Consider the following 72089-nt stretch of genomic DNA (forward strand, 5'->3'; position numbering starts at 1 on the left):
CTGAGACAACACTTCAGGAAAGGAGTTGTTATTATATAAATGCCTGTGATGTGAAGGTTGGATGTCATGAGTGACCTAGAATAGGGGTCTCCAGCTTTTCATGTATAGCTCTCGTGAAGCTGTACACTGTACAGTATGGTTCATCCCTGTTACGGAAGCAAATACCCATCCATCCTGTAATCAAACTGCAGATGCCTGCCATCATCCACATCTGTTTGCAAGTATGTGCGAAGTCACATGAACAGTGTCTACTTTTGTGTAGCTGTCACTTTCCCCAAAAGCACATATTCCACTATCATGAGACAGACATGTCCCCATTCATATAATGGGACATGCAAACAGCCTCGGGTCACTTAAACTGTGTGCATACAGACACAGAAGTCATGCTTTGTCAAGTATGCATTACAACATTCTGGTCATGCTATGGATACACAACTGGTTATATAGTGGAAAGGACTGGTTATACATGGAAGGATGACAGGTCTCTGGAGAGAGTGTGGCATAGAAGAGGCCAGGCAGGAACAAATTGTTTGGACTGGCACACGACCTGTGGTGCTCCATCCCATAACCCATCTGACAATCCTTCCTTGACCTGATCAAGCCTTGGTAAGTCCTTCCAGAGACAGTTTTTACTGCCTAAAAAGCACATGCACTAATCCATTTTGCCCAAATCTGCCCATTAATGTGAGGAATGCTGAGGATGAAAACACATTTCTGCAGCACCTGAGTAGATGTGGCCTATTTCCTTCATGCAGCAGCAGCAGCACTGGGCACAGAGGGAGCACAACTTACGTTCTCCTTCTCCAAAGTCTCCTTATTTGTCTGTTGAAGAGAGGGCGGTCCAGACATCAGCCGGTGGACCAATGCAAGGGCTTCCTTGGTCCACTACTTAGACTAGGATCAGCTTAGACTAGGAAATCTGGACAAGATGTGAGAAAAATCACAGCATGATGAATCTTAACAGAACCTGACTTTTAAAGAATTGTTTAAATCTATAAAAGTGATGTCCCCCATCTGTTACAAAAAATGTGTAATATTCTTCATGTCACTTAACTGGTTCTGAACACTGTGTGGGAGAACACAGGAGAAAGATTAAAGTAGGCTAGGAGGATTTCATAACATTTTGTGGCATCTCCTCTCAGTAAATTGCACTGTCTGCTCCAACTCTTCACATACTTGCATTTTTATGCTGCATTCCTAAAAAGCCACAAGGGATGACACGTGTCTCTGGGTCAATTTCATATTCACACAGCAGCAGCAGACATTCGTACTGCTACTAGCAGAAATGGCAGCAAGCTTTTCCACTCGTATTCAAGGTAATCTGCAGAAATTGGAAACTGGGGAAATAGGGATGGAGAGCTCCAACTCAGACAGAGTCAGGTGAAAAAGAAGGACCTATATTTCCTCACTGATTAATCATATCAGTTCAGAAATACAAATTTAAGTGTTAGCTGGACATTGTGAATCCTTGATTCTAACTAAGGAGATACAGATAAAGAATCAGATCACTGATTCAAGATTCAGATTAATTTTATCCTGCTTTGGGCACTAGAGCTGGACTACTTCTTTTCCTCTCGTGCTGCATGCCCAAAGCTGTATTGCCTGCATCTTGCAGGCAGCTGAGAGGATCACTTTGGGTACAGGTAAAACCCAATCTGAATTCCTTTGGGTGTCCTGCCTACAACTACAAGCAGGTGGAGGGGTCTCCATCCTTTGGTGTGCAATCAGCAGTAATTGTCCAGTGCAGGGAATCTTAAGAGCAGAACAGCATGACTTCTCTGTCTGTATGCATAGAATTTTAGGTGACCCGAGGCTGTTTGCATGTCCCATTATATGAATGGGGACATGTCTGTCTCATGATAGTGGAATATGTGCTTTTGGGGAAAGTGACAGCTACACAAAAGTAGACACTATTCATGTGACTTTGCACATACTTGCAACACCTTAACATCTTACTTCTTAACATCATACTTAATATCTATCTTCTGTTAGAATCCAGTTTATCTAAGCATAATTTCTGAAGGTTAGGCAGAGTAAGACAGCACTATAGACTCCTTCTATAGGTTCCTTGAACAGCCAAAGGGCAATTCCTTTCTATAACTGCATGGCTATGGTGCAGAAAGAAGGGACTTCTCCTCCAGGAGTGTCTATCTTTGCATTGACTATTACAGGCTTACACTAGGTACTCAACATTTTTATAATTTATTTTAGCTGACACTTCTATTAGCCAATCTGTAAGGTTCCTCTTCTCCAGCTGCTCTAGAATAATTCTATGAGTGGAAACATGACAGAGGGCTTTTATCACACAAACGTGTCCCACCACTGGATAAGCCCCTTGACCCTAACAGAGAACCTATGGACTGCTGGCCTTCTGCATCCCAAGTAGCTAATCAAGGAGGTATATGATTTTTTTTTTATTTCATATAGGCACGAAGTTGCGTAAGTATACGAGTACATGTAAGTACATTCCATATAAATGTGAAGATCACATATTAGGCCTCTCCTCTACGATGAGGCAAATGGGAAAAAACTTGGAAGATTTGCAGGTATTTGTAGAAGAAAGGGATTGCAATATTCTACTTGATTATTTTCCCATTCTTTAGAAAGGTATAAAAAATTGCTTCCTCTGCTTTTCCTTAGATGTGGGATGACTCAACAAAACCTGAAACTCTGCTATCTTCAGCATTGTTCCAAGATGAGAAATGCAAGAAACATGTCAGCATGAAGGAGACAGTAAACGCAGAGCATAAATTGAACACAAAAAGATTGAAAAAAGCATTTTTCTATGTTTCTTCCCACAAGTAAGCAAGGAATTGCTTACAAGGCAACCATTATGGGGTGTCAGGAGGTCAAAGTATTGTCAGCAGGTCAAGGGATTTGATCCTTCCCCTCAGCACTGGTGAGGCCACACCTGGAGTGCTGAGTTCAGTCCTGGGGTCCTCAGTACAAGAGAGACATGGACAGACTGGAGAGAGTCCAGAGAGGGACTACTAAGATGACAAAGGGACTGGAACATCTGTCCTATAAGGAAAATCTGAGAGAGCTGGGACTGTTCAGCTTGGAGAAGAGAAGGCTCAGGGGGATCTTATCAAGGTTATCCCTCCTGAAGGGAGGCTGCAAAGAAGATTGAGCCAGACTCTTTTCAGTGGTGCCCAGTGACAGGACCAGAGGCAATGGACACAAACTGATTGATACACAGGAGGTTCCCTCTGAAAATCAGGAAACACTTTTTCACTGTGAGGGTGACCGAGCACTGGTACAGGTTGCCCACAGAGGTTGTGGAGTCTCCATCCTCGGAGATACTCAAAAGCCATCTGGACATGGTCCTGGGCAACTAGCTGTAGGTGGATCTGCTTGAGCAGGGGAGGTGACAAGACAATGTCCAGAGGCCCCTTTGAACCTCAAGCATTCTGTGATTTTCTGATTCTGTGATGAATTAGAAAGAAAACTGTTTCTTAATTCTGCATTTGAAAATCTTGGCTTGGTGGAGAAAGTTAGAAATAATTCCACTGCAGTCAATGAACTACATGGGCAAAAGACAACAGAACTAGGCTGTAGATCGTTGTTCCACCATGCTAGACTGATAGACAAGTTGAAAAAAAAAATATTTTTTTTTTGTAAAGCAATTGCTTGAGAAAATGACCAATGATATTTGCAGGATATTTGCATGTTTTCAAGTCTACAGATACTAATGCACAAAATTAGTTTCTTCCTGTATGATTAGTGACAGTGTTGAAAGAAGACTACCGGGAGTCTTTCCACCCCTCCAACAAAAATACAGAATCTTCTCTGGTGCTGTTCCTCTCCTGTGTGTATTTCATAACAAAGGAGCCTATTTCTATCAGAAGGAGTTGAATTTCACTAGAACCAGAAAAGGTACTGACATCACAAGAGGACAGGTGGGGTATTTAGCCTATGCACTGAGACAAGGATTTAGTCCTGAGTGCTGATTTCCTTTTCCTGTCTTTTAACTAGGCTTGTTTGACCTTCTGTGCCTGATTGAATAAACATTTTTTTCTGTAGTAGCTATATCCCCCCTGCACATCTGACAGCCCACAGGTTTACTGCAAATATTTCCATCTCCTTTTAAAAACAGGTCATTTGTCTAGTTGAATCAGACTTATATAAGACACAGCTTACCAGGGTAGCCAACGTGCATTAGCACTCTTTTACTAATGAGTTCTACACAATGAAACTGAACAATTCTTTCTGCTGCTCTCCCAGAGAACTGAAAACAAGCAAGGGGTTTAAAGTGACTTTCTAATCAAGATGCACCTCATTAATGGAGGCTTTTTTTAATAGCTTTTCATAGTGAGACTGCTTAAAAATACACTTTAATTAACTCCAGATCGGTTTTGCTTACTTTTCTCTTTATTTGATTTAGAACAAAGACTGTGTGAGCTGACACTCACAAACAGGAAGAATTCTTTCATGAAAACTTTCTAAACAAATGAGATTTAATCTTTTTAATTCAAAAAAATCATGTTTTTCTAGTCATGATTCAAAATCTAAATATTTGTATGTACAATTATTTTTATATATATATTAGACAGGAATATTTTAGTAACGAAATATAGTTCAGTGCATACCAGTACACATGGACATCAACACCAGCCTAGAAAATGTAAATACCGGAATATATTCTTATTAGAAATCAGAAACAAGTAATTAGGTCATTTTTTTTAGAAAATCCCAGACTTTCTGAATGGGAAATGGAAGTAGGTTTTAGCTTTGTGTGTTAAGATTTATCAGTTCTAATAATGACCATTTTAAGCATAAAAGACTGCTCTGCTGAAAAACATCTAAACAGGGTTATAAGAAAGAAACATGGCAGACTAATGTGACAGAAATGCTTCCTATAATTAAGGAAGATAGGAAAGGAGGATCCTATAATAAAGGTTAGCAATATGTGAAGCTGCAGCTGAGAACTGACTTCACCTGAAAAAAATCTCAATGGATAGGAAACTGCAGAAAACAAGGAGGTGATAGAACTCCAAATAAATTAAAGCAGGCACAGCACAGTGTGCCCAAGAGATTTGCACTGAATAGATAGCTGGAAATTGTATGCAAACAATTAAACATGCAAGAACTAGTGGAAGAACATGGCAGTTGACCATGTGCTGACTTTGGGCAGGCTGGACTAGATGACCTAAGATTCCTCCCAACATAAACTATCCTATGGTCTAGATAGGAATTCATCTTAATGATGATGCACTAAAGAATAAAGTATTTGTAAAAAGATGGTTGTAAAATAAAATTGCAATTTTCTTTGGTTTATAGTCCTTTTCACCAACCCATTTTGTCATTAGGAGGATGAGCTACAAGGAGGTAGAAGCTCATAGTCTCAATAGTAGTAAGATGTGGATAACACAAGGCAGATCCCTGAAAGTATTGATACCTCAGCATCTCTGATTCCCACACTCTTCTTGTGCTGTCTCCTTCCAGCACCTCTGAGCTGTGCTACCTCCTTCTCATTCCAAAGTTCTGAAACTCAGACCCTTCTCTTCAGGGCTAATAGTAGCAGAAGCAGCAACTCACCTGTGGGTATATTTACCTCATTTGTCACTGTTCCTTTACTATGGCTCTGCTGCAGCATAAGGACAATATTAGTTTCTTCATGCAAAATTGGAGTAAAAAGGCACAGGAAACAATTATTCTAACACAGAATTTTTCACACTGTGTGTCTGTAACTGTGATGAGAGACAGAAAAGTTTATATTAGTTGCCCATAGATACCTTTAATTGCTGGTAGCTGCTAAGGTAGGCTCATGATGAGTCTGTGCCACTGGTCATTTCTTTTCCTGAACTAGCTGAATTGAGATGCTGCTAACTTATCTGTAATGGAGAAACAGTGGGAGAGGTTACGAGGTGTTTACATAGAGACACATGAGCCTAAAAAGGAAGCTGAATTTTAAACCTGCTAGTTTTTCACAAAGCACTGTCTTGGAGTAAACTGGTTACTATTCACATACACAGAGATACATCTTACCCATCTTTCATTGAGGGAGAGAAGTTGGGAGGAAAAAAAGATAGAGGGAAATACAAATCAATCCACTTTTCCTCTGAAAATCTTTTGTCCAAAAAGCTGCTCAAATCCTTGAATTAAACTGTATTTTCCTACTCTTTCTGCACTAATCATCACATATCCCCACTACAGAAGCAAGGGCAACAGCTGCAGGGGAGGAAAAGAGTTTTCAAGAAAAGTTGCAGGTTATTGTTGTACTAAATTCTTTTTTACTTTTTAACATTTTATCTTTTTAATCAATAAGACACTAATTTAAATTTGTAATTTCCAGTAAAAGGAAATTCAAATGTTACATTTTCTCTTTAAGGATGAAGTGAGGATCAATCTTTTCTGTCAATGAAAGAACTGAACCAGCTCATATGATATGGCTTCTCCAGGAACATAGGGACATCTCCAATGTGGATCCCAGTAACACGGCTTCCTCATGCAGCCAGTGTGCACCCCAAGTGCACTACCACCTGTAACAACCCAAAGTGAATTGAAAACGGTCCCAATGGGAATCAGATCAAGACCTGAATTAGGCCAGACCAAATATTACTCTAAGAGTGAGCATGAAACAGTAGCAGGTTTGGGTTTCTCTCCCACTCCATGAATGAACTCTGCCATGATGGTAGTCCTAAGGCTATAATGAAATTACTTTCACCCAGTCCAGTATAATGCCCTTTCAGCCAGGATAGCCCTGTGAAAGACGTACTGCTTTGTGGGTAGACAGACAAGGGTCTCTCCATTTTTCTGATGATTTCGGTGTTTCAAAATGGAGTTTCACTCAACTACAGTTCAGCATTTAACAATGAGGGCTGGATTCCTGACTAATGGAAACTTTTGCAACCAGGGAGCCAGGATGATCGAGGGACCCCACAAATGCAGTCAGCCCACAAGATGCTGAGTAACTGCGGAAGAAAATCAAGCCCAGAAACCAGGAAGGTTTACACAGGATTTCACAAATAAATATATTTCCTTCAGTCTCCAGCAAAACCCATTGTCAGTTGAAATACTCTGACCTGACTATATGATTTGGGTAAGTATTTCAGATGAACCTATCCAACCAGTTTTCATCTGTGTGTCCTTAAAAGAGTCAAAGAGAACTGGTGTCAGTCCTGTCCTTCAATGTCTAGGCAACATGATTCCATCTCTATACAACTCAAATAGTCAGACTCAGAAAGGTAATGAGTTTCATTAAAGCTGTATTTTCTAGTAAACGGATAAAAGATTTGCTTTTCATTCTTTCTAACAAGTGAAATGGAGAATAAATGTTCTTCCCCTGTAGCTAAAGAAATCTGAAACAAGTCCAAACAGCTTCTCTATTGAATTTATACAAACAGAAGCTCTAAGCTCATAAAAATATATCACTGTGAAGCCTACAAATATGGCTTCATTTTATTACTCTTACAACGATAATTTGAAGCAATAAATATTCCACACTGAACTTGTATTCTGTCTGCAACATGGGTCATCTAATTTCCTCGGACTTCACTCTGTATCTGGAACTCAGGTTTCATAACCCAGTTGATCTGTGCCTGGAAATCTAGTGGCACCTAGTTACATGCAACAAAGACAAACACAGACCAGCCCACGTTACACAAAAGAGGTATTTAATGAAAGCCTGGATCAAGCTTTATTTTTCTCTGTTAAATGTACCTTTCTCTGCAAGGTCAGTTGATTTCCATAGGATCACTTGCAAACTTAGGTAATTCTGTGAATCAGAGTGGTAGAGTTGAGCCTTAAGGGTTAGAGGCCATCATAGGGAAAAGAAAAAAGAAAAAAAAAAAAAAAGAAAAGCAAAAAAGAGTATTTTAAAAGCAACAGCGCCCTTAAAAGAACACAGTTATGCTGGATATCATCGGATAGGTGAAAGCAGTCAATCTTGAACACTGTGTCTAATAAAGACTACAAAGCATCTGTGTGCTTAGGCATGCTCTTTTCATCTAAGGTAACCATACCCCTACTGTCGCTATCACAAACACTTTCAAACGTTTTTAGTATTAAGAGAAATCACAGCTTGTTTCAGGCTTCCAGTCCATTTACTGATGTTACATTCTATTTGAATAAGCAAAGACCACACAATCAAAATATATTTTTCCTGTAGTGTAAACTCAGGGGACAGGTGACCCCCCACACACGCTGGGTCCCCGTCTTGGTCCTGAGCAGGTAAACACACCACACTGTCTCGGGGAATGACAGCTTGAAAGTGTCCCACTGCTCCCCAGTACTTCTGAAAACACACAGTGTTTCACCTCCTGCTGATTTTGTGGAAGTGGGACATGGCCTTACCTACTTTTAATCCCTTTAAAGCCAGCAGACATCCCAGACGATTCAACTGGGAGTAAAGTGCCTCTCGCTGCAAGGCTATCAGGCTCAGTCCAGCAGTGTGCAGCATACAGCACAGTTCCATTCTCTGTCCCCTGCCCATGTCACACACTAAAGGCTGGGCAAAGGCTAGCCCTCCGCAATATACTGCAGTACTAGAAGAAAGATGTACGTATTTGTTACCTCATGCAGGTTTGTATTTGAGTTGCAGAGTATAAATACAAGAGTCTTTCCTTCTCCTAAGCAAGAAGGCAGTAGAGCACACTTCAATTAACGTATGCAGATTAGTTCTTGCCTACTACTATTAAGTTTCCACAGACCATGTAGCATTGGCATGACAGGGATTTGCTTCTAAAGAAAGCAATAATGATATACACACACACAAAAAAAAAAATCCCTAATGCCATATATCCATCAGGTGGCAGGTACAGGAAAACAAAGGGGGCAGAATCAAACACAAAACAGTTTCTCACAGTAATGCCCTCTAAAAATTGAGATGGAAACTCAATCCAAAAATTCCAAAAAGCATGAATATCTTTCTCTTAAAATAATCTGAGGCCAGGCATTCCTACTTTAGAGTAGCCAGAAGAGCAAAGAATTAACTTGTCTTATGGAGACCTTCTGGCTATTTCCTTACATTTGTACATGGCTGTGAGTAGGAGAAAATCTTCTAGCTCTCAGGCTGAACGTATAATAAACCTAAATAACACAAGAGGCTTTTTGACATTGAGAGATGTCTGAAATTACAAGTCTGGAAGCACAATAATGCTTGAATGGGAAGGTGACTCCAGTCAGTTGTTTACCCTGTCTCCTTTTCACTGTCTTCAGGGTTTTTTCTGGATTTGAAACTGCACAGCAAGGCTCAGCTGCATGGATCACTGTCACCTACTCTGTGTGCTGCAAGCAACTTCCAAGGGATATAACAGCATTTAACTTTTTTTACTCCCATTTCAAGTGGCTAGGTACCACTGAAAATAGGGATCCTAACCTTTTCTGAACAGCCCTCAGCCACACGCTCTGGTGCTGGGACCAAGCCTCGGTGAGGCACCTCACATGAAACCAATGGGAAACTATTCTCTTTCCCAGTGGCACCAGTGGTTTTCCGCTACTTTACCAAACTCAACTGCCCAATGAGCAAGTCAGGTAGCAGGAAGGTGGGGATAGGGACAAACAAACTTGCCTTTTTGGCGGCACCTGCAAGCTCTGCTGGCCTTGCAAGGTTCTGCTAGCCTTAGGATATCACCCTGAACAGAAGGGTGGGAAAACCTGTGCAGCAGCAACTGCTGTGGACTCACCTCTGCCTGACAGAGCTCCTGTCACCCACACAGCTGTTCAGGAAGATCACACTACAACAACAATCACTTTGTACCTATCCGCTTCTCTTTATATAGCAATACCTTACCTGAAAGGGGTACTCTGCATTCTCAAATGAAGAGGCTTAATTACTTGCAAAGCTATAACAAGTCTGACATATCTTCTGGAACTTGGATCTTACCCATTGTCAATTTACTACTTATCTTTTTTTGCCTTTACTTTGTTAAACCCAACATTCTTCAGATCATGTAAAAGCCATCATCCTGAGTCTTGCATCACTAAGTAATAATCTCTGTTTCTTATTACATACAGAGCTTCAGTTAGGGAAAGGAAAAGTCTTAAATTTTGTTTATACTGAATTACAGGATTTTGACAGGGCTCTTACTTACAGCAGTATAAACCTCAGTGCCCCTCAGTGCTCAGCTCCTGGAGCTTAAAGTGCCAACCTAAGAACGTCTGCCTAAAGAAAACATATTAGTAGGCCATGGCATTACTACACGCTTCACAGAGATCATTTTAAGTAAAAATCTGAAGTGTGCTGTGTGTTGGGGATGTGAGGAATCTTCAGTTTAACTCTTTATTTATTTCTCTGGAAAAGTTTAATATTATCATTTAATTATCATTCATCCTCCTTTTTCACGGCAAGGTTCCCTCCTGCATGCCTCACTTCCACCTAGCTTTCCTAAGCTCACTTATACAGTAAGCCCTCACTTATTCTCTGTAGATAAATTTTCCTTGAAAATATTTTTATGTGATTGGGCTTTTTAGATTTTCTTTGCACCTCCTTCAGTATTGTTCCTACACCAGTCTGGTCCCTCTCACACAGTTCCTTTCCATCTGCTACATTTTGTTTGTTTTCCCTGTGTTTTATTGCTTAATCTAAGATGTGAATTTAATTTTTAAATACTGGACCATAGAAAGAATATATGGTAAATGTGGCTTCCAGACTGGACCATAGTATTACAACTCCTCAGTATTGCCATTACTAAATGCACCATCACTACTTCTGAGAAGCTTTGACAGTGGAGCTTGTTTAACAGCAGCACCGGACACTTGACAGAAACAAACTCAACTTTCAAAAGGTTTACAGTTTAGCTTTTTGTATATTCATTCAAACCTGATACCCATTTGGAATTACTGTCTCATTGCCACAGTTTCCCTATTTCAGCTGTACCTTCTACCATGAACAACTGAGCTGATGTCTTCCACCGCAGGGACAGATCCCCTCTGGACAGCCCAGAAAGCCTTTCTCTTCCAGAGAAGAAACTTTCCCAGGCTGGAGACACACAGTCTCTTCTGCAAACACTAATATCACTCTACCTGTAGACTGCAAAATCCCAGGCCCTTCTTTCAAATCTGACAGTTCATCTGTTTTGCACACTACAAGGTTTCACCACCCAAGAGTTCATTTTGGACGGTTTCTGTTAAGCCACCGCTCTATCAGCAATGATATCAGGCCCAACAAGCAGCACTGCCTTACTCTGTAAGTGTGGGAGAAAACTGTTCACAAAGTGACAGGATGGCTCCCTGCATTTACATTGGTTTGGTATTTCTATCAAGAGCCACATTGCCTGGTGGCCATGCTGTTACATCCAACATGAACACCTTATAAGTGCTTGACTTTGAGGATAAAGGAAAAACACAACATGTAGGAAAGTGGAAAACTTTAAATGTATTTCACCTGAGCAAGGCCAGTTTATAATCTCACAGTCCCAACCACACACATTTTCCATAATTCCCTTTCCAAATCCTTTGCTTTTCACATCCAAATGGTGCATTTCTCATGTCTTTACATTCTAGCCCTGAATTAGTCTCATGTTCTTTATATTTTAGACCTGAAGTAACATACTTATTATTTCCTGAATTTAAAATAAAATTGTAATGTATTTTATAACTCAACCCCTGAATTCCCTTAGCTGACTGGATTACACCACTACTTCCACTCTGCTTTCCTCTGAGTATTTCCTAGTGACAAATCTAGAAATCCGTGAGCCTGAGTTGTCCTGAATTGCTTAAGTCATAACTGCATTACTTGACCCCAACAAATGTAAACTTTGCTGTGTAACAGGCAGCTTCAACACAGACTATACAGAGAAAGCTCAAAGCATTTCCTCAGTTAAGTAATTTTCATGTCTGTCTTGCAGCTGTCTTCTGCCTCTGCATTTCTGAAACAGTTACAGTGAGACAGAGTGGAGTCATGGCACAGGGTTTGAAAGAAAGCTTTGAAAGAGAAGGAGTGCTCTCCTTGATGTTTATGACAGCGTGAAACCAGTGCTCTCCAGGCTGTGCTGGAAACAGCTTCAGCCAGCTCCAGAGCTGAGCCAGCAGCAAAGGCCACCTCCAGCAGTGGCCGAGCTGATCCCTGCTCCCTCCTGGGAGCCACAGGGAGCCCAGTGAGTCATCACCTCCTCCCTCCCCACCTAACAGGCGTCCCACCTCTGCTGCCTTCCTGTCTCCAGCAGGGGCCCTGACCCCAAGGTATCTGACCTGGCTCTGAATGGGCTGGCATCTCCTCCTGCAGAATGATTTCCTCTGAGCAGGCTCCCATTTCATTTACTGTATGGGCAGGACACCTCTCTCTTTAGAGTATATGATCCATGCCAGTAATCCAGGATATACTGGAATTTTGCTAAAAGCAGATATCCCATTTTTCACACCCCCCTTTTCAGACTAGAGGGAAGTATAAATGGATATTGGCAACATTGCACTGATTATTTTAATTTCCTTTCTCATTCTTTTGGCTTTAAGAATTCTCATTTCCTTTTTCCCAGTTAGCCATTACTCAATTAACCAAATAAAAATATAGCATGTGTACAGTTAGTGTCACTCTATCTTACGAGTTTTCCCACAGTTGAGGAAACAACTGCCGTCACCTCAAACAAACCTGCTTTGAGGAAATTACAGATTTGCTTGATAAAGAAAAGTACGCAGGCAGAACAGACCCAGACTTTCAAAAGGCATCAGATTTAGTAGATCAGACATTTGAATTTAAAAAGTAAAGTTAACTGTCAATGAAATGTACTTGAAGTAGCTTAAGAACTGGGTAACCAATAAATCCTGAAACCTTAATGGCAGTTGGGATTCAGTATCAAAGTATTGTGAAAATGTTTCCATGTAAATTTTAAGCATCATTATTGCACTCACTGATGAAAATTTTTGAAAAGTGAAGAAAAATAAATCTAAGCTTCCTTAAGCCTACAGAAAAGGCCTTTCAGTTAGACACTGGAAGAGATAATTTGTTTAGCTTAACAAAAAAAAATAAAATACTGAAAAGTGACTTAATTAGAATAAGAAAGTATGTTTTGGGGAAGAACGTATCTTTAATCTACTTGGGAAGGTGATTAATATAAAACACTGGCTTGGAGCTACAGTTAAATACCTTCAGATTAAAAGGTGCACAGACACTTTCTGTTATCGATGCCAAAAGATAGTTCATGATTTGAACATACTACCTAAAGAAATGGTGATTTTTTCACCTTTTGATTCTTTTATATCAAGACTGGATATTAAACATGAAATGTGTATTATGGTATCTGATCTAGAGATCACATGGAAGAAACAACAATACTTTATGACTGAATTGTGTGGGTCTGTAGCCACTGAACATCTAAGTTTTTCGGTTTTAACCAAAACCTACTGTCATGCCATAAATAGCAGAGTTAAACAGTGAGGCTAATCTCAAATGAAAGCATTTCTCTATTAGACTCTCAGGTTTATAATAAAACATACAGGAAGGTATTAAAATACAAGTAAAAAGACAATATTGTTATTTTTTTAGTAAACAAACTTGTGAAATGTTCTGGTTTTGTCTTAAAAAATCAAAAGTATTTGAACATGTCTATTGGTGCTAAAGAAATTACACTGAAATAATTTAGTAAACTTAAATACAGGAAACATCTAAAATACTAAATACGCAAAAACAGAAAATAAAAGACATTTTACCATCCTATTTTTTTCCTTCAGTAGTTGGATTTGTTTCTTGAAAACCTCTGACAAGATTCTATTTAGAGATACTGCTTTTAAAACATAATTGAGTGCTTTTCATTCCTTAGATGTTCTATTACATATTTATTTTACTAATTAATTTAGCCATACAAAAGTATGCCTATTCAAGGCTGGAGGCAGACAAACAAAGTAACTCCCTGCACACACCTACTTCCCGTAATCCTTTTGAAATTGCCGGTGATACTTAAATAAACATAACATCTTTGTTTTGCATCCTTCAACAGGAGTCATGATTAGAAAAGAGTTCCATAATTGATTGCTGTGGCTCCTGTTATAATATCAGTGCAGGCCAAGGCAGAAGGCAAAGAATTTAAGAAAATATATAACATCAGAATTTTTGCATCACATTAGTGCACTAAGCTGGGGTTTGGTGCAGGAAGCAAGCGTGACCTGACGTTCCCACAGACCTGCACTCGAGTGAATGGACCATGAGCTGCAGGCAAGAGTCATAGAATCCTGCAAACATCTCTTTAGTCCATTTTCAGTGGGAATATTGGCCAGTGTCCTGTCAAAGACTGGAGAGGTGATTTAAGCCTTTCTCATCCCATGGTTATTTAAAGAGACCACTCTCAGATGCTGAGGTCTAGCTCATGCCAACCTCCCAGTCCTCACACAGCAGCTGCAGAAACAGTTTCTAGTAGAAGGATGGAAAAAACCTGGCTGGTGTACACATACAGTGAGAACCCACTCCTGCAATGCTTGTGCAAACAGCTCCACCAACGTGGGTGGAAATTTAAACATCAAACTCTAAATCTATATAATCATGTGCCATTGGAGAACAGCAGTTCTCAAAACAAGCTGATGAACAAGCAACTGTTCTTTCCAAGCAAAGCTACAGAAGTGTAAGTACAGAAAAGAAGTAAAAGTTTGAAACAGGAAACATAAGAAAGAAATCAGGAAGTTTTAAACTGACCCTCAGCTGCAGAGAGGCTCCGGGCCGCCCGCCAGCCCCAGCCAGGGGGGTGCTGGTGGATGTGATGGAGCAAGTTACTTCTTGAGCCGGCACCAAACCCTGTGTGCAAACAGCGCTAACCCACCTGCTGCAGGAATGCCCCACCGCCTGCAGCCCTCGGGGGCTGCGTGCAGCACCCCAAGCAGAAGTGGGGCTGAACTGATCAAAACCAACCAAGAAATTGGTTCCCCCACCAGCCCCTGGGTTGTTTTTCTTGCGTTTTGGGTGGTTTTCTTTTTTGTTGTTGTTTTGGTTTTTTTTTTTTTGGGGGGGGGGTGAGTTGCTCAGGCCTGTTTTTTACACCTGGTAAATTTCAAGAGGGTTTGGCTGTTGAAATAATGGATGAAGATGTGGTATGTTAATGCTGTTTTTAATGCATTTTATCTTGAAAAAAAACCCCACAGATCAGTTCCTGGCAAACAGAGACGTATTTCAATAAAATAAACCTATGATTTAAAATAAATACCCAGAAAGCCTGTTTCCTACTGCTGTTAGGAAGCAGCATTTCTGTCACTCTGGACATCCGTTCTGCTTTAAATTCGTCTGGCTGAACAAAAAGCATTTCGGGAGTTGGGGGGGTGTTGAATTTAAAAAAATCAAAGCCACCTTGTAAAGTGCAGAACACATAAACAAGAAGTAAACACAGCGACAAGTGCTGTCGGTCTCTCATTCCTGCGGCCTCGCACGGGTTATGTCGGTAGGTACAGGCAGGAGGCCCCCGGCGGGCCGGGCGAGCGGCCGCTCTCGGCAGGTAGCCATTTCTTCCTCTGGGGCTGTAACGTGATTCGTGTCAATTACTGCTTTTGCGTGCGCGCACCGCTGCGTGCCCACCCTGCGCCGCCGCCCGCCGCCGGGACAGGTCCCCCGCCGGCCGCGGGGCGCAGCGGCAGCCCCGGCACTGCCCCCCCCAAGCAGGGCGCCAGGCGCCGCGGGGGGGCGGGGCGGGGGCGGGGCCTGGCCGTGACGCGGGCGGGGTGGGGCGGGGCTGCACAAACAGGCGGGCGCCGGGCGCCGGCAGCGCCGCTTCCAGGCGAGCGAGGCGGGCGGCAGCGGGCGCTCCCCGGCTCCCCCGCTCCCCCGCACGCCGCCCGGCGCGCTTCCCCTGGCTCCGCCGCCCATGGAACAGCGGGGCGGGCGCTGCCCCACGGCTCTGCGCCCCGGCGGTGAGTGACACGCGGCTCGGAGCCCTCCTCGGAGGGCGGCGGGCGCTGGCCGCCAGGGAAGTTTGGGGTGGGAGGTGGTGCCGGCGGCGGGGCGGGCGCGGGGGGGTTCGCCGCCCCCCGGGCGCGCACAGGCGCTGGCAGCCGGCGCTGCCACCCGCTCCGCCGCCCGGCACCTGCTGGTGGGAGCCCCGCGCCCGCGGGAGGCGAGCGCCGCTGCGGGGCTGAGCAGCGGGGCTGGACCCGCCGTGCGAAACCCACCGGCCCCAACCCCGAGGGGGCTGCGCAGCAGCCGCCCCCCACCCGCCGTTCTCACCGAGTCGGGCTCGGGGAGGCGTCGCTGGTGGCGGGGAGCGAAAAGAAAGCGGGGCGGGGGGGGAAGGTGGTCGGCAGCACCCGGGTTGTAGATGTGACCAGATCTGCCCCTGGGCACTTTATTTCTTTGCCTCCTTGTTTGCCCTGTGGCTAAATGACAAGGGCATGTCGCGGCAGAGTGGCAGGGGTGTGGAAGCGGGGTGGCGGAGCGCAGGGCTCCAGCTGACAGCAGGACAACTTGCAAAAGCTCCTCGGAGCATCTCTGATCCGTTCCCACGCAGGGTGCTGGATCCGGCTGGGTGCAGCGTGCTGAACTGGAGCGTGGCAAGCTGCGCGCAGGGCTGGAGGGCGAGGTGGTGTTCGGGGTGGCGGAGGAGCACGGAGACTTAACTCAGCTCACTCTGTTCTGAAGCACTGGCTCCCTGCACCAGCCCGGGGAAGGCTTGATTCCTGCAGTTCTCGGGGTGCTTTCTGGGGATCAGGGCGTAAGGGGTTCACATCTTTTGAGGGCAAAAGGATGATGGGAGGGAGGGATGGTAGCCCCCAGCTGGAAGGGTTCTGGTTTGATCTTGTCTTCCAGTCGAGATCAGGAAAGGGCACCCAGCTAAGTACGGGCAATTCAATCACCTCAGTTGACTGCGAATTAAAGTATATGACTCCCCTTCCTCTCTGTTAGTGCGGTAGGTTGAGGGCTTTCCCTGTGCCAAGACTGTTAGTCTCTGGATACTGGGGAGGGGAAGAAAATAAATCTGAGAAGTTCTGTGAATACTAAGCTTGAATGGCATGGGGCTGGAGTGTCTGTGGGGATCATACCTCTGGCATGAGGGACCCATTCATTGCCCACTCTCACTGAGAGTCTCGGCAGTATGTATGCCAAGTGGAGCATCAGTGGGATAGGTTCAGTTTAGTATATGCTCATATATTGTCTGGCTATCAAACTTAATCTGTAAATATATATAAATATAGTAATTGTTACAATTTACATCTGCTAGCGTTTCTTACGCTCTTGAACAAGTGCATTTCCCACATTGCTCAGAAATGAGCACCTATCAGTAAGAGCGCAGTTACTGACATCAGCTTTAGCTATCTCTTGCACATCCACCCTTTCAGTACCCACCCTGGATTTTTTCCTTTTTGGAAAATGCAGACGCTTTTGATATTACATAGTTATCGAATGCCTCCGGTAGGTCAGCAGCAAGATTACGCATCTGAAGCAAAGCCAGCTGCTGCAGTGGAGAGGCACTAATTTTGACAGAGCAAATTCTGACCCCAGCATTGCCAAGTTCTTGACTGTGTCCCCTCCTTGTCAGAATACTACCTTGGTTGTTCTGAATTAACCATATGCTTCCACAGACATTACAGAAGAACAGAGGAGGTGGAAAACAGTTTTGCAATACCTAATACATGCAGGTACAGATACATATAACTCTTCTGCTCTTCATTAGAGGAAACTAGAAATGGTTTAATTAGTCTGATTAGCATGGGATCTCACCCTTCCCTCTTCTAGAAATGCTACCCAGAGCTAAGAAGCTATCAGAGCCCAAAAGTATGTCAAAGCTGATAGATTTCTGTGAAAAGTTTTGATAGTTAGAAGAAGAAAACTGAAAATATGCCTGGGAAGTCCAAAATGGAAGATCCTGATGGGTTACCTTACTTCTCACTCCAGAGTATGAGGGTTCCCTCCAGGTCACCATGTAGTGCTTTGCTTAGTAAATGATTGGTTTAGCCAAGCCTAATACAGTGATGACCTTACCAGTATGCACTCTGCTCCATTATTATTCTGAAGGCAGGACTGGAAGACACAGAAATCAGCTTGTAATATGAACTAAAAGATTATGTGAAAGTTTGTGTGTGTGTGTGTGTGTTTATTGTTGTTTTAAATGTCTTGCTGGTATTTGAAATGGGGCCCACAGCTACAGAGAGTGAAAGAAATTGCTTGGCAGAGAAAATGAGAATGGGATTGCTTAATCTGCTGTGTTCCCTTTTTCAATACATCTAGTTAAGGTGAGCCTGTGTACAGAAAGGGAGCAAGACAGGACTGAGCCATTCTTTCATGTGGATTGTTTTCTTGGGGACAGCTTTGATGAACTAGGAAACAACTCTATTAACTGTGCAGTAGATTTCTGCTTCCTAATTGGAATGTGACCCATTTTGCTTGGAAGTGGGATGGAGAGTAATTTCTGGATCTTGAATTGAACATTTGGGTTTATGGGGGGATAGAGGAGACAGTGGTATGTGTATGCTTTCTCTTTATGAATAAAATTAGTCACGGCAGGTACTAAAAAAATTGCTAGAAGGTGGTAGGGGGATTCCATATTAGCATTCGGTATAAAACCTTTTGTGCATCCTGAGCTTTTCAAGTTTATTTTTATTCTGCTGTAATGTCCCATTTTATTTTTACCTGCATGAGGCTCTCTGATAGCTACAGTATCCTCTCTTCTAAAAATTTTTATGATCTCTTGGCATGAAAGACTGCAGTGGTCCCTTCTGACCTTAAGGGAAAAAAAATGCATGTTATATATAACTACAGTCTATTATAAATTTGCTACTTCATTGCTCACACTGGAGCTGAACTCTTTCTTTAGAAGTCATGAACTGGTGACCTAGCTAATTTGTGTAAACTGTATTTATCACAGCAGGTGCAGAAATATAGCAGACTTCAGCCAAAAATACTTCCTACCAAGTCAGCCTTTCTCAGTGTGTGAAGTTCCCCAAACCAAAATTGAGAGACTTTTACAATTGTATTTCTGGAGTCTTACAGCTGATAGACAATCTATCATCTTAACAGCACTGAAATTATGTTTAAATTTCTTAACATGCTGACTGTAAAAGTTAGTCATGGCTTAATTTCTATTGGTTATGCAGAATTTTTTTTAATATATTTTGGGAAATGTACCTAGACAATATCACTTAGGCACTGTAATACAGGTTTGTATGGTTGCTTATCTTTTTACCTCCCTTCTTAATGCACAGATGGCTTTTTTTTATATATCATGAGGTGATCAATAGTTTATGCCCCTAGAGATCTATGGCTTCAGTAGTATATTGTTCTAGTTAACTTAATACACTTGTCTCTGTAGCACTCACTGAAATAGGCAATTACTTGTAGTTAATTACTGGAAACTAGAATTTGAGCATTTCATTGGCACTTGTTTAAAATTTTTATTAAAATGTGATTAAAAACAGTGTGTGAGGAAGTGTGGGAAGCATTTCTTCATGAAGAGAGCATTATGAGACAGTTTAATAGTTAAAAACAGCAAAATGCAGAATATACTTCCAAAGGAAAAAAATGTTTAATAAACTAGATCAGACTTAAAAATAAATGTTGCTCCCTTTCCTTTCCTGCTCTTGACTGAGCTTTAAGTGATAGCTGTACTAGAGTTTTATGCGAACTGGATACAAACTGTCACTCAAAAAAAGCTCTAATAAACAATTCCTGTTATGTAGGAATATATCCTATGGCAGACACCAGCTATACTTAGAGGACAGGAATATAAGCTGTTCATATCAAGTTATTGAAGAATTTAAAGTACACTACAATTGATCTAGTTCAGGTTTTTAAACACAGCATTGAATACAAATGTCCAGATCACTGACTTTCATCAGTTTAGAAAGTTGTTTTTAGAGTTGGTTAGCTCAGTTATGGATTTTTATTTTTTTTTCCCCAATATAAGAAGCCAGTTTAGCAGATGTGTGGGTTGTACTGCACAGCTAGTTTTAACCAGCAATGTTAATCTTATATTTTTCAGTATTTAGTGTCCAAATATTTGCAAAGGAAAACAGAGTCTGCAAATTGTGTTGAGGTTCTATCGCATCTGCAAAACTAAATATAATTTTATAAGAACAGAATGGCTCCTTCAGATTTTCAGCTCTAATCTCCCTCTAGAGACAAACTTCAGCAACTGATCTATGGTTCTCATTCAGGCCAGACTGTGCTTTTTCAGATGCCTGGGCAAAGATCTTTCCAGTGAAGGGTTTCAGTTCTACAAGGAGAGAAAGTGAAGGCATCTGAGATGTAACCTGTTCATCCTCAGTCCCTAGAGAACCATAAAAACACAACTTTGCTTTAATGAAGATGAAGTCACCTGCGTGTTCATGGGAAGGTTTTAGTCTTCCCTCTCCTAGTCACTGTCCTAGTAGTAACTGTGTCTCATTAGCTCTGCTAAACCTCTCAGTATGTTGCTGTGGGCTTTTTTGTGAAGCGTACACTTGTCAGATTTGCCAGCAGACTCAACCTGACGCCTACTGACTGCCATACAGACACTCTTTATGTTCCCTCCTGCCTGCTTCAGCAGTTAACTCAAAGGCGTTTATGAAAGTTTAGAGTGAAACCCAGCCCCATCCCACCCCCAGGAAAAATGAAATTTTCAGTCCAGGCAAAAACTGCCTTATTTTGTTAATGCTAACTGAACTGAAAATTATATATAATCTAGGTAGTTTAGGCCATGCCATTGATTGAGGATAAACATACCAAAGCATTAAATTATCTTGGTAATGTGGTAAGAGATAGAAATCATAAAATAGTGACACATCTCAAAAAGCATTGTAATGTGTTTAAAAGCCAATGAAGTCTGGCAGCTGTGGCCCTCCTACTGCATTTACTGAGAAAAGCTTCCATTTATTTTCAAGTTACTATTACTTTTGAAGATTTTTTTTTAATCATGAAAGCTGATTTGATTGACAATGTCCACATTTAATCTTGTTGAATAAACACTATGGCACATTTTGCAAATTAATTGGAGAAGGCTGAAGAAAAGATTAAGCAAAAGCAATCAGACTTTGAAAAGTCTTGGTATAATCTTCAAGGCACCATTTAACATAAACTGTGTTTCTTGTACTAACTTGCTTGTTTACTTGTAGCAAATACAATAGTAATGACTGTCAGTTAAATTTTTGTACTAATCTGGAATACAGAGTCATTGAGGGAAGTCATGTATGCTCTGCGTGACTTCTGGAGGCAGTGAAGAAAATTCTTTAAAGCAGAAAAGTAATTTGGCAGAGTGGTTGCTGTAAACTCTTCAGTGTATGCTTATTATTGTTGAAACAGTTTTTTAGACCCACAGATTATAAAGCTATGGAATACATGTTTGCATCATTTTATATAAACGGCTGTAATTCTAGCCACCAAACTGCAGATCTACATGAAGCATTAAAGAGGACATAAGAGAAGATGACAACCAATTTATATGCAGTTTTATTCCTGGACACCACTTTGCCCACACAACTTGTTTTGAGATGAATTTAGGAGCCATATCCATTGTGTTGCATTAGTCTCACAAAACACAATTGATCCAGGTATCAAACCTACACAGATTGAGAGAAACAAAAGAGAGTGGAAAGAAAAGGCAGACAAAGTTGGGATTTTTTTGCTTGCAAGCAACAATAGCATGTATGTACTTTGAAAGGCATAATTACTGATATGGTTTGTTAGGTGTGCTTAAAGACAGTAAATGCTACAGATACTGTAACAGTGTTCTGCATTGTAGGAACACCTGTTGTGTACCTTGAACAAAGAGTTGTGGAGGAACAATTAAATTCTGCATGTCTGAAACAGAAGATACTCCCATGTTATTCTGAGGTCTGATGTTGCAACAGAAAACAGTTGGGTTTATTTAGAAAAAGCTATACTCCCCCACCACCAAAGTATTTGAGTTAAAAATGGAAAGACAGGGAGGCAGAGCTCCACTGAGGCTCAAAAAAATACCTGAGGTGAGGCCCTTGGTACCACACCTGTAATATCCCACAAATCTGATTTCAAAGATTAATGGCAGCCGAAACAAGAGTAGAGCTCAGTTAAGAGACATTTTGCTGTGTCTTTTATTTCCCCAAAACATTCCCATGCTATACTCGGCCGCGGGAAGAGGTAAATAGAAAAAGCTGGCGACTGAGTAGTATGGAAACTGTGAATTAAAAATGAACAGTCCCAATGAACAGGTATATCTAGTTCATTTCAAAAAATAAAAAAAAATTCCAATAAATCTGTTGTCACTAATAGCTGAGACCAGCAGCTAAAAGTTATTCTTTTCAGAGACAGGCAGCCTATTGCAGAAGTTGGCTATTGGCATTGCATATTTCAGCCTGACTACTCAGAAATAAGGGTTCCTACCATTAGGCTTTAACTGAATTCCTTTCAACAACAGTTCAACCTGTTCCTCACTGGAATCCTATTACGCTTTTCCAGTAAGGTGTTAAGGCAACAACTCAGGCTTACTATTTATGGAGCTAGTGACTCTTAAAATATACTCTGAAGTAAGTGGCTATTCCTTTAATCTGTGACCTTAAAATTCAGCAAGAGTTGATGTTTTGTTGCTCTCATGTACTGAGCTGCCTATCAATCACTGATGCAATCTGACTGGTGCTGTACCATTTGCTCACGTTGCTGCTGAATATAATGGCAGCATAGCTCAGTGGGGACATCCACCATGAATATATATACCAAACTCTTTGTCACCCAGCGTCACCCTACCAACATCCTCAGTGTAGGGCAAATAATTAAGATTATTTCTTGTTATACCTGAAGTAGATCAAACGGAGAAAGATTAACAGGAATGGTGAGGACAGGGAAAGAGCAGAAGATAATTACAACAGCCAAATGGAGTTCTTTTAGCAATATAAAATTTCAGCGGCCAAAAATGGAAGAACAACAAATTCCTCTGCAAAGCTGCCTCACATCAGACATCACAGAACAGCCTGCAGCATGACCTTCTGCCCAAGGCAAGGCGTGCTCATGAGCTCAAAGCCTGCGGGCATACAGGGAAGCACACCCTCTTTAGACTTCGCACCTATCGTGACACTTTGCTTCCCTCTCCTCCCAGCCTTGATTTCTGTTTCCGAACAATATCACTGCTTTGTAGCCCTTTAAAAGTGGTTAGATATAGGGAAAGCATAAAAGTACTAATCAGTAGCAAACATCAGGAAGCAGACCAGATCCATTCAGGATGGAGTCATGACCTCTGTAAATGCAGAGCTACCAAACAAAACTTTCTAGATCACTTAGAAACACATCATTAGTCCTTGTCACACTGGGGCTTAGCTTATTGTGGAAAAGTTCTTAGTTTCTTTTCAGATTCTCTGGAGAATTTCCAAAACCTAGCCCTTGCATTTCCTCAGGTTGTTCATACGTAATTTCATATTTCAGCCCTTGTTAGCTGGTACAGTATGCACTGTTCCAAGCTTAAAATTCATAATTACAATAGCCTGCTGAGACAAAGCAGTTGGGTGCTCTGCCATTGCAGCTTCCACTTCTAAAGTGAGTTAGACGATACCAAAATCATGCTTACACCAGACATCCACTGAGTTTATAAAGTCTTCGGAAAACATTTTAGTTTAGGGAGTTTGTATACGCAGCCTGCTTATAACGTGGCGATCTAACAGCTATGCTATGTGTGAGGCCATTAAGAGTTCACTTCAAACATTGCATTAGAAACACCCTGACCTTTAAACAGAGTTCAGTGCTGATGGTTAGTAGTCCTTTGATAAAGTGTAAAGTTAGTTGTTTACGTCACAGCAGCTTGCTGGCTAACTCTTGAAATGACCTTCAGAAGCATTCATTGTGTAGTTTCTTTCCTGAGCATCATGACTGGAACCACAGCTCTTCTAGCATTTTGTTAATGCAGTCATACTACGTAGTCTATGGTTTCATTATCTTATGTTTTGCAGGGCCAGAGTGCATGCTACCTGATATATCCTTAGAAACCCCACTCGCAAAGCAAATACTAACTTTTCTTTGGTCTACTACTCACGCAGAGCTCTTCCTAACTGCTTCCTAGGAGAGTGTTACCTTCCCACAGTTGGGCAGCTCTATCTATATTGCATGAGCCTTTCTCCCCAGGAGGTTTTACTTCTAAGGTTGCTGTCACATCATCCTTTAGGAGGCTGTAATTCCTAGGCTTCCTACAAGACCCTCAGCTTTTAGAAATGCTCTTTTGGGCCAGTCCATACCTTTTCCTTTTTATGTTTTGTTTCAAAGATAAACCTATTCTTGCAGATAAAAAAAGCGCTTAATTCTCTTGTGATTGTGCTTCAACTCCAGTGAAATCAGATTTTAAAAAATAATACAAAAAGTAATACTCAAGAGGTATCTTGGGTGCAAAAGTTTCGTCGTGTCTCCTGATGACTGGAAATTATTTTGTCATGGCATTATTGTATGTGCCTGTCTTTTAAAAACTGTAATTATACCAAATGATCTAGGAGCATAGAGTTGGGAAAGCTAAAGTTTGTTCAGTTGTGACGAGCGAAAGATACTTGTATTGTGGCTTTAGTAGTGATATGTCTGAGTATAAAATAATGTGATGCTTTTTCTTTTCCCTCTTTCAGCAAAGTTTCTGTCTGAGAAATACGTGTTCACTCAGCAAAACAAAAACAACTTTTAAAGGTTGTTCTCGGTGGAAATCACTCTATGCCCCATTACCTGCTTGAGTGAAACCAGTCTAAGAACTTCTGTCATGGCAGCTTTTCTGCTGGGAGCTGTGTTGCTTATTGTTCAACCTCAGATAGTGCCTTCCAGACCGGCTATAAATTCAAAGGCTGAGACTTCTTCTCAGTCTGTTCAGAAAGAGCTTTTAAAGAAAATGTCTCAAAAAAATGACTTCAAAGAAAGCATTCATTCTAATGGATCATGCCGGCAGCTGCCACAGACTATCATTATTGGAGTAAGAAAAGGTGGAACAAGGGCTTTGTTAGAGATGTTGAGTCTCCATCCAGATATTGCAGCAGCAGAAAGTGAAGTTCACTTCTTTGACTGGGAAGATCATTACAGAAATGGATTGCAGTGGTATATTAATCAAATGCCATTCTCTTATCCCCATCAGATCACCGTGGAAAAAACTCCAGCATATTTCACATCACCTAAAGTGCCTGAAAGAGTTTATAACATGAACCAATCAATGAGACTACTCCTTATTTTAAGAGACCCAAGTGAGAGAGTACTGTCAGATTACACCCAAGTGTTCTATAATCACATGCAGAAGCACAAGCCGTATCCATCCATTGAACAATTCCTGATTAAAGATGGTGAACTCAATGTGGACTACAAGGCAATAAACAGAAGCTTATACTACATTCACATGCAAAACTGGCTGAAGTATTTTCCTCTCAATCATATTCATATTGTAGATGGGGATAAACTAATCAAAGATCCCTTCCCAGAAATAGAGAAGGTAGAAAGATTTTTGAAGTTATCGCCACAGATAAACGCTTCAAACTTTTATTTCAATAAAACTAAAGGCTTCTACTGCTTAAGGGACAGTGGTAGAGAGCGTTGTTTACATGAGTCAAAAGGACGAGCCCACCCACAAGTAGATACCCGGTTACTTGAGAAACTGCATGAATATTTCCATGAACCCAACAAGAAATTTTTCGAGCTTGTGGGCAGAACATTTGACTGGCACTCATTTGTGGCAAGTTAGTGGTAGGCTTCAGAACCTATGTTCCACTGTACATTTAGAAATTTTAAAAGGGGCATTTAAGCTATAATTTATTTGTAAAATCCATAAATATTTCTGTACAGTATTAGATTCACAATTGCCATATATACTAGTTATATTTTTCTACTTGTTAAATTTGAAAGCATTTTGTATTGTTTTTCATGGCTGTTAACATTGTGTATGATGTGTCTATATGAAGAAACTAAATTATTTCACTGCAAGATGGTCTCTTGAGAATGCATTGTCTTTTTAATAAATAGGAAATTCATTACAACAGAACCCTTCAGAATTATTTGAATACTTTGGCCTTTCTGGACTATTCTGGACTTTCTCCTTTAATTGCTAATGAATATGCTAGACTTTACATTTCCTTTTTTCTTGCTTTAAAATGTGGTTTAAGAATTTCTCTATCACTTGAAAAAATATTGTTGTACTTAGCAAATTGTTCCATTCTGCTTTATAAAATTATTTCCTCAAAAGTGGTTGTACTTCTACGTGTTGGGACATGCACACCCAAAGGAAAGTGGAAGTCTCTGTAATATGACATATTAACTGCTGTACTTACCTTTGTATAACCTGTTATAACAAGTGCTCCTCCAATTCTTTGGCAGTACAGTGCAGGTTTCATAGTAGATTTTTAAGGTTTCTGTGGGGACCTGCTCATAAAATCTGGAGTTAGCTGCAGAAATATGATCAACCTGAAAACTTCCTACAGTCTCTGAATATATATATATATACTTCATAAAGGAGGGTTGAGAGAAGACTTTAAGCAATATAGGGACATTTTCAAGGTTGCTTATGACTGTTCCTACGTTTTATAGCACATTTATGCTTTGCCATCACTGAAAATGAACACTTACACCAGAAAAATTAGTTGGTCTACATTGCAATAAGCAGCAACTTCATTCATATAAATATTACCACTTGTACTCCATTTAAGGCTGTTTCCTATGAGCTGTGCAGGTGCTTCATGCAACTGAAAATTGCCCATGGGCTGCTGTTCTTTTAATCTCCTTCCATGAGCCATGATGCCAAGTCTTGATTAGACTTGTGTGTTGTGGGATTAACCCCAATTCCAGGAACTTTTATGGTCTTTCGTCTGCTAAAAATGGAAGTTAGATGTTAGTACATTAGTAAAAATTACATCTCTCCTTGTCTACAGTAGTTATGATGTTGTCTTAGCCATTGATTTCTGGAGTTAAAGTTAATCCTGTTTCCACACAAGGCTTACTATGGTACTTTCATTCTGAGCTCCTAATTTTCCTGTTATGTTTAGCTGTTGAATGTGCAGTGGCAACACCCTGTAAATCTGAACTTGTAACTGATTGTTGCAATCCTTTATAAAATTTAAATGTAGAGTCATTAATTTTTTTCTGGTGAGATGGTGCAAACTTGGGCACTATGACAAGGTACTGTCTGGATGCAAATATCCCATATTATGCTGCTTGCATGAAAATTTGCAGATGATGCCCTTCTCTCTCCTGCTCCTTGTGCACCTGCCCAAGCTGTATTCAACCTCAGGGAGGTTGGTGGTGTTTTATAAAGTAGACCTTTGATGAAAGCCTACAATGAAATGGTATTGTACTCAATAAAATATTTTCTGAATTGCATCTTTCCTTTCTCTTTTGTTCATCAGTTTCTAGTTTGGAAGGCCAGAATTTAGGATTCAACTCCAGTTTGGATTCCAGTTAAATGTTACTTAAGAATTTACCTGTAGCCTAGTGAATTGGTTGGAAAGCAGTTGTTTGCTACTCAGTTGTGCCTGTATGGTCCATTGCTGACCCAGAATATACGACAAGGAGGGAAAGTTTCTGGTGACAGTAATGTCAGATCTTACATGACGCAGATGCCAAAAATTGGATTACAGGATTGTAGTGCCATCATAAATTTTCGAAAAGGTGAGTTCAGGGGGGGTTGTGTAATTTGGGGCAGTATTTTTCTTTACGCTTATTATTTATTTCTTTGCTAATGTGACCTCTGCAGGAGCCATCTGCACCTAAGAGGTTTTGGTCCAGACAAAAGGCTTTTCACCTTAGTACAGTCCCATCTTCACTGGGACCTCCCTACAGTCCCAGACTACACCCACCACATTCACCAGATTTTTGCTGGGAAAGGAAAACTACTACCAGGGTATGTGACCAGGAGCCAGAGGAGACAGGGTTGCATCAAGTTCACCTGCAGCAGGTCATACAGGGCAGCATAAGGTGTAAGTGTTGAATTGTGAATGCCAGAGCAATATTGACACCTGATGTTGGTACTGAGAATACTTTTAGATGTATAATGCTACTTTATACCAGTATCTTGCTGTCACTAAGCAGGACACATGCACGTTTCCCACTGCCCAATACGGCTTGTCTCTGTAGAAAGAGAAGTAGAGCATGAACCATTGGGTCACTGTTTCTGTGTTAATGCTAAGACCCCATAGTGTGTTCTCTGTAGTATCAGGAGGTGAAGTGACCACTTCAGGGGCACATCCTGAAGCAAAGGTTCACATGACTCATGCCTTAGACCCTACATTCAAAGGGGCCCACAGACACTATGTCAAACTGAATGTTTATGCCTTGTGCAGGGATGACATGATTGTACAATACCTTATCCTGGAGGTTGCACAGCTAGCTATGTGGTGGCTATGATGATGATGGAAAATAAATCACACCCACACTAATAATAATGGTAAAATTTACCTGTCATAGATGTCCTAAATTCAAGAGTTACAATACTTAAAACTAGGTTTAGAGTATGAATGTTCAGTGTAACAGAGCAGCACTCACTTTCCACACATGCATTACTGTATTTACGTATATTTCCTAGACTGTTTCAAAAGAAATGCTAAACAACAATAAAAGACAAAAGTGAAGAGAGAATGGAAGAAAGAGGCTGAAGCACATTCTTATTGGGACTGTAGAAACACCAATAGGGAGCACTGAAGTCATGCCATATCTATTAATTTTTAAAAATCTCTGAAAATCCCTTTCCAGTGTTATGCAATATAGGTATTTCTGTAAAACTCTACCATCTCAGGTTTAAAGTACAACCACTTAGGTGTTGCTCTAGAGGCCTGCTTCCTCGGGGCAGCTAGCCAAGTCTGTGATTACTCTTGCAAATATAAAATAAATACAACACTCAATGTGCAATTCAAAGCCTACCACTCCCCATTTCCTACAAAAAGAAATACCAATCAAGTCATTAATCAGGGTGGCACTGTAGGACTAAGTCTTGCCCTTTGCTTCACAACATGGATTACTGTGAGTCTTTGAAAGCCAGATATTTTACCTGCAGAGGACAAAGTCTGAGCTATAATCATTATTCCATGAGCACTGCTGAAAAAGTATGGAAAGGGAAAAAAGTCTCCTAGGAAAAAAATCACAGAAGTTCTTACTTCATCAAGACTATTGCTACGTACTGTTGGTGCTGTATGATCCTTTTACACGTGCTTTGTTTTTCCTTGTGCCTTTTTCCTGATGTTGTAGGAGAAATAACATCTACTGTGCTTGAATAAATCAACTTTGTTTTGGAACATCTCAGAAAAAAAATCCATCCTTTTTTTTAATCTTGCTTGAGCCTGTTTGTATTGGGAATATGGTAATGCTACGCTCCATGGTGAGCGTGTGAGACTTACCACCACAGAGTAGTTTAGACAAAAACTTCATTACTTTGGGGCTCAAGGCTGATTCATGTTTCCTTGTTTCATGCATTTTCATACCTATTTTCTGCAGAAAGCCAGGATTCTCATTCCCTCTTGTCATACACACAGATTTCCAATATCTAAAAATAAATGTTGGTTTAAGACATATTTCCATGTATGTTTCTTCTGCTGTAGCTAGCATGACTGATCATGTATTTAAGAAAGTTCACACATGCACCCCACAAGTAAGAGGCTGTACATCAAAACTACTTTGCAGAGGAATATCCCTTCTTCTTTCTCTTTTTCAAAGTCTCTGACTTTAAAGTCCTTATTAAGCTCACATTGTGGATGAAATTTTGCAGGAGTAAATTAGTAAATGTTCTCTATTACAGTAATACAGTAATAAAAAGTACAGTAAGGCAAAAATATTAAATTAACATTGTCAACAAAGTGTGTTGAACTTGCTACTAGGTGCATACCAGCTGAAATAGTTGCAAATATGTGCCCCTACAGCTGTAATATTATTCTTTTCCCATTCTTAACCCTGGAAATTTTATTTATATGACTCTGCCTAAGTGCCCAGTTATGCTGGAAAGATTGTATGTTCAATGTTACTTCCTTCATTTTGCAGTTGCATTCAAAAGGCCAGTTACAGATGGCAACCATGCAAATATCTTATGAAAAACATTTATTAGTATTTTGCTTACCAAAAATAAATGAAATTGCATTTATGTCTCCTAGAATATTAGCAAAGGAAAGCAGTACTCTTTCCTTGCAATACTAACTGATTCACAGTAAATTTTCTACTTAACTACCACACATCAGTTGATGCAGCTTTTAAGTTAATAGTGCAATAAACTCAACAGTGATGCTGCAGATTTTAAATGCCTTCTGGGATATATAAAATATGCAAGTCAGGGTGGGGAGCAGCTGGATGCATAGGAACAGCTGGTCTCATTGGTCTGAGAACACTTTTTTTGTTGTTGTTAATGATAAGGGACATGAAATTTTTGGCTTGAATATAACTTTGTGTTATCTATGAAAGCAGTGTCTTCAATTAACTTCTAAGTCAATAATCCTATCATAATGATATAATCTTTTTACTTGCTATTGACATTATGTTCTGCCAAAACAGTTTAAGAGCCAAACCCCAAGCAGCAGGTGCATGAGGAATCCTTTAGTATATTAAAAAAATTGTAATACAACATAGACACATAGTTTCACTTATGAAGGCACGTTCACTTGAACAAAGGACTGTTCTAAAGTGAATGGAAAAATTCTTCTTAATTTGGATGAGGGTTACAAAAACAGGAACATGTATGCATTCACAGTAAAACAGCAGAACAACTAACATGCCCTCTGCTCCTTGGTTTTCAATCAGTCACCACTATTTCAACAATAATGATCAGGGCATTTTACAGCACTGAACACAGTTCAGTCCAGATAACACACAGTTAGAAAAGGAGGAGTTCTTGAAGTATTTCTTACACCAGACAGACTTCTCATGGTATCTCCTGTTACTGAAAATTGTGACATTCCTTTTTCCTCTCCAGTATGCTGCTGTATCGCATCTGTCCTATGATTAACTATTATATTATCACTCTGTAAGAAAATAGCTCCATGATCTGATGGTATTTTTATAGAATACTGTTCAAATGAATGGGAAATCACAGCGTTATAGGGTCTCAAGCATACTTTGTTTATGTTTGTTCTGATATATTTTAAACTTTAATTAAATAAAATTCTATAGGGTCTCAAGCATACTTTGTTTATGTTTGTTCTGATATATTTTAAACTTTAATTAAATAAAATTCAGCTTGTTTGGTCTGTGTAATTGTATTACAGGAGGAGCTATTGTCACACCGTCACATGCAACTAGTTACCTAATGCTTTTGGTAAAAATAAATGTATAATCAAAGGAACATATTTTTCCCATTGCTAGAGTAGCAGTTATGTTATTGGCAAAATTAAGAGACTTTTACCTATACTATGAGCGGTAGCAGTATTTCTTGTGAAGTAATGGAAACAGTCTGAGAACCATTCCCTTGATCCACATAGGAATGGCATCTTTTTTCCCCTTGTGACTTTGTGTAAAGTACAAAGAGCAGGAATGCAAGTTGTGTTCTACAGTCAGTTAACAAAGGTAACATAAGTGTGCATGTGCTGGAAGAAAAGGCATTGGAACCATACCATGTCTTTTTTATTTTACTGACTTGTTTTCTTGCCTGAGCATGTGGGTTCCTGTGCAAGGGGAATAATAGAGGGAACAAAAGGACACACCCTCCAGAAACAAAGCATCTAATCCATTTTGACGGTGACACTGGCTGGGACCAGGGCTAAAGAGCCAATTAAACAGACAAGGACATTGGAAGCAGATAGTAAGGGAACACTGGATACAGGGGAGCATCTTACCATAGCTGCATTCCCTATGTTCACATCCTTACATATGATGAACAAGCAGGAAAAGCAGCTTCTTTCCCAGTTCTTGTCTGTGCTACTTGAACAGAGAAAAGGCATCCAAATCCATCTGAGTATCAGTTGACTCCCATGCCTCAACACCTTTTTTAAAAGTCAGCGCAGTATAATGCAATTAGAGTTATTATTCACCTAAGTGTCTAATCTTCCCCTTTTTTGTTTTTAAATTCGTACCAAGTTTTCCATCTGCTACAAATAAAAGGGTTTGATGAATAAATGACTTACAGCCTGCAGGAGGAGAAGAGTTCATATTAAACATTTTGCAGAGAGGAGACTTGCAAAAGAGGATATTTTCTCATAGAAAAAAAAGAGCATCTGTGGACCAGTTGGTTTCTTGCTGACTAAGCCAGCTGGATATGATACTACTTTTGGCAGCTTCCTTATTCTTGTGTGGGCTTCAGTTATATGAATTCCATAAGATATTTATTACTGAATATAGCTATATATTCAATATCATGCATATGATGTTTTATGACGTTGGCATTAGTTTTCCGAGTTAATTATTTAACATCAAATGATGTTAAAATCCTAGTGCCGTTTTTTCATACTTAATGAACTTGAGTCAGCTAAAGCTCAGACATTCATAAACTGAAAAGAAAATAATGTAAAAGTTTAACTGCCTCAGTGCTCCTTTTAGTGACTCATACAAGAACTTCTCTTCTGTAGCCTTATGGAAGAAAGCTAAATTTCAAGCACAGTAAATAAAGGAAAGGATTTACTATCCCTTACAAATGGGGCAATGCATGAAAAATGGATTTTAGCAAGTAAATTAACTGCTCATGAAGTTGGACAGGGATTGACAGCTCAGGAAAGTAAAAAGGAAAACCTTTCCTGTTCTCAGAGCAAGGATAAAATGGGTGTCACAGCCTCTGTGGGGGCCTGCAGAGTTCTGGTATGTTCCCTCCACCTTATCACAAGCATGAGAGTTTTGCAGCGTCTCACCTGTCACCAAAGGATGCTTTTTCTTCTCCTCTGCCCCAGGTTACCAGCCTTGAACTGGCCTGTTTAACTGCTAGTATACTGGAAGTAGCAATGTAAACATAAAGGAGAAAGTGGCTTAGTAGAATCAGCTCTCTTCTCCACCTACATAACTGCTTGCCTTATATACAGTTATGCTGAACCAGCTGGGAGGACGATGAGCCCCGTGCAGACAGCAGGAATACATTACAGCACTATTGCTGCTAAACTCTTCATTACCTTATTCAGGAGACAGCTTTGGCATTGTTCCTACTAACTGAAGGACCTCAGCTCTTTAAAATTGTGGCCATTTCTTTGACAGACAGGCCATCATCTCTTGTGTTTGATTGTCTAGTAATAACTATTTGCTGGGGAATGATGCCGCTAAATTTCTTTTTCCCCAAACCAGTGATCCAGAATCTGATTTCAGCAGATACAAGCCATGGTTGAACGCTCAGAGATACTGCTTAATCTTGCCAAAGCAGGCCAGAGGTGTGCCAGAACAAGAGTGGATTCAGCTGAAAAAGAACTGTTTTTTCAGCTGCATCAGGTCCCTGGTTCAGGTCATCACACAGTTCTGCAAATACAAGCAACCCTGAGCACACCTGAGTGTGAGACAGCCTTTCATTCCAACAACGCAACCAAAAATTAGCCTGTTAAACTACAGAAGTATTCAGGAATTACAGCACCCTGAGATATTCCTGCCCTCTATTTGTACTGCCTTAGGACTGGTACAACTTTGTGGGCAATTATCCTGTGAATTGGATCAGGGAACGGATCTATTTTTGTATACATTTGCTTTAAAGCACTGGTCATGCAGAGATAACTAGATAAGTTGCATGCTGTGGCTATTGTGGGAGTTGATACGAATTTTGGCACTGAAGGCTTTGTGCTGTGACACACAGCCCTGGTGTGTACATTGCAGCATAACCTATCTTCACCCACTGAATCTTCTAGTTCAGACCAACCTGTGAACTGAAAAATACTCTTGATAAAAACGTTTAAATGAAGTGAATGCCCAGAGCTCATTTTCACCTCTTGACATAGTAGTAGTATTCAAACACTCTAAGTGAGGAGGTAAATGGGTGGTAAACGACTCCCAAACCTCTCTGTGAGGACACCACAACAGTGAAAGTGCAAATTCCCCAAAGCTCTCAAAATGTTCATCTCTCAATGGGTTATGTTTACTTTTCTATACAATCCTTAACTTCTTTGTGTCTGCCAGCAAAGGGTAGAGGGTCTAAGATAATTCCTGTTTTTGAAGGAGACACCTTTAGCACCACCTTTTCATTAATTTCACAAGGGATCTGTGCCACAGCTTTGTATTTATAGTTAAATATGTGACGGGTGCAGTTAACCAGAAAAAGAATGACAAAAAATGTCATTAATTCTTAATCTAAAAGAATATACAATTCTTGATCATGTTTAACCAAAATTCTAATACTTGGGAAAATATTTTTCTAATAAGCAGTACTATACCTCCTTCTGCTCTCAAATACACTAATTAAACCTAGTGTCCTCCGTACAATCATCTGAGGAAAGGGAGACAATACTCTAGGTCCACAGACATAAACTACAGCATGCAATCCTATCTTCTGAAGTACTGAGAGCAGGAAGGCTACTTTTTCCTCTTGCTGGTGAACATGTAGTTTTTACTGTGTTTAATGTCAGGCTTACTTTATACCTCTGAAGGAGAATTCTACTTAGAATATTTTAAATACCATTTAATACCTTTCCTATCTGCAAAATCAGTTTCTGAAAACTTGCTCTTAACTTGGCAAGTGGGAAATGGTTCTAAAAAACTCTACAGACATGTATCTGTACAACTCTGATTTCTGCTACAGAGTGGTATTAACAGTTCTACAGAACTAGTAGTCAGTGGATTCAGAGTTTCAGTCAGGAATGCCCGATACCACTGAAGTCACCATAGTAGAATTAATACCTAGGTGCTGAAGTCAATTCCTCTATGTCCCATCAGTGGTATGCATCGCTAAAGTATTTCAAGGAATCGCATTTGCTTTTATGCATTGTTCAGTTAAAGGCTACAATCAGCACATTTGATTTTTTAATACAGTATACTAATTCCTAATCCTGTGGCAGATATGCCATTACTTGACTAAACGTCTTTCAAACTGTCACAATCACTGCCATGAAATATCTACAGTTCAGTGATAATAATTCATACTTATATAATACAATTCTTTCAAATTATTTTATAAGACCCCTGAAATGCAACCAGTGTTACAGTGGAGAATGACATTCAAGTTATGTTTGAAAGTCACACAAAGAAAGCAGACAAGTTAATTTTTGAGAAAACCAAATGCAAACCTCTACCCTTAATAAGGACAGTGAAGACTTTGAAGTGTGGGTAAAACAGGAACTTATTTTTCAGCACATCCACCAGAGTCCTACTTGGTAAACCATGCAGTATTTATTTACCTTTCTCTGAAAATGGAAATGCTGAGGAATTAATCAATGGTCCCAAAGAGAAAGAAAAAGATTAAGTGTTTTAAATCAATGCCTTTCAACAGTATATTCAGCCAGAAATAGATATATTGTTAATCTGCCTGGTGAGACGTTGGCAGGTAAAAGCCATATTTTTAAAGGTATTTATGTACCTGGAAATGCAGAAAGGTATCCATTGGGCTTTTCGAAAGTACCTTCATAAGTACCAGATTCTTTGTAGGGGATTGAATACTGTGGCTCTGACAGCCTCCTGAAGGCTGTGTGAATATCGTCACAGAGAAATGGGCTCTACATTCTGAAGAAAAAAAATAACCAAACAAAAAAACCACGGGGTTCACAAATGGAGAAAAAAAAGCTACATTTTAAATCTCTACAAACTGAAGTGATAAAATAAAATCTTCTAATCTTTAAAGACACCTAACACTTAGAGGAAGATCATTTCAATACAGAGAGTATTATTTCTTTGTCTGTGCCATCTCTGGTGATAAGCTGTCTGTAGTTTAGCTGAACCTTTTCTGAAGTCTTGCTTTCTCCTTAGGCAAAAGTGAAAAAGAAAACCAACCAGAGGGCAGGGATGACCTACCCCAGCTCTGTTTTATATGGAACAATTGCAATCATATCACAAGGTTTTACTATTATAGGAAGTGAAATAATGGAAGAAACCCAAATCATCAAATAAAATACACAGACATTAGATATACACTAGACTTTTCCAGATGGTAAACCGAACTCTCAACCCATTTAAATCAGCACAGATTCATTAAAGCCAACACACTTTGTTATCATATACTTTTCATGACTGGAGAGGGTTCTTGAAGAAAACAAAAATTACCTGTGCTTGTTTCATAAGCCCTTGGCACTTCTGAAATGCTGTAAAGGACTTTATTAAAATGAGACCAAAGTCTTCTCTCCCTGATCCTGGAAAAGAATAACAAGGCTATTTAGCTGTCCTTCTTAAAGTAACCAAACTGTATCACAGGAAAAAAAAAAAAAAACCTTTAAAATTTCATAGCAGAGGTGAGTAGAGCCAAATATCTTTCAAAGAACAGAAAATCATGTAAAAATTAGCTAGACTCCAAGTGTTCATGGAAACAACTCATGTCTCACAAAATCCCCTCCACCCAAATAAGTACATTTCAGTTTTTTACTGCCTGTCAGTCCAATGCATGCTACGTAAACTTGCCTTGCACAGATTTGACTTGTTCACTCTTTTACAGAGCTAATTTAAAACCATGCCCACTCTACAAATTTTCCAGCAGTACAGTCAATAATCTACTAACCTGATATGTTGCTTTACAATTTATCACAAAAAAAGACAATGAAGTTAAATGCAGCAGAAGCGTGCAGACAGTCCCAGCAGTTACGGTTCATTGATAGTGTGTTCTACAGCCCAAACTAAAGATTTGTAGTAGATCAAGTTATTTTTCTTTCATATCCTGAGAAAAGTCTACTAAATTACACATATTTTGACACCTGTAACTCAAGCATAAGAGAGAGACAGCTAATGAATGAAACCAGATTTTTCTTACGGCTTTCTTGGAGCTTGCCTATCAGTAAATAAGTTACCAGGGTTTTTCGCCTTTTCTATTGTATTAAGTGAATGCCTCATGCAAAGAAAATGCCAGTTTCCTGCTCTCCATTTTATACTTGGAAACAAAAAAAGAATATGCAGGAGTTTTTACTGAGGCAAATGCCAGTTTGCTCATGCAGGCAAGCAGTTCAGCAATCAGACAAAGCAGACAGCTGCAGATTGGTTTATGAGGTGTGGAATGCAAGAACAGTCATCATTTCTTTGAATGGCACCTATTAACCATCTCCTAACAACTTTTTAGCCTCCATGGACAACCTCTGAGAAAAAGCAACGACTTCCAGTCTGACTGTCCAGGTTAAAATGCTAGTTTGAAAAGCAGCAGCAACCACAACCGCTGCCTTTTATTGAATGAAACGTGTCTGAAGGATCATGCTAATCTGCTAACAGATGTCTCACATGATGGACGTGGTGAACAGGGAAAGACTTTCATAAACTCCAGAGCAAGGCCATGACTATGCTCAGATGCCAAATGTAGTTTAGATATGAAGACAAAGAAATGTGAAGCCGCTAAGCATTTTCAATCTTTTTTTATTATTATAAAATTCATATAGATGTTCATGGAAGAAAGAGAACCAGCTCTGTCTATAAAATCCTCAGAATATTGTGGAATATCTAATCATTTTCCCTCAATTTGGTCTAGCTAAGAGGTGTCCTCAAAAGGGCTCTCTCCTGACACATGATCAAATGTAGGTTAGCTCAAGAGGAAAAGGTAAAAGTTAACACAAATCAGAACATCAGATCATTAGTAGTTAATCCCACAACAAACTGACATTTTAATTCATTCCTTTCATGAGATGGCTTTATTTACTGCATACCTCAATAGTGGTTTTCTCTCAAAATCATGGGGATATGGTCTCCGTGAGATGTGGTGGTGCTGTTCTTACTGAGTATATGCTAATGCCACTTGTCTTGTTATTCAATTGGGAAAGAAAAAGATGCAGGAAAGCAAATGTAGCTTTAGGTGAACCTTGATATAAGGACAAAAGGGCCCGTACTGCCCTGCTTCTGCTTGCTTCTGTAGAAATCATGAAAAAGAGAAGAAAATAGCAGGCAGGAAGAAAAAGGTGCTGCAACAATGAGGTCAATGATTATATTTATGATATTTACAGGTTTAGCTAAGTTAAGCTAAAGATAGCACTACATTATTTTCCAATAAAGACAACAAAGAAAGCAAACAGATGCATAAAATACAGCAATATAAAATGTTTTTAAATAAAGTAATAAACTGCTGAAAGGATCAAAGTTTTCAATATTTTTGAAGTGCTTATATTGATATTTCATTTGCAGGAGGTAACAACATTCCTTTAAATCATTGAGAGTAATTGAACTGATGTGGCTGTAAGTTGTTTGCTGTTCTGAGGATTAAATATAGGAAATGTAAGTCACCATTCTATAGTTAATGGTCCCATAAATAAATAAAGTCCTATTCTGCTTGACTTCTGTGGGTGAGTATCAGAATACGATTATTTTTTTTCCTAAATAAACTGGAATCAAATAATTTAAAAGTTTATACACTTGCTAGCAAGATGTACCTCATGTCTGCTTACAAAAACTAAGTAGTTCAATGTGTCGTGCTTTTACAGTACTGTTTGCAAAAATTACATTCCATTGCTGCTCTTCTGATTGACTATAAAAAACATGTACAGGATTTACACAACATTGGAAAGACCTTGACAACATTACTTCAGATGTCCAGATGATGTATAACAAAAATCTTTACAGCTTTACTTGCAAAACCCCTCATGCAATGCTGAATATTTCTGTGCTATACTTTCTGCTAAGTGTAATTGAGAACATGCTTGCATTAATGTTGTCAGGATTCCAAAACAGAATAAAAAAACCCAGAGGCTCTTTAAAATTGCATGAGTACTTAAGTATAAAACTAGATCAGGATTCTGGAAAGGAGACATAATAGGATTTCCTCTACGGATCCCTGTGAAGATGTTTTGGGAAGCAAATGGCTTTTCTCCAGAGCTTGTAAATTAGATCCCTTAAATCATATCCTAACATTTATCACTACTCCAAATTGCCACCAACTCCCAATGCCTTTCAAATCAGTAATTTTTGAAGTAATGTAAATAGAGTTAAAGAGCCCAGATGAGGTGCTTGCTAGAGACAGAAAAGGGACACCACTCTCCATTCACATGCTGAAACTCATATGTAATGGTTTATCTATTCTGAATTCCTTGAATGTTCTACAGTTTGCCTATAATGCGTACAGTTTCAAGGACACTGGAACTGTTCTGAAGAACAATGAGACTAGGGTAGCACATTTTAAGCAAAATGAATATTGGCTTACTAGAGTTGCAGTAACAATTTTATTCTGACTATACTTTTCTGAATGTAGCAACCTCATTCAACATTTATTGCCCCTTCAACTGCTCAGAATTACAGGAGCCAAAAAAATGCACGTGTTCACGTTAAAGCCATTTTCACCTCCTAGAAGGTGATCAGCAATAAACACAATACAATACTGTTAACACACTGCAGAGTTCAAAGTTAATCTTTATGCACCTGTAGATACAAAGCAGCAAAGGATGCAGAAAAATAAGTTTGCAAGAAACCCTCTTTTACTGGATAAAGAATAGATAAAAAAATAAAATTCATAGATAATAGATAATAAAAGTTAATCGATTTAATGTTTTAGTTTTCTGTGTTATCCAACACAGATCTAACTCCTGTACAAGGTCACTCTGGATAAATCAGACACAATCTAAACTGTCTATCATCATCTTGCCAGTCCTCAGTCTTCCTTTTTTGAATCTGAACCCTAGAAGAATTCAGTATTTTATGATTTATTTTTTTAACATAATGCTAGAGAAGCAATTATGAATGTCACTGTCACAGCTGATATCTGAAAGTCTGGGGTTTTTGGATCTTGCTGAATATACATCAAAGTTCTAGACATTAATTCCACCTCTCTTGGGTGGTATTCCACAGCTTAACTTCTCCCAGCATTGATCTGAGTCACAGTAAGATGTTGGTCATGACTATTTTCTCAAACATATCTACAGATTTAAAGCTATATGATGTCACAATGATCATCCTTGCAAAACAAGAAGCAAAACATGAATTCCTGAAAGGTAGGAACATCTACAGAACTGTGTGAAAGCTTTGATTTTCCCCTGAACTGAGCTAACCTCATTCCTGGAGGTAAAGCAAAAGAAAACAAAGCAAAACAAAACAAAACCCAACACCCCACTCGGCTCACTGTACATGATGTTTCCCCATGTCTCTTGCAGTCTGACTGTCAGCTTTCCATTGATTCATCCCTCATAGCCTTTCCTAATCTATTCATGCCACCTCCCCTTTTCGAAAGTCTTTGAAGTTTCAGATCTCTGCTGAACCCAGGCATAGCCCTAGGAAGAGTACCCCATTCCATCCTGCACAGAGCCAGTTTGTCTCCCAATAGCCCAGCAGCCACTCATATCTGAAATTCTTTGAAGTTATATACTTTAGGCTGCCTTATCTGTGCCGTTGTTCTACCTTCTCACTCCTTTAACAACGTTGTTGCCGCTTCCCATGATTTAACTCTACGCATTCAGGTTAGCAACAGCAAAACTGAATTGAGGAGTCATAGATAGTCAACACTAGATTCATAACAAATTCTCAAAGTATATATTTCCAGCTTTATAGCTTGGATAGAAGAAAATGCATCCTGCAAATGCCAATTAATACATTTTTTTCAGTTCTAAGTAGTTATTTAAATTTTAATCAAATGAAGCAGAGCAAGATTAATTTTAAATACACGATGCTTTGTGACTCAAATTTATTGACACCAATAAGATGCTTATAGCCCTTAAAATATTTTCTGGAAGCTATGAAAAGCCAGGCCTACTTAGGATATAAGCTTACCTCGCTTAACTGAATGGAAATCACACCAGAATTTGGGCCTCTACGTTCCCTGTATAATGCACAAGAAGACTTAGGTCTCTCAGAAGGGTGACCCTGCACTATTAATAGAATGTTGCTTGGAGTACCCACCAGAAAATACCTCACCATGGAGTGCTTATCTCTGTGACTCTAGGGATGGTCCTTCCAGTTCTGGAAGCAAGGTCTCCTTGTGAGGACAAGGACATACCTTTCACACAGCTGAGGAGAACTTGTTTTCTTTCAGAACAGAGCTGCAGCACGGTGGTGTTCCTATGCATACCGATGGGTAGCTTTAAATGGCTGTGGCTGAGCCAGTTAAGTCAGGATCCCTTTCCAGCCAAGTGACAGAAGGAAATATTTGGAGGAGTTGGCTGACCTGACATTCTTTAGACAGTTATTCTTCCATAAGATGAATCACATCCTGAATGTGCTATCCATTTACTGCTGAGGTAGTCGAGCTAGTTGTCACCTAAAAAGTAGGCACCTAGAGTTCAATTAAAGCAACCTCCCACCTCCGTCCTCGTGACTAGAATACTTTGTGAAGTAGAAGATCCTCTCTAGTCTGAATGGGTTCAAAGCCATGCAGTGCTTCTCCAGGTGGCTGCATGCCCCCCATGCCTCCAACAGAATCTGTGCTGTTGTGTAGAAAAGCACAAAATGCAAAGGCCAGTCATCTGAAAGGCTCCAGGGAAAGCAGTTTTGTCCTATACTCTGATCTTAGCATTGGCTTTTATTTTGTTTCTCTTGTTCCTACCCTCCACCCCACCCACCTGCCCCTACTAAATATAAACACATAGCTCTATAATGAAGAATCAAACCCAGGACTCCTTTTTTCTTAAGCATCACCTACTGGGTAAGTGTATTAGTCCCAAGTCTGTAAAGTAAAAGATAGTCAGACTGCCATCACTTCTCCTCCAGAAGCTAGTTATTTAAGGAAAATAGCTAGGAAGCGATGCTGACAGGGTCCCAGTTCAGTAGCTCTGTGGTGGAATGACATTCAGCAAGAAGTTCCTCCTCCTCCTCTGCCAAGCCAAACACTTTGGCATTATTGTGTGTCACTTCTGACTTCCTAGCATAGGTGAGAACCAGGTTGTCCATTCTGGCCTGTGCAAGTGACAAGACTTTATGAATCACACCTGGGGGACTATCTAGTGATGAGAAAACAGCTAGATGCCTTTTGGTTTAAGCAGTTACTGTGTGAGCAGAATTTGAATCACGACTTAGATTTAGGTGTCAGATTCCTGTCTAGAGCCCATAACTGTGATTTTTTCCCCTAATGTTTCCCAATGACAAACCAATATACCATAATACAGTTGGAAAGTTTTTAAAAGACTGATTAACTAAATCACAGTCTATACATCATTTAGGATAAGTTTCCTAGTAAATCTCTTCAGACAATTCTTCTAGCTTGATTTACATAAAACTGTCACATGAAAATGGTGAGGCTTGATGTGCATCAATCAAGTTATTAAACAGAAATATTTTCACCTATTTGTTTTACTAGTATTTTGATTATAGAACTGTAAAAGAAGGTGAAAGTTATCTGTAATAGCGTTGTTAAAAGCAGAATTTGGAACAGATTTTTAGCAAACTTATTAAAGTGCAAGAATCAGGTAAATTTTGCTGTTATAGTAAATTTTGGCATGAAACTTCAGAATTGTACTGTATGATTTCAACATGGCAATCTACACTAGTGAGAATGTAAGATTAATTTTTACTTTGATATTTAGCCTAACCAGATTTGGGGAGCAAAAAAATTCGCAAAGTGACCAAACATAAAACTCAATATACATAAAGGAGGGAAGCCCATTTTCTAATCTGTAAGGAAAAATCAGTTAGGCGTTGCCTAAGAAGTTATTTGGCAGAACTTTTCAGTTTATCTTTGGTCCAAAAAGAAAAAAACCCACTTTGTTTACGTACCTCCATTGGCCACGCTTCACAAATAAATGAGACTGGTAAAAATCTTATGCCTGCCAAGAAAGAACCCCCTCTTGATTATTGGCATTTCAATGCAATTACAGAATTCAGGTTTAAAAATTAGACGGGATGATAAAAAGCACATTCTTCATAAATATTTAACCTTCTTCAGTATGACAGTAATTATAGTGTGGAGCTCAGTAGCTGCATATTCCATTTAAAAGATCTGTCATGCCTTCCCTTCGAAATGCTTCTTTTCAAAGGTTTGCAATGCCAAGATAAAAAGAAAACTCCCCCAAGGTGGAAACTTGGAATAAAGTCTCAGCTTCTAAAAATTATTATTAATGGTAGATTCTGAGGATGAGAGAGTCTGTTTGAAATATAGTGAGATTTTACAAGCACTGCTTTCTTTTCCTGAGCAAAATATTTAATAACATTGGATAATCTTTACATTCTAAAAATATCTGGGAAAAATCGCAAAATATTTTCAAAATGGAAACACTGATTTTTGTTAAATGTTTTTTGTTTTGAAGTGTCCTTTGATCTTACTGGTAACATTTCATCCTTTTAAAAAGTACTTGAAGTAAAGTTGAAGTATTTGGTGTTGAATACAATTGGTTTAGATCAAATGAAATGTTGTTTTTTTTTTTGCAGAAATTCCAGATACCTTAAAAACTATTATTCACTCAGCTTTAGATCAGTATATATACATTTTGATAGGTAAAACCATGTTTTCATATTATAGAAAGCTAGTGAATGGCTTTGAAGAAGGTTTTGATAATGCTTAACTCAAAATTCTAAGTTGTTTTATTAGGGGAAGGTAATTCATCTATTTGAAGTTTGGTGGGGATAAGGTGGGAAGAGGGAAAGTGCTAAACCTCAGCCATGCTCATGGAAATGTGGATGTGAAGATTAAGCGAAGTGAACAAGTGAAGATAACAGGTCTTGTCAGGAGATGGTGATATTTGTGGCTGTGCTGGCACCCAGGCATCTGACCGAGGCTTTCACTTGTGATAGAAGCAGGTGGGTAAGTCTCTTGCCAGGACAGAGTCTTGTTTTGGTACTCAGCAGCTGCAGTCAGAACACCTTAGGAACACTCTCCCTTTCTTGCAAGGAGAGAGTGGGAGCAGTTCCCAGGAGCTGCTTTCCCATTCTCTGCCCACACAGTGTGGATAAGAAACTAGGCTAGTTTGTGCGTGGGTGGTTGGTGGGAAGGAGGTAAAGACAGACACATATGTTTATATGGCACTTCATCGCTACTGGAGGTCAGTCAGGTTTGGAGCCAAGCTGCTGCTTATGCAGCTTTGAAAAGCTTCTTCTCTGTCCTTGAAGCTGAACTGTTATTAGAGGCAAAATTCCTCTCCAGCCTCATGGCTGTATCAGTGAAGAGTAACTGCCAATATCTCTATAAGATGTTGCATACTCCTCTTTAAGATTAGTCAAAGAAATGCAGTTGAAACTCGAGTTTCACTTCAGACTCTCTTAAGCACTGAAACATTTAATGAGAAGTTCTTTATGCTTCACTTCTTTCTTCTGCTAGGCTTTTTCTAAAAAATTAAGAACTTGGGTGTTCATAATGGTTTTAGCTCTAATTACCTGTTTACAGTCATGGACTATTTATATTCATTTACATTGCTTTGCATTTATGGCACTGTATTCCACTTCATTTTTGTCACTCTTATCAATTAGTTAGAATGAGGATTTTCTGCAATTCTTGACAGTCAGCTTCAGATTTGTCTGTTTTAAATTTAAATAATTTAAATAATTCAAAATCATATAAAAACTTTATTATTTCCCTATTCATCCCTTTTGTGGATTTTCTGAATATGCTACATAGGATCTCTTAGAATATACAGTTCTATTGTCACAGCCAAGCATACACTCCTGCCCTTCGTTCCATAACTTTCAAACAGTTGCTGATCTATGAGGCAACTTTTCTTTTTTTCCTATGACAGCTTCATTTCAACAGTATTAACCTGATCATCCTTACTGATATGCTGTTAACTTAGTAGATATGTGAAATAGGACTTCCCCCTACCCAGTGACTCTTCCTTCAGATAATATGTAACCATTTCTCTACTAACTCTAGTACACAGGGTACTCCTCACTCAATATAAAGTGTATTTAACTGGTTAAGTTATAAAATTCATATTTTTACATTACCTCTGGGAGAACCCTAAACCTTTATTTAATATAAAAAAAGATATCAGAGTCTGGGTGGTTATTCAGCTGAGTAGCCTAAAATGTGGTACAAATCTACACATTTGTCTAGTACAGAAGCCAGATTCACTGACCCTTGGTTTCTCAGGATACTTTCTGATTCTTCTGAAGGTTTGCATTTGTATTAAGGTTGATTAAGCAATGGATGATATACCACAGTCATTGACCAAATTCACTTCACTAGGTCCTATTTCCCTTCCTAGTGCTCTAAATTTACTGCATTTCAGAGATGGAAAGAACAGCCAAACCAAGGAGTGAATAATAAAATAATAAAGGAGAGAAGTCTAGCCATTCAGAAACAGAAATAAAAATTAAGGAAAAAAAGGGACTTAAATGGGGAAGAAGTATAAATTTTTCAAAGATACTTTTTTCCCCCAAGAGCAATATTCTACTGAAGACTGTTCTATTCCCAGCGCTGTGTAATATATAGAACTCACCTAGAAACTCACTGCTCTACTTGCAACTCCATCTTCTTTCTAGGGTTACAAAATGGAAGGTTTGAGGTACTCATGTTTCCTCTTTCAAGGAACTCATGACCAATAGGATTGACATGCAACTTTATTTAATAACACCTATGAAAAAAAGAACTTTAAAATAAAGCAATCTTCATTCACTGTTATAAGATAGATTTTTCTCAAAAATTAGACCATAAATGACAAGGCGAGGCTTGAAGCAGGAATCTGGATGAAAAATATACTTGCAAATAAACAAGCAGGCCATAAATTCATAAATTTTAAAATATAAGGAAAAATACATAAGCTTCCCTCAGGAAGACATGGTTATCTAAGGATGAATCTGTCATTATTGGGACAGGGCTACCTCTCTTTTATGCATTGTGCTCCTTCTTCACTAGTATGTGTCAGGTTTTAACCTCTTCACATAACCATAGTTGTCAAGTAACAAAGATGATTCCCTCACATGTGCCTTCAAACCTCATGTCTGCATTCACCTACACTCTTGCCAAATTCTTAAGAAGAGACATGACAGTAAAAAGGTTATCTGGCCTAGTATTTTTTTTGAAGAAATCCTAGTCATTAGTGAACAGATAATTTTTGTGGTTTGATTTTGAGGCAGAAGACATTGATTCATTTCATTTGGCTATTATATAAACTGTTAAAATGAAGAAGTCACAATAAATGAAATTTATTTTACTGAAGTTGTTCATGTTTATGTGAGCATAATCATGTATGAACATATACGAGTCCATAATTTAAGGCTTTTTGCAGTTCAATAGTCTGAGCTGCTCTATAACTCTTGCAATGAATGAACTCTCTCAGTGTCCATTATGGGATGATATTGGAAGACCATAAATACTTGATTGTCTTTGTCCTTATCCTCTTTCAGTAGTGAACACATCATCAAAGGTAAAATTTACACAACAGCTCAGGCTTAAGCACCAACAGAACTGAAAAGCTTTGTGTGAATGTCAGAAGACTCTGTGTTGATACCAACCATGAGCATTCTGAGACAAAAGAATACTCTAGAAAAGGCCACCTCTTCCTTTCCGATACAGATGAAGGTATTAATTAGTTTCATTTTAATATGAGATACAAATCCAGATATGCCACTTATGCAGTAAGTTCTATCCTGTCATGTGCACTAAAATAATTTCTCTATTTCTGTAGATTGGAAGTTCTGCCCCTTTTCCTTCCAGGACAAGACAGGAATCCTGCTGCAGCAAACTCTCCAGGATCATTACTATGCAACCTACTCTCTGCATCTCACTGCTTCTGGAATAGTGATCCTTGCCTTCTCCTGAGCACAGCCTGCAAAAACCATGAACTTGGCATGATCCACCTCTTGGACTTCACTGCTGCCAAGCAGTCTGAATATGCAGGGTGGTGTCCTAAGGTACCCAGGATGCATGAGCAAGCCAATCACCACATGTACTGGAGGGTTCAGCCATGCTAGGGGTATGTTTACAGGTATGGGTTCAACATGCTGTGTTGAAAATAATGCAAACTTAAAAAATTGCTATGCCTATGTCCCACTGTCATTTAAACCTCCTGTCCTCACCTCTGCACTGCAGTTTATTCTCTCTTCATGGACCTCCTCCATTATCCTCATATAACATGTGCCACTAAAACTGGTTGCAGGCCTTTTCTATGGATTAGATCACTAAAATGAACGGAAATTTTTATCTCCCCTTGGAAATATTTCTTTTTTTAATCATTTTTTCTTTAAACCAAGCACATTTTCATGGAGCAGGTGACAGTTCCATGCTCTAGATAAGACTGTCCTAGCCAAACCCTTATGGAGATACTGTTCTTGACTACCTTCAGAAAAAAAATATTAACACCATGATTATAATTAGCCAACTATTAATCTTTAAAGAAGGCTCAAAGAACTACAGGAATTTGACAGATAAAATGGAATTTCATAATTAAATCTCAGTTTTAAAGGCAGAAAGGGTCCACATGTAGGCAGCAAACAGAATAATATATTCTTCATTAATTTATCACCACGTAATAAATAACAAATATACCTTCAATAATCATTTATCAGTGAAATGCCTGCCCTATTTAAAGCAAACACTTCTAACTGGATATGTGTAAGTAGAAGAAAGGTACTGTCAGCAAGCTATTCTGAATCTTTGTGACAAAAATGGATGGAGAGACGGCAGAAGGGAGGGGGCAGAAATGGAAATATTGTAAATTATTAGATGCAATTCTATATGATACATATTATCAGAATGATTCACATAGCAAGATAATAACTAGAAATAAAACTCTAATCATCCAGCAGCAAAGTAGAGAATGTTGTTGCTGTTAAGAATCCTGAAACAGAATCAAAGAAAGAGGAAAATAAAGAAAATGGAAAATTTGAATAGGAGTGCAAAAGACTGCAAACTAAAAATAGAGGTGTGATGGGGAAAACTACATCTGAAGATTGGAGAATTGAGGGAAAGACACACCCCCTCCTTTCCAAAAGACTTGCTGATTTTTTTCAAAAACTGTGTCAGGCTAGAATAGAAATGGGAGGTTACACTTTGTGGTGAAAGCCACAGAAAAGGATACAAAATAAGAGCTCTAGTGTTAGCATACAAAGCATCTCAGCCCAAGTCTACAAAGTTTCACAAATGAGATTTCCAACTCAACATAACCAATGCCTGTGTGTCAAATTAAATATTAAATGTTGAGTCCTCTGTTATCAGGAAATAATTCGGTGCCATTGACTTCAAATAGAGATGGAGCAATTAACACCAGCACAGAACCTGGCCTGATCCATTAGTGTTTGTATTAGCAAGGGGAAGCACAATTTCCTGTTAATTTGTGACAAATTTACAATAACTCTGACTGTTGCAGCTCAGAAAGTGGAAGATGAAGCAAGAACTGCAGAGCAGCTGGAGGAAGCTCATTTTATGAGAAATGTGCTTCTTCATGCGCCTTGCAAAAGCAATACCACTGCTAATAAACTTAACCATGTTTTTACATGCATACAATGAGTATATACACACTGAGGAAGGACCAGTCCTGTCCAGATAGCTAAAAACCACAAACATATTCAGGAAGGACAAAGTTTTCTTTAAGATGTTAGTTAACACATGTTAAATATATTCCTCAAATCTCAGCTAACTTCCACTGGCTGAACACTCATGGTGACAAATGCAGTGAGTCCTGGTACCTTGAAACTCCAGATGTGAGAGATTTAAACTCTGTTAGTCTGTTTAAGCCTGAAGGTGGCCATACACTAGGGGTTCTGTCCAAAACTTCTGCTTCTTTCGTTTTGGTCTGACCAAAACAGTAACCCTGAGTGAGTGTCTATCCCTGCAAATTACTGGAAAGTGAGCTGAGTTGAAGCTCTGCCCATCCCACCTACAAAACATGTTTTTCAGTGATCTTCCCATTCCTGGTAGTTAGCTAGACATTTTTCCATTGGACTGTTATACCAATGTATAAGTGTTCTACAAGAACAGGATGTGATGAGCCATTTGACAGAAGCAGGTAGGTTTCCTACAGAGGACAGCACACTTTACTGGCAGGTCACCGAGCTTCCCAACAGTGTGCCAGACAAGCTAAACACAGCCACAAATCTGACAATTGCAGAATAAAAACTAAAGCCATGAACAGTAGGGCTTTATTGCTGCCTGCCATGGAGTTGGAAATCTTTTGCTCATGGGACTTGAGTGAAGCCAAGACTGCCATGCTAATAGAATAATAATTTCCTTTTAAACAAAATACGTAAATATCCGTAATGAGAAAAAAGTAAGAATCTGAAAAACAGAGGATGTTAATCAACCCTTACAAATAGTTGACAAGGTATGGCCTTGGGAAAAGGAATAGACACTATAAATAAGTCAAACTAAGAAATAACAAGATAAGCTCAAGGAGAACCGAAGGGTTAATGAGACCAAACAGACAATTACTTGAACCATGTATGAACTGTCCCAATTAGCATACTACAAGGCCTGCTCTTGAGCAAAAAAAGCCCCCTACTAACAAAGCCCCCTCCCCACAGAACATGCAGGGTGAAAAGAAAGAATACTGTACCTTTAAATGGAGATGGGGCTTGTAAGAACCAGTAAGAATTGTGACCAAATGTAATAGTAAAGCATTGTTCAAAGTGTAGAAAATGTTTTACTATGTATTAAGAGGTGTGCTAGCTTTGTGGATTTACCACCTGGCACCATCTCTGCAGAGACATGCAATGAACAAATATCTCAGCTTTATGTGTGGATTAGCCCTTGCACACCGGATGAAGAACCCAGAATTGGAATAACAATGCTGGCTGGATGTGGCCAGGGATATGTAAGCCACCAGGATTGTGGTGTTTTTCAGGGAGCTTACGGAAGTTCATCAACAGTTTCCTTTTGAGAAAACTGTATAAATGATCCTTTGTATTTTCATTTCTTCATAAAGGCAGAAGTTCAATACATTCCTTTCTAAAAAAAAAAGTCATTATTTTGTTCAAAAGCGGAAACATTTTTTAAACCTTCTGAATCTCCTACTGAATGGAATTACACATTGCAAAAAGCCTCAGTACATGAGCACCCAACCATATTATTAAGCATCCTGAGAATCTGTGAAGCTTCAATGTCTTTGCTGGTTTTGACCCAAAAATACCTTCAAAAAATTAATCTTTTATTGGACAAAGTTCTACAGAAAACACAGAAAGTGCAAACAGGCAAATTATTAACCTGTAGAAGTCAATACATATATTCAACTTTGCTGTTTCAACAGGAACTTTTGTACAACAAAGGCAAAGTTCTTGGACTGGATCAAGGTGTTGGGACTGCACATGATGCAGAGCATAAACCTCTCCCATTACCACCTATGTCTGCTGTGGTCCATGGATGGTGTAGGAAGAGCAACCACTTCAAAAAAATTCCTTGAAAAAAAGAATCAAAATGCCAAACCTCTGAATAAAATAAACTTATGAAATTGAGCAAGAGTTGTTTAGAACTGTTTAGACCATTAAAGTTAGGGGGCCTACTCAGGATAGAAAATATTACATTCTAAATACATGACCTGTTTATTCTTTCTTTAATGCATGGAACAATTGTCTCATTCCAACTCCCTGGGAACTGGCATTTCATCAGTGGTTATTTCTTACAACCTCCACATGAAAATCTTCTACTTTATATAAACAATTAAATATTTATTGTACATCAGACTAAATAGTTCAGCATATAGATCACACACTTGAAAATACAGAAGGCCAAGTATTTGACTTTTTAAGAAAAAAGCTTATCCTGGAGCATAAAAATATTTTGGGAGGTGGGGAGTGGGAGAAGGGAAGTTGCTCAGAATTATACACTTCCTTCAAGAACTGTCATTGGAGCAAATTGTCAGTTTCCCAGTGAGAAGGTTTGTTGCAGATATTGAAGTCATTCCACTATTAAGATCTCCATCTCACATCAGTCCAGCTAGCAGACAACTCAGGGACTTGCACCGCGAGGTTGTCACTTCCCTATTCCTTTGGCAGCTCACCAAAAGCCCAGATCTCTCTTAACTCTTGATTTATCTGCAAACTTGCCTCGGCTGCCAGGCTTCCCTGCTAGGCTACTCATGTCTTGAGTAGGAGTTGCCTGCACATGCCAGCCACCTTACAGAGAGACCCATAATAACACTGACAGAGAGTGGTCAGAAATACATTAAGAGCTCTATGTTGGAGTTTCCTAAAATACAATATTTCAAATACTCCCACTGTACAGGAAATCTCAGACCTCTTATTTTCTGCTCAAGTTAGGAAGAACATTAAAAACCAGAGAAAGGTCCTGGGGCGGTAGACATATAATCCTCTGCACTGATTTACTTTTAAACTTTCTGAAACCCTTTCCCTACAAACAGATACTCAAGCTCTGCCATTACTTAAACAGGTCAAAAAAATGATCCACTGATGTCTTCCATTATAAACAAAACCCTTCATATTAGAAGGTATGGAAGAAGATAATTAAGCTCTCACAGCTTACTTTTTGTCATTGGATTCCTCTGGGGACCTAATATTAGGAAACATCTTTATAATCTAAAATTACTGTTCCTAAAGTGTGCATGATAAATGTATCAGTGATGTTTTAGAAGATATTTTACCTCATTTGCTTCTTCTAACAACAATTTGTCAAAAAACAGAGAAGAGTCTGCTGAAATGCATAGGCTTTTGGGAGCCAGAAACTCCGTCTAAGAAGAAATTAGCAAATAAACTGCATGACGTTAACAGGTGTTGCGCACAGCAAATCTACCAACAACTAGGCAAGCTGAGTGAACCCAACAGCACTGAACATGAAATCTGCACCACAGTGCAGAGATTTAACACCCGTGTGAAAAAGCAGACACGGGATTGCCTATGATGATGATGTTGCATGAAGGTTTTGGCTTTGGTCAGAATTTTGAAGACAGACACCCATTTTTCAATACATTTTAATAATCTCTAGTGCTAAAACAAGAGCAGTTTCATTCAAATTATGAAGAATTCACACAAAAAAAATAATATTTAGGAACTGTGAAGTCATATGAGATGCCCTTGGACACAGAAGAAAGTTAATCTTCAGTACTGTGGAGTTTTCTAAAACAGCTGAAGACTAAAAAGTTCAACAATACAAGCAACTGTTCCTGGTTGATTGGGTAACAGCATTTACAAGAAGTCTGCTAAAGCCAGTGCTCTGTATGCTGCCATATTTCCTTTGTTTAAGTTCAGTGTGATCTCTGTGCACAGTGTAAACACAACACGAACATAGTATTGATAAAAAGGAGATGTTATGTCCGGCAGCGTCACTGGATTCCCTTACAATAGCAACAATTTACTTAGAAGGCGGCCCCCACAACAACCACAACATACTCACTGTGTACCAATTCTAAATCCCATGTGCAGATACTCAGTGTCTTTGTAATTTAACCTCAATTTCACCATCATGAGTCCTGCTTGTCTTTTTTGAGTATTTATATCTGCCTGGCAAATAGCCTCACTGGAACGTTGTTTGTAAGCAAGGGAGAAACTGGGCATATGTAAAACATCTGACATCCTCAGGATGAAAAATACTTGCTTCTGAAATTGCTTTTCATAGCAAAAAGTGCCCCTCTAACAAAATAAAATAGCTGAAATGGTTTGCAACCCCTCCTTCCCTATGACTTCAGAGGAAGCAATGCACATATTTTGCTGTTGGGTCACAGTGCGTCACATGAGATGTGTAAACATCCACTGTATATTGGCATTGTACTTTACGTAACTGTGCCCTTATCCTCAAGCAGGGTTCAGTCACCACAGCAAAATAAAAATCACAGTCATAATAACAGTAAAGCAGCTTTGCTTACTGATACAATACCGTGATGTAATTTGGGCTGTTTCTGACTGTTTGATGATGAAAATACCCTTCTGCTCCTACCATTTCAATAGCATTGAATAAGGTCATCCTTGGCAAACAGAAGGGATCTGAAATAATATTTGTAGTGAGGTATTAACTGTAGTATAATTTAGAAAAAAACACCTGAACTTTACAAAACTGCCCATGATTTATAATGATTGTATATCAAAGGATGTCAGGGGAGGGAATGCAAATGAGACTGTAAAAACTGAAACAAAGACAGAAGAATAAAGAAATAAAGATAAAAAGAGGCAACCTCACTGACAGAGTTCCTGGGGCATTAGAAGAAAAACAGCACTTGCACTTTATCAAGTGATTAAGCTCAGATACTACTCATTAGGGAGACTCCAGCTTCCTGTACAATAACATTTTGCACTTGCTAAAAGTAGAGGTGTATTTTCCGTTAAGAGTTAGCACCAAGAGTGAGGATACATCCTCTTAAGACTCACTTAAAAAGCCCAAACTCGAGCACCTGTGTAACTGAACATGAACTATCCCTTTTAATGTGAATGAAACTACTTAGGGTTTCAAACCTTGGCATGTACATAATGTTGAGCTTTTGACAAGCTTGTTCATGTTTTATATTAAAATCCTGTTATCAGAAAAAAAAAGGGATCACACCTTAGATACTTAGTTAAGAATTTATTGTCGGTCCAATTGATATTTTAGCATGTAATCAAAAGACAACATCTAGTTATATTTTGCCCAGGTAAATTATACAAATGCATACGTCTTGAATTATCTAAGTATTACAGAAGAACCCTCTTTATACTGCAGGAACTTATAGACTACCTTCCTAGTACCTACCCCTTTTCTCTAATGCTACTAGCACTCTTTTAATGCTCCTCTAGGTCCTAAAGCCAACAGCTCTGGTCTTCTGTAAGAAGGGGACAGGGGAGCCTTACTCGAAAGAACTTGAAAGCAACCTTATTTCTTTGACCCAGTTAATAGAAAAGGCTGATGTTTATTACCAACTACATCTACACACTTCTAAAACAAGGTCAAATCAGCTCGGGCTAAGACAAGCCCAGATAAGTACTAAGACCCTGCACCCCTAGGTCAATAAAAAGCCACAGGCCACAGACTAGTAAGGGCAAAAATTATTTTTTACTGGGCTGCATATATCATTAATATATCTTGCTACAACAAGACGCTAGCCTACCAACTGTTACTATGAATATATGAACCCTAAATGTAATGGAATTAAAAGTGATGCACGCAAACCTGCTATCAGAGCTGTTTTGAAAATCTTTTAGCACATCAGAGTGCCAAAGCATTAGTCACATTTCTTTCACATCTGACATGTGGCTGATTTCTAGAATTACAGAACTGTGTCTGTTATTTCAGTATTGCATAAATATTTGACATCATGTTTCTAAGTCTTAAGTATGTAGAATAAGATAACTACTCCTGAAGTCAGATGGCTTTCTTAGTGGAAACTAATGTCCCTCTTAATTATTTAGGACTTTTGAAGAATTATCACCTGAAAGTACAAAAAGGAATGGAAAAAAATTCTACTTGGATTTTTGAAAAGTCTAGGAGAAGATATTTGGGAAATTAAACTGCTTTGAGTAATGGATACAGCTTTCCCATTGTAATGTAATGACAGATTATGTGCAGAAAGGGTTAGTGATTAGCACAGCAGATGTTAACAGTGTTGGAAAGATTCAATGATGTAGTTTATTTACAAATAATCTAAGAAACAAGTAAATAACAAAGCTTGCAGAAGACAAGAATCTGCATATAATTGGATTGAGACAAGTTAAAACTGAAGAAAATTTACATGGCTTTAACAAAGGTAGCCAAAAAGACACTATAGATTCAGGGTCACATAATCACAAAATTTGATAGTATAATATATAATCCGTGATACTATGAAAACTCTCTTTTAATTTCTTGCTCAGATTCAGGATAAGTTTGTTTGCCCAGAGCAATATTCTATATAATTGATCTTTACAGCTCTAGAGTGTAATATTAGTCACTTAGAGAAAAGATACTTGATGACAGTGTAAACATTGCAAATATAAGAAATAAAGAAATGTTCAGAGAAAATATACCGGTTGTTACTCAATTTTAATAACTTTTTTTGTTATTAGGGAAAATGAATGGGAAGTTGCCAAACAGACATAGAAGGAATTAGTGTTGTACTGTCTCTTGGATTTGTCTCTTGGATGAATTTTAAATAATAAACACAAAGAGGCCAAGAATGTAGTCATAGGGCAGTTATTTAAAGAGTAGACTAGAGCAGCCATGTGAACAGGCATGATAAAAGGCTGGTGAGCTATTCTAAATGTTATTTGTACTCAAAGTTGAGCAGTAAATTCTAAGGTTGTTGACATACTGAATTTAAATATATTAGATAGGCATTCTGTAACTGAATTTATTGCTGGTAGCCAAATTCCTTGAGTTATGTCAAGACCAACTCTCAGCTTCAGGCTTGACTTAATACTTGACATTTTCAAGTCGTAACTCCTTGAGCAGTACCATAAAATACAGGGCTAAAAATGTTTGTGTGGTGTTGTAGTATCTCAGGTTTTCTATTTCAGATTGCATCTCAAAAGTGAACTTGTTAGTGCTGTGGTCAGGAATAGAATAACATGTTGGACTGACTAACCCAGAGATTTTGGTTCAGCTATTCTTAAGTAATTGACATGAACAAAGAGATGACATTTTGTCTTGAGACTACCAACACATGAAACATGAAACACAGCCTCTCAGTTACATCAAATTTCATCTGACGTTTTTAAAACACACCATCTACTTCAACTCATCTCAAATGGTCTGCAAATAGCAAGATATCTTATACCTACAGAGTAGCCACCTTGCAGTCTAGGGTTTATAAAAGATGGGGGGGGGGGGGGCGTTGTTTTGTTTTGGGTTTTGTCTTGTTTTATTTTGCTTTGGGTCTATGCTGAAATAAATGTGCAGTTCATGGAAGTTTGGCTTTTTATGTTTCTGTTCTGCAACACACAACATGAACATGAAAATGGAACAAAAATTTTCCCTTGCAGAGAAGTCCAGCTGCATACCAGATTGTGTTATCAAGAGTGTAGACAACAGATTATGGGAACTGACAGTTCTGACTTACTTGACACTTGTGAGACTGCATCTGCAGTACTCTGCAATCCAGTTTTAGGTTCCCTATGGTAAGAAAGATGTTGACATGCTGCAGCAGGTTGAGGAAATAAGCCACTAAGATAGACAGGAAGTTTAAGCACATGGTTTATGGGAAGAAGCTGAAAGAGCTGTGCTTGTTCATCATTAGGAAAAGAAGGCTTAGGGGAGATCTGACTGCTATGCGCAAATACCTAATGCAAGGGTATAAAGAAGGTGGAGGTACAGTTCCTTCACGAAGTGAAAGGACAAGAGGCAATGGACACATTCTTACCTCAGTGAGAATCTTGTATTCTCACACACTGACATAATAGCCAAAAAATGAAGACCTCTAAAATTCTGAAATGTTTTTTTATATTAAAAAAATAAATAATGAATTAGCTTACTATTTTTACTATTTTGCATTCTTCTAGAATGCTCATTCTCACACTGAGAGATGCATACCCCAGATTTTATCCCATACTCTATGTGGAGATGAAGGATTTTGAGAAGTTACAAGTGTTTAAAGATTGTTGAAGAGCATCAATTTTCAAGTGTATCAACAAGAGAAACAAGGACATAAGATCCAACAGTGTGGAAGCTGAAAACACCTCACTTGGAAGCAATAAAACTACCCTATGGGAAAACAATTTCTTTGCCAAAAGCTGCACAAATTGAGGTCTTGAGAATCAGAAGTCAAATAAGCACAGTCTTCAGTTTAATGCTAATAACCAGTTTGTATTGTTGGGGACTCAGGGAGGATGAAATCCCTTTGCTTTTATTAAAAGAACCATCTTACTGAGTGAGCATTTTATCAAGCTGTGCTTGATAATAAAAAGAAAGTATGAAAACCTGCATGCAACAACTCAATAACAATCCTAAGCTCATGGATAGCTTGCTTCATCTCATGGATTCAAAGAACTTTACAAGATAAACAGTATTATTTCTCTCTTTGAAACATAAGAAACTGAAGACACCAATGGTAAATGACTTGACGAGACACCAACATATCTTGGACTTAGACCTGGCTTCTCTGAATATCAGTCCATTGCCAAAGCCACTAATGAACACTGTTTCCAACTGCCTGGCAGTATGTTCTGAGCATGCCACTATAACTGTATATATTTTGTACGTAAAATAATAAACTTTGTGGTATTTTTTTTTTTAACTTGGGGGAAAAAAAACCCCACGCTGCTATGGTCAGCTTGTGTTCTAAGATGTATGCAAACTGGCTGATGTTATTAAGTCCTTTAACATTTATATATATATAATCGTTGAGTCTCAAGACTTTTCTACTTATATAAACAGTCACTTCATTTCACAGTTTGTCCTGTCAGCTTCCTCAAGGCCTGCTTTGTATCTTGGCAAGAGTTACTATATCCCCAAAGGAACTGGTGATTACTCTTTTAAATGGAGCTGCCAGTACATTGCTGTAGATGGACTTTGTTGTCCCCCTTTATAATTAATTTGAAATTAGAACATTCAGCAAAACTGTAAATGCAGTGTGTCTCATTTCTCAGTGGGAAGGTATTTGCAGTGAGTGTACTCCATGTTTTGCCATTGTGAATGATATCAGCACTGACTGAAGGTATCAGAACCGTAATGTGTAAAACAGAGGAGACTGCCAGGTGTTACATTTGACTCCTCTTTGAAGAATTGTGCTTTAAGTCCAGATCTATCCAAATGTAAACTTAATTAGCAAAGTGCCTTGCATGGCTAGAATCACAATATTAGAATATGCTGAGTTTTATGGATTCTTGTGGGAATTAAAATATCTGAGAGAGATCTTTAAATTTCTTTTCTACAGGGAAAGACATGAGATGCAGAAGAAGAAAATGACCATCTACCTACCATAGCTAGCATTATTATAAGCAACAATAATGAAGCAACATACAGTAGATCAAAAAGCATCCTTGTCTACACCCTGAAAGGATTAAATTCACCTTGCTGAAGAGGATAAGAACAAAGTTAATGTACCGTATAATCCCCACATAAGTCCAAAAAGCTGTGTTATTTCAGTTGCTTTTCAGTCAGGAGGGCAAGAGCAAGGATACCACTTTTGGAGCAAATAATTTATATCTTTGATTTAACATGCATGCTTAGATTCAGGGAAAGCACACAGCATTCATCCTGACAATTTTTTTGCAATGCATAATAGACCCAGACGAGACATAGAAGACCCCTTAAAAGGTTAATTTCTTCCACTTACCGTATTTCTTAAGCCCAAATAAACAGATAGCATATAGTCAGCTACGTGTGTGCTTTGCACAGTTGACAATGTCCATGCTTAAGATCATGGTGGTTTGCTTAAAACTACTTGTGAGTAAGCTTTTGCCATCAATACTGGGGTTGACCCTGAAATCCTAACTTAACGAAAATCCAACAAGTGCCACTGTGATCCAGCTGCTAAACCAGTACCCAAACTAGATGACCCATTGGTTTTGTGTGGTATATAGGGAAGAGGTGTTAGGAAAAGCCTTCCCACAGTTAGGCAGTAGGACAAGGCAGGACAACAAAGACACACGCTCTGAATTCTGATAGCAAGACTGTTTAGAAATAATGTGGGATGAGTTACAATCATTTCCATGCCAGGTCAAAATGGTCAGTTGGCTAGAGAGAGAGCATAGCACTCCAAGGCTCAAAAAATATTCACTCTAGTTGCTTCTCACTGGCTCTTTACAGTTTCTGAAAGGACAGACCTTTCCTAAGGAATCCAGAAAATTACTGCACCCACCATTTATGATTAATGAACCACCTACTCTCTGCTGAGAAACCTTCATTAATACTTTTTCCTGGTAAAGGAACTTCTTTAGTCTCCGTGAGTAAACTCACAGAAGATTTTGTAGCTATTCCCAGTTTTCTAGAATGTTATTTGTGACCAAATTATTGTGATTGGTTTAGCAATGTACCTGCTGTCTGTTGCTGTCCTCCCTTTACCCCAAAGAACCCTGTTTACCTAAACAACAGCTCCCTGCTTCCCTGTCCATCCTTCAAAGGCACAGGAAATACAGTAAATACAATGTTCAAAACCCACCCTCTTCTTATATTCCATTAGCAAAGACAGTTCTGACAATGTTAGAAGACAAGTAGTCCCTTCTCCATTACTTGGAAAAAAATGTCACAAGCTTTGGATAATATCTACCAGTTTAAGTCTTCTTGCTGAGCTCAAATTTGGTCTCATCCTATGCTACAGCTCAGCTGCAGTCCTCCTCAAGCACCAGCATTATAACCACAAATTCTTAACCATTGCCTCTCTGAGGTAACGGGGACAGTATGATTTCCCAAATCCTAGTCTCCTGTTTAGGGTGGGTGGTCTGTCTGTCCTAGGCAGAACTTTTGTCTGTTCATCTGCTCACATTTATTCCTTCTCTCTCTCTTCTTTTCTCAGATTCAACCCATTTCTTATGTCTCCTTTGATGGCCAACTTTCTCTAGGAACCAAGTGACTTTTTTTTCTCTCCCCCCCCCCCCCCCTCAAAAATATTGGGTTCTGGAGGTTTTTGGCTGAAGCCAAAAAAAAAAAATTACAAAATCATGGGTTGGATTTTATTGTTGTTGTTGTTGTTGTTGTAATCTGCTGTTCCAGGAACAATGAATCTCCTCTCCGTGGCAAAAACTGAAGTATTACATGACTATTCTTACAGGTCAATTAAAACAGGGGGGGAAAAGTAACACCTGAAAGGATAACTACTAGCAGGTGTATATCTGCTGAAAGCCATGTGCCTGTTGCCTGAATTCTCTTTTCACTGGCTTTCAAGAGCAAATACTTGGATGAGAATAATTATAGGCAATAACTCTAGGTACATTATGCCTGAATTATCTGCCTTCTCTAGAACTGTTGAGAAATTTTAATGCCAAAAATGTGTATATTTATTAAATGCTTAAATAATTTGTTGATGTATTCACCTTCCAAAAACTTCATGAGTAACAACATTAAACGTTGTATTGAAATAGGATAGTTTTTATTGTACCATGATCAGAGGTCTGTTTCTATACTCTGCTAGTGATGTCAGCTAGAAGCAAATCCTGAATATACTGAACTTGCTGGGAGTCCTTCCTTTGATTTTATCAGTCCTGATGAAGGCCCACAGCTGGTGACAAAAGCAAGGTCTCTTTCTTAGGCAGGTGTCGGTAACACACTTAAACAACTAACTGTAGCTTAAGCTACTGGTCAGAACACCCTGAAGAGTAGTTTTTCCTCTAATGCATACAATTCACAAAGCGAGTGCATGGAATACTACTGTTTAACAATGTAACTGTCAGATAATGAAACTGTTTACAGTTACGTGAAAATTAGTCCTTAGAGTTAATTTAAAATAACACAGTTCTGTGTCAGTTTCTGTACAATTTTGCCAGCTAGTTATACTTTACTATATAGTTGTACATTGATCTTTTTCAGTAGCTTGCTAAGAGAAATCCAAACAAATCTCTTCTTTTGGTTTGGGGGGTGGGGGGGTTGGGTTGAGAATATGTGATAAACTGTTAGATGGTATCTTTATTCCAGACTATACACTGATTGAATAAATGACCCAAGATAATTGGGAACTTGGTGTTGATAGAGGTGCCATCTTTTAAATATAAATCAGAAATGGGGACAAAAACATAACAGATGTTAAATTTTCATAAATATTTGTGTGACAAAGGTAAAGAGAGCCATAAGGCAGGTGCATGCACAAAAAACACATGCACAATTGCAGTTAGATTATGCAAGCCATTATTATGATTGCAGATGCAAATGGTAAGTCAGATGTTTAACTGTTCAGTTACTCATATAAGTACTGTTTTCCTAAGCAATGACATTCTATATATGTAAATTGAGAAGCAATCTTATTTGTTAGTGTTATACTCACTTTTCACAGGGGTAAATAACTACCAAAGATGAAAGGAAATAGAAAATCATGGTTGCAAAGTTGAATGGCATTAATTATTGGTGGCACTACAGCTCATTATATTGCAAAATCTCTTTCTGATTAGATGCACATTCAATAGGATACATGACTAGAGAGAGGGTAGGAAAGGAAAAAGGAAAGGAAAAAGGAAAGGGAAAAGTACAGGAAAGGAAAAGAAACAAGAAAGAAAAGGAAAAGAAAAAAGAAAAGGAAAGGAAAGGAAAGGAAAAGAAGACTGCAACAAGAAATATTTTAAGGCTTCTGCAAAGATAATAAATGTCCATTACCATGGTCTGGAATCTCTCAGACAGAAAGACCTCTTCTGGGATATAAACAGCTTCCATTACATTGATTATTTTTCTGTCAGGAACATATGTATTGATATACAACCTGTTTCAGTAAGAGACTGCTAGTGAGATAAGAATGTCTTGCAGTCAAAGACAACATAAGTAGGGATGCCTCTTACATTTAAGATATATCTTTAAGTCAAAATACTATGCATATTCAGCCACACAAAAATCCATGCTATACTCAAATGCAGGCCCCAGTGCCTGGGGTACAAATAACTATAAAGATTTCAGTAAAATTTTCATCTCCATGTTTTTCATACATTTCCTGAATCCCTCCATGTGCCTATCCTCTGAAAGCTCCTTCATACTGTCACTCTGGGTGCTGCTCTGAGCTTGCCTTCTCTCAAAATGCCAAACCTAATTCAAACCCTAACCTTAACATGAATCTTAAACCTAACCCTAGAGCTGGGGATGGGGCTTGGCCTCAGCCCAGGACCCTATCCGTGGCAAGATGAAAAGATTCTCAGGAGAGAAGTCCAAAGCCCAGCAGCTTGCTCTGGCAGCCCCTTTTCAGCCCCATTCAAGTTACAGCTCCAGATTTTTTCATTCTCTCAACAATAAATACAAAATATACCCTAACTTCAGCTCAGGAGCTGCGAGAGACAGAACCTGGAGTGGCAGCTGGAATGAGACAGAGATTGGTGATATGGGCTCAAAATAAGCCAAGGTAGTGTCCTGGGTATAGTGTTAATGTGTAGTGCTAAGATTGGGGAAGAGAAAAAGAATAAAACTGCAGTAGGAGCAAGGAAGGAGTGGAAGAAGCAATGGACTGCAAAAGCAACTCTTCCCTGAGAATTATTCCTGTGTGGGGCTGGGAACCTTGGTCTCGGGCTCAGTGTGGCTCTAGGGTTAGGATTAGGGTTAGGAAAGAGTCAAAGCAAAGATCTGCTTGCAGATCCCATGCATGCAGTTGGCAATGGGCTGGAAAGGGGCTCTGAGATGAAGGTGCAGGCTCCAAAAGACTTCTCTCCTCACAACTTGTTCATATCAGACATTGGGATGACCTTTAAGAAAGGCTCTGCTCTTGTACTCACTGATTCTGTGTTTTTGATCCCGCTTAGTGTTGTGTTGAGTAGACTTTGGGGAGAAAAGAAGAGCAGTACTATAATTTTTATTCACACAATCCCAATAACAATTTCTAGTCTAGTTTAGGAAGAAATTTCAACATGAAAAGTATATAATGAGGATGAACAGGAATTATTTAGCATAATAACACTGGAAATATGTAAAGTGATGGGCTTGGGGGATATGAAGAGGGAAAAGAAACAGTGAAAAGAAAGTTTAGGCTGAGTCATGAAAAAAAATTTCTCACATTAAGATCCACTAATCAGCTACACATGTGGAAGTGCTCCTTATGATATTGAGTAAAAGATGGGATGCTAAAAATTAAGCATTTTACAGGGAATATTTGACATGGCTTAATAAGTCTTTCCATTAATTATGTCTCTTTAAGAAAATGCAATGTTTTCACACTCCATGTAACATTTTGAAAATAATATCTTTCGATATTTATCTAAAAACAGATACCTTTTTATAGGGAATAAAATTCTTTGTATGTTTTCCACTGCCTTTAATAGATGCTGAAGACTACTTTCTCTGCTCAAAAGTTCAGAATTTTAAATTTTCTGTGATTCCCTATTTACAATTTTTTAGGCTTTTATGGTAGTAAGGACAGTTGTCACTGATTGAACAAATCTAAAGATCAAAAAGCTTAAAATATCAGGGACTAGAAGTTCTAAACAAATTCAGTTCTGAGCAGAGAAAGAAGGGATCAGTCTCAAGGGAAATTTAAGTAGAAATTTAATGCCATCAGGATTATTGGAAGTATTGTTTCCACAATTAATTTGTAAAGGAAAGAAATGCTTCCTGCCTGATTTATCATATTTCAGGTGCATTTATGGTAATAATTATGGGTGCCTGCCTTTGTATTCACATGGATTTAAATACTTGTATGCTGTTCATGATACCATCATTCAGCATTGTTTAATTTTATATGCCAAAACCGATAAAGTTTAGTTGTTGCCTGTACTTTGTCCACCTGCTGCTTATCTGGACTCGTCTGAAAAAGATTCAGTGCTGTTTCTGTAAAAGAGGCCTTACCTGGCATGCATGGAATAAATTATGTGTGTACGTAATGAGACCAAAAGACCATGATTCTTTTAGAGACCACTAAATGGCAGTTTTGGCTAAGTTCTAGTGACTCTTCAAGACAAATTGCCTACTACAGGAACTGTGCAGGTGTCTGGAGTCAACGCAGCCAGCAAGCTGGAGCCTAACTGCAGTCTAGTGTTTAGGTCGCTCAGCCAGGAAGAAAACCTGTCCAGTTGCCACTGGCTGAGAATCACCTCTTCTTCCTCCCTCTTCCTACCTTTTCATTATAGCTTTGTGTTCACACTGGGGCACCCACTGCTTTGCTTGCACAACCCTTAACTATTAACCAGCATCAGGCAGTTGCCCTTATCAAAGCATGCTCCAATCAATACTAACAGCATCACAAGCAGGCAAAAGGGAGTCAGTGTGTTATAATGACAACTACATAGTTACTATGGGGGAAGTCTTACATGGGAACCCTGTTGCGTGTAAAGGACACCCAGAAGAGGGTGCATATCTGGGAACAGCTCCCTCTCCCTCTTTGGCTTATGCTAGATGGCCTAGGACTGAAAGGGAAGCTTTACTCTCTCCATGTCCTCTTTTACTTTTTCAGATTTGTTTTCTTTTTCTCCCTGAAGTTATTTTCACCATTTTAGTCAGTGTATACCATCAGCTATAAACCCTACTAACAAATCTCTGTGCAAGAGAATCTATCTCAGCATCTTCTGTGCAACAGATTCTTTACTTGGACAGGGCCAAGTAGTGATTTATGAGTCTGAATATGCCCAGAATGGTACTGTGTGATGTCGGTCACACAATAAGGTAGTGTTCCCCACCTCCTCAACAGCTTGGAGTGGACTCCTCCTAACTTTCTTCTCTAACCCCTGAAGCTTGCTGCTTGGAGGACTGCTTGGAGTGTCAGTTCATGTACCCTGAGTTTTAGGCAGGCTCACAAGTCTCCACAAGGTGATTATACAAAAGATTCTCTGTTCTTTTTGAACTCCTAATGTTCTTAGTAACTGATGACTACAGGTTAGGAGTACCTCCTTATGGATTCAAACCTGTTTACAAGTTGCATAAGCACTTTGATGCTTAGCTCAGCCAAGACCTTGTGAGCCTGTGGACACCATCAGAAGCTTAACTGCCTGCAGTCAATTCAGTACAGGGAACAAAGGAAGGGGTTTGAGACAGTATTCTGAACCCACCATGTAAATTCTGCTTAAAATGTACATCAGGACTTGTGCCTCTTATGCCTTCCAGTAAATGGGGACTTTTCTTTCAAATCTTATTTATCTTGGCATTTTAGATTTTGCTAGAAGGCTTTTTCCTTCAATTAAGCTATTTATTGAGTGGTATCCCATTGGAGGATGGAACAAGGGTGTCCTAAAAGCTATTGCACTACCAATAGTAACAATAATTTATACCATTAAGTAGTTCTTAAGGCACATTATCTTCACACACAGAATTGCATTTGTGTGCTACTGAATCTGAAAAGACTTGGTTAAAAACTCTAGATATTTGTTTTTGGGAATCACACAGTTAAAAAAGAGAAGAAATATCATTCATATTCATTGTAAACCCCACACATTCAGTTACTAAGTAATTCAGGAACTGCATTTCCTAGGTTAGACTAGTCTGATTTTTCTTCTCTTCCATCACCATGGCAGAATTATATCACTGAAAGTACACAAGAGAAGAGGTTATTTCTTCTGTTGCTTTGAAGTAATTCTCTGAGTGACATGACTAATCCCAGTAAAGATTCCTGATTTATAAGGCAGAATTAGAGATTACGCTTGTCATTGGAGTCCAAGGGATGTGTAAACTCCACTTTTTGTTTGTAACTCACATAGGTCAGCCTTGCATTAATTCAGTCCTGTATTGATAGCACTGTATTTATGTAAGGTAGATTTCCACCACCAAATATTTCCCAGGGCTCCAAAAAGCATCATAATACCTATATCACCACCGTAGACTTTTGCTGCAACCAGAGCTAGTTATTCCACTTCTGACAGAGCTGCAACCATGTTCTCCTGTACAGAAAAACCTTTAAATATATTTTGAATATTATCGATGTGATAGAATTATGTATGTACATCTACATGAGGAAAAATGAAGCAATGCCATTAATTATCTAGTATCACAGATAGAACATAGTAGAAAAAGGTTTTAAAGCTCCAGTCTTATAAACTGAATTGTTTCATACTAATAAAATGGCATGAGGTAGAGTCAGGGCAGTAGCTTCTACAGTACTGATGAAGAATAAGAAGAATCATGAACTTAATAGCCCAGCAGCTATGTTGTTTCTTTTGATATTATGTGAGGTACATCATATAAATGAATTAATTCCTGTTCAGAAAATCCTTTTAGAACTTACAGCTCTTTGTTGTTTTCTCTTGATGCAGCTCTTTTTTTCTGAGTGCTGGCAGCAAAGTGAAATTTACTCAAATCCTGATGGCTGTGTGTAGCTGGTGCTTCAGTGAGCAGAATTTGAGTAAATTCTTTGCTGCCAGCACTCGAAGCAGAACATACAGGGTTTCCAGGGAGAATGTCACACGTGGGAATGAAAGAAAATACAGATGGCCAAAGGCAACCTAAAAGCTGAGTTATGAGAAGGAAGAATTGGAGCGGGAAGAGGAAAGAAGAAAACTGGAGCCCAAAGAAAGAAAGGAGAGAAAGGCAGAAGCAGCCAGGACACAGGAAAGGGGAAGTGTAGTGAACTTCAGCCAGTGCAAGTAAGGACAATTCTGCATACAATATGGTTATATTTCTATAAACTATAGCCGAGCATCTGGTTTGTAAACACAAAGGGAAGGGATAATTATTTTTAAAAGTGAATAATCCAAATTTTTAATTTATCTTGGGTCATCACTTTATCTCATTTCCTTTCTAATTCTTTTTGTAAATGTAGTAGTTGCTTTTCCTCCTGTTGACAGTCTCTGAAGAAGACACAGCCAGAAGAGAGACTCTTCCTTTTAAGTGAATTCTTGAAGTCTCTGTGGAGGAAAGGTACACTCAATAACTAACTACCTACATAGTAAAGCTGCTAGAACATTTTAAGAAGATGGAAAACTGACAAATCTGTTTCAACAAAGTTGTCAGCTGCAAGTTCCTGTGATCCAAGGTCTGTGAGGAGAGAACAAGACAAAACTTGACCTGCCTCATTCTAAAAAAAAAAAAACCAACCCCAAAAAACCAATAAAACCAAACCCAAACCAAAACAAACCAAACACAAAAAAAAACCCACAGAAAAGAAAAAGTTATTAAAATCTATTTCCTTCTAAAAAAATTGAAAAGTTTTGAATTGATTCTAACATGAAATTAAACCAGATTTTGAACTCTAATGAGCTGCTACAAAACAGCATTGTTGTCCCCTAGTCACCTTTCACATTCTTTGGGCTAGCTTCAAAACTATTTCCACATTAGCAGGTTCACTGTATAATTTCCCTGCCCAGTATGGTGAGAAGAGGGACCGTCTCCTATCCCTTTAGTACAGAGAGGATTTCAGTTTATAAAATTAATTGTTTGCTTGACAACATGCATCTAATCCAAATATTTGTGCAATCCAACATAAATTCAGAACTGCACCTCACTGTGTGTCACTGAGCTCTATGGCCCAATTTTAATGGAATACTTAATGAAGCTGATGTGCATATTTCCATCCCACACATACAAATTCATCATGAGAATGATTGCTTTCAGCAAACAGAATACCACATGCAACATTATAAATTTAGATACACCTTCTTGAAAGGAACAAAGCGAAACAGGTAATAACCAGCAGAAAATCTGCCTGAAATGCAGGCCTCAGAAATGTCCTACCTTTGCAGAATTAGAATGTAAATTAAAATGAAGAGTGGAGGGGTAAAATAAGAAAATAATAAAATTATGCATCAAATAACTCAATCTGACAATCTGAAAGCTTAAATCACTATTACAATCACAAAATGGTGGAGTTTTCCATTCTCAGAGAAGTAAGGAGGAGGGTCAGCAGAACTGCCACCTTGGACTTCTGGAGGGCAGACTTTGGCCTGTTTAGGGGCCTGGCTGACAGAGACCCTTGGGAGGCAGTCCTGAAGGGCAGAGGGGTCCAGCAAGGCTGGACATTCTTCACGAAGGAAATCATAAAGGCACAGTAGCCGGCCATCCCTGTGTGCCGAAAGGCAAGCTGGCAAGGAAGAAGACCAGCCTGACCAAACAGAGAGCTTTGGCTGGAACTCAGGAAAAAAGAGTTCATAACCTTTGGGAGGAGGGGAAGGCAACTCAGGAAGACTACAAAGGTGTCATGAGGTTATACAGGGAGAAAATTAGAAGGGCTGAAGCCCAGCTAGAGCTTAATCTGGCTACTCCAGTAAAAGACAACAAAAAGTGTCTCTATAAATACACTGGCAACAAAAGGAGGGCTAAGGAGAATCTCCATCCTTTATAGGATGTGGGGGAAAATACAGCGACAAAGGATGTGCAAAAGGCTGAGCTACTTCATGCCTTCTTTTCCTCAGTCCTTAATAGCAAGACCAGTTGTTCTTGGGGTACCCAGACCCCTGAGCTGGAAGACAAGGACAAGGAGAACAATGAAGCCCCCATAATCCAAGGGGAAATGGTCAGCAACCTGCTACACCACTTAGGCACACACAAGTCTACGGGGCCAGATGGGACTGACTGAGGGGGCTGGCTGAAGTGCTCACCAAGCCACTTTCAATCATATACCAGCAGTCCTGGCTAACACGGGGCTCCCAGTTGACTGGAGGCTAGCCAATGCGATGCCCGTCTACAACAAGGGACAGAAGGAGTGCCTGGGGAATTACAGGCCTGTCAGTCTGACCATGGTGCTGGGGAAGGTTATGGAGCCTTATGTACTGTCATGCAGCAAGTGCAGTCCAACCAGGTGATCAGCCCCAGCCAGCATGGGCTTGTGAAACTCAGGTCCTGCTTGACAAACCTGATCTCCTTCCATGACAAGAAGACCCACTTAGTGGATGAGGGAAAGGCTACGGATGTTGTCTACCTGGGCAAGGGAAAGGCTGTGGATGTTGTCTACCTGGGCTTTAGTAAAATCTTTGATTCAGCATTGTGTCCCACAGCATTGTCCTGGAGAAACTAGCTGCTCATGGCTTGAATGGGTGGACTCTAATGAGTAAAAAGCTGGCAAGGGCCCAAAGAGCTGGATTAAATGGAGTTTAATCCACTTGGTGGCCGGTCACAAGTGGTGTTCCCCAGGATTGAGTGTACTCTCAGTAACAAGTGAAGACGACAGCAAGTTGGGTGGGAGTGCTCATCTGCTTGAGGGCAGGAGGCTCTGCAGAGGGACCTGGGCAGAATGGAGCGATGGCCCGAGGCCAAGTGTGTGCGCTTCAACAAGGCTCAGTGCCGGGGCCTGCGCTGGGGTCACACCAACCCCACGCAGCGCTGCAGGCTGGGGGCAGAGCGGCTGCCAAGCTGCCCAGCAGAAAAGGGCCTGGGGCAGAAAACGGCCATCTGCATACGAGCCGGCAGCGTGCCCAGGTGGCCAGGAAGGCCAAGGGCATCCTGGCTTGTATCCAAAACCGTGTGCCCAGCAGGACCAGGGCAGCGACCATCTCCCTGTACTTGGCACTGGTGAGGCTGCGCCTCGACTACGGTGTTCACCTGTGGGCCCCTCAGGACGAGGAAGACACAGAGGTGCTGGAGCGTGTCCAGGGGAGGGCAACGGAGCTGCTGATGGGTCCGGAGCACAATTCTTACGAGAAGCGGCTGAAGGGACTGGGGTTGTTTAGCCTGGAGAAAAGGAGGCTCAGGGGGGACCTTCTCACTCTCCACAACTACCTGACAGGAGGTTGTAGTGAGGTTGGTGTTGGTCTGTTCTCCCAAGTAACAAGTGATAAGACAAGAGGGAACAGCCTCAAGTTGCACCAGGGGAGGTTTAAATTGGATATTAGGAAAAGTGTCTTCATTGGAAGTGTTACCAAGCATTGGAACAGGCTGCCCAGGAAAGTGCTGGAGTCACCATTCCTGGAGGTATTTGAAAGATGTGTAGAGGTAGCACTTAGGGGCATGGCTTAGTGGTGGAATTTGCAGTGTTACGTTAATGGGTGGACTTGATAATCCTAAGGTTCTTTTCCAATCTAAATGATTCTATGATTCTGTTTAGCTGGTAGACTTCTACCTAGCTAGTAAATTAATGTGGTTTAATTGTTTGCTTTTCATCCTCCTCTATCTGAAAAGTAGGATCTCATTTGCAAGCCATTTCCTTTTCAAGTTAGTTGAGGAACAATGTTTCTTATTTTTTTTCAGTTTTCACTGGCTAAATATATTCCCATACATCCCTGAAAGTTTCAGCCAGCAGTGTCCTGGATGAATCTCTTTCTAGAAAGAGGATTAATATGTGCTCTTTCTCCTATCCCTTTTAATTTATCCCTGGATGTTTCATTTAGAGGCTTCAAGTTCCCAAAATGTTCATAGAGGTTTAAATAAGACTAGTGTCCTTCCATTGATCTCGCATGACTCAGTCATTCAACCTTTTCACCTAACTAGATATAGCTGAAATATACTTTTCGTTCATGCTGCTTTTCCAGAATTTTTTTTTTTTCTGGTGAGATTGCATACCATAGAAGCAAACACACACACAAAGAAAAGGGAGAGTTTCTTATCTACAGTAAGTCAGCAAAACTTACTGAAGTTGACATATAAGGCCATTTCCAACAGCTAGAAATTTTGTACACACCAAAACATCATTTGTGAGGCAAGAAGTCAAGACTGATTCTATTTGCAGTTTCTCTCATGTCTTCATATTCTCCATTCCTACCAGCTTTTAAGGCTCACCTGTAGTATACATGATACCATTTGGGATAAGAAGTAGCATAAATAAACACTCTTCCTTTGACTTTTATCCTGGAAAGTGAATGAACTTGGAAGGAATTCCTGTTTGGTACAGCATATGCTACACAACATGCTACAACAGTCAGCCCAGCACTGCAGAGGGGCAAGCCCAGTTTCTCATGCCAGTGAAGCAGCAGCAGTTCTGTTCAGTTCCCAACCTAGAGCTGTCACCTGTGACGTAAGCAGGCCCATCAAAAAAGTAATGTCAGAGCAAACAACCCATTCTAGCAAGGGTGCTGTGTTTTGGGGGCAGGGAGTGGGGGAAGGGGGTGCTCTTCCTTCACTTGGAGGCATTTCTAATGCATTAGTGGATGTGCAGGAATATCTGTCAGGAACAGATCCAGTCTTTATAGCATTCAAGTGATGGAAAAACCTCTCTACTCAAAATAAACCTGTGATTTATTATTCACTCTGTTAAAAAAAAAAAAAAAATCACATCATGTTTGTAGTCTGAATTTATCTCACTTTAGCGTCCAACAATTTGCTTTGTCTGCTAAATTTAAAAAAGCATCTGCTCAAAGACTTTTTATTCCTTATGTAGGTAATTTCATAGGAAGACATCTCTTGAATTCCTTGTTCCCACGTCAAACAGGGTGAGTTTTATTCTTTTATTATAAGCAGAATATTTCAGACCTTGACTAATTCGTATAGCTCTTTTCTGAACCCTTTCAGGTTTTTCAGCCTCACTTTAAAGGTGCAAATATTAACTCTGAAGACAGAGTTCCATTAATCAGTGTAGCTGGCAATGTCCTGAATCAATAATTTTCCTTTGAAGAATGCCAATTTGCTGAAATCGAACAACTGTAGTAATGCATCTGGTGTGTCAAATCTTTCAGAAACTGTCTGCTTTTCCCTCAGCTAGGCTGTTTGGCTAGCTGCTGCAGAATCAGAACCTATGGGGTTCCGATACCACCACCTCAAACCTCTGCAATTTCTTAATGGCAAATTGAATTGTACCCTCAAATTCAGCAAGAAGTTCCTGCTTGGTGATAATAAGTGAGACAACTCTGTCTCACTTCCTGGAAGGAAATAGGATTTTTAATTTTTCTAATCTAACTGGTCCCCACCTGGACCAAAGTAAGTGCCAGAAGTTTTCCTGGGATATGTACCTTGGTTTAAACCTGATGTATAATCAGGTTTGCCATCACTGCTGTACTAGTTGTTGGTGATTACTGAAAGATGCTTCATTCTTTTCTAATATCTGTGATACCAGCTTTTAAAACTGCTCATACAACTTTTATGCATTCCCATTTCACCCAAGACCAACGGGCTGAGGAGGTGAGCAGTTTGTTCAGAAGCTGAATACCTCTTACTGATATGAATCTATCTAATCAAAGGTTACACTTACCTCAGACTTAAACAGGAAATAATTTTGAATTTCCCCCTGGTAAATAAGGAATGCATCAACTCTATGGATAGGAAAGGTGATATATCCAGTACTTCAACAGCTGGTAACAACTCCTTCTCCTGATGACAAATAAAAGTCACTTTGATAACAAAAGGTGTGGTTCCATAGGAATTTCTCCTGGTAATATCTGGTCTAGATCATTCCTTCTCACTTGCATGACTACACCATGAGCCACCAGAGTAAGCCACAAGCTATGTCACAGTGCTTTGCTGTTAATGAAAAGCTAGGACCATGCAAGCTCAGCTTCAGTTTAATTTAAACTGCTCTGGAACCACATTTTCAGACTGTCTCTCAACCAGCTTTTTTCTGTAACAGTGCCTTGGCTTTAATGGTTTCACCTTTTTCCTCCTCTGATGACTTGCTTGTACCTTATCTCAGCACTGGCCACTCAGTTGTACCGGTACCTGTTTGTGCAGCTGAGCAGTGAATCAGAGAACTGGCCAGGTTAAAAATAACTCGGCAAAAAGAAAATGGTTTTCATCTGATCAGTTCCCTGATCTGGCTTACTCTGCAGTTGCACAAAGAGTGGTAGGACCAAAACTGGGATAAGAGGGAAGAATGAGAAGAATAATCAGCCTGAAGGAGACCAGACCACTACCACTGAATGAAGTGCTGTAAACTTACAGCCTCTGTGAGAACAACTTCCTATGATGTTTCTGCAGCCATGGAACTCTGAACTTTATTCCTTCAATCAATATATATTACTAATTAAAATTACTATTTCTGACATGTATACTAACGAGGCTATTTTGCATAGGTTTCCTGTGGTTCAGGTTGTGAATGGCTCTGAGTCAAAATGTCATTGAATATTTGAAGGTAAATTCCTTCTGGGTAGGTTATCTGTTCTGTTGTCCTGGTTTCAGCTGGGATAGAGTTAATTTTCTAAACTAAGATTAGAGTTAATCCAATCTAAACCTCCCCTGGTGTAACTTGAGGCCTTTTCCTCTCATCCTGTCTCTTGTTACTTAGGAGAACAGACAGAC

General features: G+C 39.4%; 1 protein-coding gene across 1 annotated transcript; it reads left to right on the forward strand.

The window, feature by feature from the left end:
• The first annotated feature begins 15613 nt into the window (after positions 1-15613).
• HS3ST1 (heparan sulfate-glucosamine 3-sulfotransferase 1) lies at positions 15614-27112 on the forward strand. The gene is made up of 2 exons (XM_037384695.1): positions 15614-15765; positions 24394-27112. The coding sequence occupies exon 2, from the start codon at positions 24522-24524 to the stop codon at positions 25482-25484; it is 963 nt and encodes a 320-aa protein (XP_037240592.1). The 5' UTR covers positions 15614-15765; positions 24394-24521; the 3' UTR covers positions 25485-27112.
• Positions 27113-72089: the final 44977 nt, after the last annotated feature.

This window comes from Falco rusticolus, chromosome 1 (assembly GCF_015220075.1).
Source record: "Falco rusticolus isolate bFalRus1 chromosome 1, bFalRus1.pri, whole genome shotgun sequence".
Lineage (NCBI taxonomy): Eukaryota > Metazoa > Chordata > Aves > Falconiformes > Falconidae > Falco > Falco rusticolus.

Excerpts from the sequence above, each read along its gene's own strand:
- HS3ST1 (XM_037384695.1), top strand. The coding sequence starts at position 24,522 with ATGGCAGCTTTTCTGCTGGGAGCTGTGTTGCTTATTGTTCAACCTCAG.